This window comes from Pteropus medius, unplaced genomic scaffold (genome assembly GCF_902729225.1).
Source record: "Pteropus medius unplaced genomic scaffold, Ma_sr-lr_union100, whole genome shotgun sequence".
Lineage (NCBI taxonomy): Eukaryota > Metazoa > Chordata > Mammalia > Chiroptera > Pteropodidae > Pteropus > Pteropus medius.
The window spans coordinates 13,749,124-13,810,071 of record NW_024349803.1 but is presented as its reverse complement, the minus strand read 5'-3'; the positions used below and the strand labels follow the sequence as shown (position 1 = coordinate 13,810,071).

At 42.8% G+C, this 60,948-nt stretch overlaps 1 protein-coding gene and 1 long non-coding RNA gene across 2 annotated transcripts; one reads left to right on the top strand and one right to left on the bottom strand.

The window, feature by feature from the left end:
- Positions 1-2,620: 2,620 nt before the first annotated feature.
- CCDC174 (coiled-coil domain containing 174) lies at positions 2,621-25,671 on the bottom strand. Its single transcript, XM_039837366.1, has 11 exons — positions 25,528-25,671; positions 23,307-23,411; positions 22,457-22,557; positions 16,791-16,849; positions 14,552-14,729; positions 11,689-11,784; positions 10,183-10,325; positions 9,675-9,769; positions 9,021-9,150; positions 7,192-7,344; positions 2,621-6,157 (listed from the first exon to the last, which is right to left on the bottom strand). Exons 1-11 carry the CDS (start codon positions 25,567-25,569, stop codon positions 5,859-5,861), a joined length of 1,401 nt encoding a protein of 466 aa, XP_039693300.1. The 5' UTR covers positions 25,570-25,671; the 3' UTR covers positions 2,621-5,858.
- Positions 25,672-31,065: 5,394 nt separating this feature from the next.
- Positions 31,066-34,664, top strand: LOC120582176 (uncharacterized). The gene is made up of 4 exons (XR_005647484.1): positions 31,066-31,145; positions 32,624-32,736; positions 32,888-33,014; positions 33,584-34,664. It is a non-coding gene; the product is annotated as an uncharacterized LOC120582176 (long non-coding RNA).
- Positions 34,665-60,948: the final 26,284 nt, after the last annotated feature.

Here is a 60,948-nt window from a genome sequence, read left to right as displayed (position 1 = left end):
ACTCCGAGTTTACTAGATGATGCTACAGGTTAGTGTGGATGGGGGAGGGCTGTGTGGAAGGGGTGGGGCAGGGGCCAGCAGAGAGGAGCGTGTATAAAATGCTGAGCTTGGACTTCATCTTGTAGGTGATGGGAAACTCTCAAAGGACTGCAAAGGCAGCATCTGTATTTTGGGGTATTTCCAAGGGCTGGCGGTAGGGTGAGAATGTGGGGTAGGGAGGAGTGTGTGAGACATACAGCTGCTGGAGGGATTAGCCAAGGAGGGGAGCAAAACCCACAGCAGCCTGAATTTCGCCTACAGTAAAAAAGGATTTTCAGTTCTAGGTGCACTTGGAAGGGTACTTAAATTGCAGATACAGCAAACTGCCAGGGCACACAAGAGGGAACAAGCAGATAAGGGGTGAAAAGGAGAAAAATTCTGAACAGCTTTCAGGAAAACCAAGTGCACTCAACTAGAAGGAAGCTGAGGGGGAAATTTGGGTACAATGACAAGTCAGAGTACTCTCATTTTTATAGATTTAAAAAACAAAAATAGGGCCTACTGCCTTTTATTGGCACTGATCCAGGAATACATTTTTGGGTAGAAGCACATACAGCTTTATAAAAACATAATAAAAGGTAGCTAGCTCCCTTAGGTTATCTGGTGCTGGCTTTCTTAGCTATTTTCTCTAGTTTCAGCTCTCTCTGGTTTTAATCAGAAACACTCTGATAAGGACAGTGAGCAGTCCAGATGTACTGCATGACTACAATCTGTGAGCAAGCGGGGCTTTAGGCTAGGACAGGCATGAGAATAAGCCCTCACTTGATGCATGAAAGAAGTGTAGATGGGACTGGGAAAATTAACAGACACTGTCCTCTCTACTTCTCAGTATATCAACAGTTCTGGACAGATGCTTGAATTCTCCTCGCCGATGGCAAGAAGAAAACGCAGAGCTATAGAGAGAAGTGGATCTGAGAGTAAGCAGAGTTGGGGGCTGCACAAATGATAAAGCTTAACCGCTGGCTACTGAGTAAGGTTTACATGTGAAACTGGAACCTCACAGTCACCCCTCATCCTGGACTGGAATTAATTCACTTGCAAGCCACTTGAATCCTCCACCTCGGAGATTTATTGTGGTACCAAAGGCCCTTATTAAGACAGGTCTTCTGGGAAGACCCATCGACAAACATAAAAATGATCAACCCTTTAACCCAGTGATCTCAGTTCTGAAAGTAATACCCAAGGAGACGGCTGAAATAGTGGAAGGAAGGGACTTGGGTAAAGATCAATGTTGGTTAAATGAAACAAAAAGATGCCTATAGCCACTTCATTACTAATAGTGAAATAATGCAGCCAGTCGACAACCGAGGAAGTATCTAACAATGATGTATGTTAATCTGATAACTATTGGGCAGCAATTAAAAATAACTGAGCTGTTTTTGAAATGTTAAATTAAAGGAGAAAAAACTCCAAATGGTATGTTTACATTGATTACACATTCCATAAAAACCTATGCAGATCATAATTAGAGAGCTATAAAGCCTTATCTTTTTATGCTAAAGATGATTTATTTTTGAAGAAAAGACAGTAAAACACAGGTCCCCTACAAAGACAGCAGCACTGTTCTTAGACACTCTTGTGACCTGGGAGACCTGGGCTGGGAGCAGGGCCCATTCTTGTGTTTTCTGGTTTTCATAAACACACTCAACAACCTTGACTGTATGTGGAGAGGAACTGCCACAGGAAACGCCTCCACAGTGCAGGGTGAAGAATGAGGGATCAAGTCTCTAAAGCTACTCCCCATGTATCAGACTTAATACTGATAATGATCAAATAGAAATAGAACACAATGTAACCCAGGAAAAATGCTTAAAACCAGGCAAAACTGCCACCAAGCAGATGAGTTTTCAGAGTTAGGGAGAATGCTGCAGTTAGAAATGTGTAAAGAAAAGAAGCTGTTTAAACGGAGAGTGAAAAAGAGTATTTCAAACCACTCCCACTACTGGATACACACATTTACTAGGTGTAAATATATAAACACAGCCCAGAACTAATAAACACAGTAACAGATTAATACTAGGCCTGGGTGACAGGTTTTCACTAAAACACCTTGCTTCATTTGATTGCTTTGATTTTCCAGTTTTCCTAGATCTCCCCAAACCTCCCACTCCAACTCACCCCTCACACACACTCTTTAAACATTAAGCTAGATGTCCAGGACCTCTTCTAGGCAAAATGACTCACCCAGCCAGTTGGCAAGGACAAGCGGGAGGACTAGGGGAGTCTCATTTTTGCTCCCAGTTTTCAACAGGTGAACAAATTATTTTCAATGATCATTACCTTAGCCATGTAGTTTTTTACAGGAACTGCTTGACATGTTAGTTCAATTTACTGGCTGAAAGAGACTAAATATGGTGTGGCGACTCTCTGTTGCGTTAACTGTAAAGACCAGTACCCGCCCTCATTCCAAATTCTAAATTCTACTGCCTCCTCTGTATGTCACAACAAGGTTAGTTGAAAACCACCCCATAGGCTGCACTACGGCTTTAAGAGGAAATAAATTACACAAGTCTTTGGCAAATGTATGGCTATACATAGCAGGAATCTCATGTATATGGATTTAGAGTTCCTCCTTTGGGAATTTTGCAAGCAAACAAAATGATTTATTTAGCCAATTCGAATGAACTGTATCAAAACACACAAAAGGCCTGGAGAAAAGATTAAAATGAAAAAAATAATTCAAAGCAATTTCTGATCCAAAACATTTCACTTAGCTCTACAAAATCATGAATAAGGTGTGGTCATGTTATCTGACAAGGAGTTTTACCACTACTTGCTCCCAAGTTAAACACAGCCATAAGAATATCTTGAATGCTTCATGTACACCTGGAAAAAACTGTTTGTCAATCCTTTAGTTACTACCACTGAGAGGATGACATGTAGTCAGACTCTAGAGCATGTAAAAATAGATCATTTAGAACTGTACTGTGCAGTACAGTAGTATAAGACATGTCTTTTGAGCATGTGAAATAACATTAGAATGACTAAGGGGCTAAATTAATTTAAATTTAAAACTTGGTACCTGATTCAGTTATTTGCAAACTTTTAAACATGGTAAAAGATGTTTGGAACAATTCGGGCATGTGAATCTACTTTTTCAACTGATATTTTATGAAGTCTAAATACAGATCAAGTATCCATGATGAAAATTTATATAAGTAGGTACACAGTGGATTTTGAAGACTTGGTGTAAAATGTAAAATATCTCATTAATATTTTTCGTATACTGATTAAATGTTGAAATATTTTGGATATACTGGACTAAAGTATACAAAATTAATTTCACTTTTTAAATGTGATTCCTTGAAAATTCAAAATGAAACAATGGTTTACATCATATTTCTTTTGGGCAGTGCTGTTGTAGAGTGTGGATCTGAAGTCTAAGACCTCTCATGCCATCTGTTGGATACACTTGTACAAAACAGGCCTATGAAAAACAGTAAAACTAATTGTTAACATCTGAAGAACTCTGGGTCTGAAATAGAAGAGAATGTAACAACTGGGCTCACAAAAGACTAAACTAAATGTCTGCTGTTAAAAGGGGTTTGGAAATAGTTTTATACAATCTTTGAAATCCTAGGGAAAATCTCAGTCATTAGTTGACAGTGATGATGAGCCAGTATGCACAGACTGCTTCACTACCCACCCAAGGTGTTCTAGGAGACAAAAGGTTATTTGGTGGCCTCTTTCATGATCGTTGGCTCCATACTCATGGGTGTACTGCTGCCTGACTAGTCTTCCTGTTTGTCCCTTTTTCACAATTTGCCCCAAGTTCTTCTGCTCTACCTTATAAATACATCTTCTTTCCACCTTTCTCATATCTATTGTTTGCTTTTCTTTTTTCCCTTTATGATTCTAGGACATCTCACAATTCTATTTTTTTTAATATTCCATTTTTTTCTGGCTCTTTTCTTGTCCTACAAGCTGTTTTAGTTGGTTTTGTAGTTAGAGTTCTCACATTTAGATCTTGATCCACTTTGAATTGCTCTTATATGCAGTGTGAGCTATGGGTCCAAATTCATTATTTTGCATGTGGATATTTATTCCAGAATCATCTGTTGAAAAAACAATTCTTTCCCTATTGGATGGTTTGGCACCACTGTCAAAAACCAATTGACTATAGATGTATGGGTTTATTTCTGGACTTTCAACTCTACTCCATTGATCTATGTGTTTATACTTACATCAGTACCACATTGTTTTGATTCCTATCGCTTTTTAGTAAGCCTTGAAATAAGAAAGTGTGAGTCCTCCAACTTTGTTTTTTCAAGATTATTTTGGATATTATAGGTCCCTTGCAATTTCATGTGAATCTTAGGATCAGCTTGTCAATTTCTATTTAAAAAAAAGCAGCCAGATCAGTTGGTTTAAATGTGTATTTGTTAAAAGAGGTATTTGCCTGATTAGGCTGACAAAATGACCATTAATAAGTCTGGCAGCTTTGTCTGATATGGAGTTTAGAGGTCAAATTTTCTGGAATTTGGGATTTGATTTTGGGGCAACAAGACTAAGAGCAGAGGGTTTTGGAGAAAGCATAAGTCTGGAACAAACCTGAGCCTAAACAAACTACATTTAAGCCCAGATCTGTCATTTAGATGTCACATGACCTGGGATTACTTGCTGATCCTCTCTGCACCCCAGGTTGCAATCTGTAATGAGAATAGGGGCACCTTCACCAACACCCCTATGCTGTGGAAATGGAAAACATGCTTATCACGAAGCCCAGGAGAAGGCGGACTCCTTTGGGCATGCAGAAGATCTGCTCTAGCACATTCATACAGGACTCACTGGCATGGGAGGTGGCCATATGAACCCTGTGCGCCTGGTGGCCAACTCCTACTGCTTGTTTGCAGCTGTAAAGAGGACACTGAGGTGCAGCAGACCAAGGATGGGGACAGTACCCAGGCACAGGTAGCCCTTCTGGTGCTCTGCTCATTCACCCATTGTTAGAAAAGATGAAGAGACCTACCTGCCCCTCACTCCAACCCAAATCTATCCCAATCAAGTTTCTGAGGTGACTCAGCTCCCGAGAGTGATGAGGGCCTACAGTGGGAGTAACAGGGAGGCAGGTGAGCTGAAAAATCCTTAACAGTTAAGGAGCATCTCACTCTCTAACCAGACTCAACAGCTCCCACATGTACCCTAGTCATTAACACATACTTACTGAATGCCCACTATGCACAGGTGATGATAATCACTTAGGATGAGATGACAATAAAAGTTAGTGACTTCAATTTCCACTTCTGGATTATGAAGTTCTACCTCCTGGTCTTCCTATTGTTTATGTTATAGTCCACCAGCTTCAGGGTCCTCTTGGAGACTAAATCACTTTGCCTTTCACACAGTATCTCCTCATTTGTCACTGTCTGATAGACAAAAGTTATTCCTGAGAGATGCTCTATCAATGGATCTAGAAGCTGAATCCTTGGGAAAAAAGACATCTATGTGCTAGTATTTGCAAAAGGAAAGGAATGGAGTCCTCGAATCTGAGTAAGTCATGGGACTGGGTGTAAAAGAGACAGGATTACAAACTCCTTGGTATCAAATATTACAGAATATTTCTACTTTACCACAGCTTACACGTAAATCCAGATGAATATGTCTCCTCCATACCAATTAGAAAGAAATGAATAGCCAAGTGGCCACAGATTTCCCACAGTACCATTCACTTTCTTCCTTGCTGATAAATCCAACCTGTGTCTTCTATGGAAAGGACAGGAAGATAAAAAGTTACAATCAAGTCCCTAAAATCATTTTCCCCGCTCTGGGAGAGGAAGGCACCATTGACAGTATGGACCCAAGTCAGAATGTTTTCTAGTTCATGTCACTTGTTTATAATATGATATCATATCATCCAGAGTTTCAAAAGTGACCGTGGTTGTTTGTGGCGGGCTGTTGGGGGCAGGAGTGGATGATGTATGTGAACAGCTGGGGTCATGGCTCTGGCCAGGGTACTGCCCTGGGTCACTGTATGTAGGTGCAGATCTGCTCCAGGTCTGGCTACTGAAAGAACCAGTTTTCTTTTGACCCACAAAGTAATCCGATGGTGGGGCAAACTCAGGATCTCTCTCAGCCCGGAGATCTGACTGCCTCTTCGACCAATACCCAAAGGAAAATTCTAGTAAAAACAAAAAAGTATTATTAGAACAGATTATTGAATCAGCTGAATCTTTACTGTTATTACTTTTCGGTCATTGTATGTATTTCTCAAAAGCCACCTCAAATTCTCTGGAGAACATGGATAGCAATAACAAAGCTGTAATATAAAGTATAAGGAAGCAGAAGGGCAAAGGTTTGAGGAAGGCTCTGGAGACACTGTCAAAAAGGCACTAAAACTACATTTGAGAGGGAAATATAGAAAAATTAAACACTCAAGTTGCTTGTGTAACACGATGCTGTAGGTCTTCAGAGCAAACACAAATGTTGTTCTCTGAGTTTTAGAAGGCACAAGAAACCTATCCAAATCTAAGTAGGTATTTCATTTCTATTTCTAACAGTACACTCACCTATTTGCATATCTTTTATTTTAGTATTAGACCTCATCAGTTCAAACAGCATGAGCTACTGTAGTGCTAACACAATCTCTTTCAAAAAGGTATAAAACATAGTCTTCTTCTGAAGAGAAGTTGCTGTGGACCCTACAGGATATTTACAGAAAATTCTGCATAACCGAATGGAACATATGTAAATCCAGGTTAATACACTGACATGCAGATCATTTCAACTGAACATAAAAAGAGACTGCTAAAAATCTCAAACAGAATACATTAAAATACCAAACCGTCATGAGATTTTATAAATGGTTCCTGAGAAATGGCATTCCACAGTTGCAAAACCACCTGAGGGCGGCACAAATTTCAGAAAACTTCCCCCAAGTGCTTCTAAAAAGAAAACTCATCCTTTTGACATGGTGCCTTGGGAACCCTGGTCTTTTGTAATGACTCTTTCTAGTGCTCCTGCTTATAGACAGCTACTGTCTGGGTACTGAGAAGAAACAAGTTCAAGGGTCTAGAGAATTACTTAAGGCTCAAAGGACCGCTAAGACTCACCAGAATCACACTAGGATGAGGAGCTCAGAAAAACCTCCTGTGCAGGTTTTTCTATAGCCCATTGCTAGAAAGGTTTCTACACCTTGGAGCCCAGCCCCCTTACCTTTTCCTCTGTCCCACTCCCGGACATGTGGCACTCCAGGCCTGGTATCCTTCCTCTCCTGAACGATGACTTCTACTTTGCTGCTCTGAGCAGAAACATGTGGAGTTGGCACGGCCTCTGGTTCTGGTGGCAAAGGCCCGATAACATCTCCATCTATTTTTTGCAAAGGAATAAGACTTCATTATAATAAAATTTAAAGCTACTTAAAAATGTTTTTAAATAAAATATGCAAATCCTGAGAGTAGAGGTAATAACCAGTACTTACTGAGCACCTGTCAAGTCCCAGGCAGTGGGCTAAGTACTTTGTATACAATAATTCATTAATTCTGTAACAACCCTAATAAGGTCAGTATTGGTATCCCCATTTTATCTCCATTTTATAAATGAGGAAAATTAAGCTCAGAAAAGCTGCACAGGTAGAGTTACAAGAGCTAGGACTCAAATCCAAATTGGATGGATTTTAAAGTCTCCGTGTTACCCCAGACCAATTACTGAAGTATCAGAAAGCCCTTAATTACTCAACTAAAGAAAGGGACTCAGACAAAGCAAAGGAACTTAGTGTAGTGATGAAGAACTAGAGCCTGGCAACAAGCTACAGGCTATTCATTTTGACCATGTTTTAAAAGAAAATGGATTTTTTAAAAACACTATGGTGGCGTTTTACATCTGTGAAAATGACAGATGTTCGGGAGCAAAAATATGCAAAGTTTAACATGTTACAGGGAGATAGCATTTACATGAAACTAAACTGATGATTTTCTAATTCATAAGTATTTCTGGTCTCCTTTCAAAGCTAAACTGAAATTGTGTTTAGAACTAGAAAATGGCCCATGGCTTAGCATAAGGCTTGTGAGGGCTGGAGAAGCTTTATATGCCCCTAACACCCACACATCCCATCTTCCTTTTGGGACCAGAATGCCCCTGTTTCAATTGGAAACATAGCACCTTGCTAGAGAAGCTATTCTCCAGCCTCCCCTGTAGTGGGTGCTACACCACAGACTTCGTTCTGGCCAGTAGGATGTAAATGCATAGGCTGTGTGTGACTTCTGACTCACATTCCTGAAAAGGAAGCTGGTTTCCCTTTCTACTCTTTCCCCCTTCCCCAGGCTGGATCATGAACAGGTGCTGGGAAGCAAACTTTGAATGCGCAGGTGAGGGCAACCTTCTAGGGAATGGCAGAAAGAGCAAGACAGGAGGAAGCTAGGGACTGCATGGCCATCTGGGGCAGAGCTACTACCTGCCTGGACACCTAATACCTCTGAAGTGTGAAAGAGAGAAGACTTCCCTCATGTTTGAGGCAGTCTATGTAGGGGTCTCTTCGTCATGGTAATTTAGCCCAGACCAGCATAACCCATACAGTGAGCTAGTTTGACCACAACACTCTTAACGGTGTTTCCAAGTGTCTTAACAGTCCTTTGGTAAACTGTCCACACTCGTGTTTGTAAATTCTTTATTTCATTACATACTGTGAATGTATTTTTTTCTTTAAAATAAATTAATATATAATAACCAACAAAAACTGTAACCACAGCAAAAAAAATTAGGTTTAAAACAACTAAACTGAGTCTCAGTTACTGAACTGTTCTGTTCTATGAAGTGAAACAATGTACTATTAATTACCTTAACTATAACCGAAAAAGACTCCTTGGAGTGCCACTCCGCATCACTTTTTGTCATAAAAACTGCTCCTGACAGTACCTCAAGGGTGCTTGCTTAGAGAATAAAACTAAATGGCTAATTTCTGTATTGTAATTATCAAGACATTACTGAGACATGAATCGAATTAAAATTTTTCCCTTTGAAGTTTAGAATCATGAGCCATGACATACCTCTATTCTCTTCCTCTGCTCCGTCATCTTTTGTTTTCATCTTTTTCTGTCGGAGTTTGGCAAGTCTTGCTTCTAACATAGCTTTTCGCTTTTCCTTTACGTTTTCTCGTTTTGTTCTCTGATCTGTTGTCTGTAAAGAACAGAAAATTATTTAAGCCAAATGCATATTTCTGTTTAAAAGGATGAAATGATTAATGGTATTCTAAAAATAGACTGATTTTCATGCCACCTCTAAGAAGCTATCTTGGAAATCTTCGAAATTAAGACCCATGAAGTACTCTTATGCAAGCCCTCTGATGTTTTTTGAAGTTTATATGAGTTTACAGAGCATCCTGGAAGGCTTAAAAAAACCAACCAGTTCTGTTCTACTCCTTAGTCCTTTATATAACTTCCTATTTTCTCACCCACGCCACTCCAATCATACCATAGTTGAAACCAAATTTAAGACATCAAAGTTACACAGGTTACTTCTGAGCAGCAATAATCTTAAAGTCTGAAACACCAAAATAACACAGCCACTTATGAAACCTATAATTGCATTCTGAATATCAATTTAAATTTCTAATTAATTTACCAGGTTTTTTTGCAGTATGGTCCAAAAAGAAACCACCTGCTCAAATCCTTCTTAACATAAACTCTGAATTTAATTTGTACCTGTTCACGCAGCATCTCTAAAGTTTTCATTTGCTTGTTTCTTAACTCTTTATCTCGGGCAAAGGCAAAATATCCAACACCAAGTTGCCGGGCCTCTGAAATAAATCAAAATTATTCAAAACATTATAAATTACACTAAAGCCAAATATCCTACAAGAAACTTGGCAAAAAGAAATACAGTGATATTTGGCACAGGTTTTTTTTTTTTTTTAAGGCAGCTAAGCAAAAAAATAAATTAAAAATAGTTTTTTTCATCCTGTTTGCCAAACCTAACAAAAATTCATTAATTTTCAGTCATAGGCTGTTTCCACTTCTCTTGGGGAACAAACCCTCTATTAGGAAGATGTTCCCAATATGAGTATTTTTTAGGCTATTAAGTGAACAAAAGGGATATTTTCCATTTCCAAAGTAGAATCTTTCTATGTAAGAATTGCTGCTTTATGAATACTTTATGTTTGCCATTAGTTCAAGATAAAAAAATGATTTAAAAGCTGTAAGATGATTATACCATTTTCACGAATGTCTTCATAATGTATGGGCCCCATTGGCCTTTTCAGGGCCTCCCTTTCTTCTTCCTCCCATTGCTGGCGTTGAAGTTCTTTTCTCATGTCTTCAGATAGTAAGGTTTTTTCATTAGCAGGACTGACAAAACTAGTAGGAGAATAAAGCAAAAACTGTCTTTAGACAAGAGCTGTGAGTCAGTAATGCTTTGATTCAGTCAGCTGGATCATGGATAAGTAACTCTAGTTGAAAAAGATGACAATTCCCTACAGAGGTTTCCGATCTACTAGACCACTAGGAAATTGCAAAAAAAGATTTTCACCTTTATTCATTAGCGTAATGTAATCCTGACCGCACTCAAGACAAACCACTTTCTTCCCTACCCAGGTCGTGGGCTGAATAGAGGGAGGCAGCCCAGGCAGGGAGGACACCATCTCTAGATGGTCTCCCATGCAAGGCCAAGGAAGTCGCATAACGCTGTGGCTGGGCCAGTGCCTCATGTGTTGTCAGACAGCTCAGGGCTTCTGCACTTCTTCCTTTGTTCAGGCCCACCTGAGCCTGGAGGACCTGGAGAAGGTGGACCTTCTCCCAACACATTCCACACAAAAGCTGCTCTTAGTGAGGTTAATTTTTTTCCCTGGGATGTTTTAGTAACTTATCTCTTAGGTGTATCTTAGGCCCCACAGCTATAAGGCCCTTCCTTACTTCAAAATGCAAAAAAATATAAAGAAAAAGTTAAGTCAACTTCCTCTCTGCCCCCACTTGCTGTGGGATAACCAAGTATATATTCTTAAACATCTTTATCCACAAGGGTTTGTTGGTTTGGTTTAGGCTTATGCTATATTTGTTACTCTGTAATTAGACATCCTTCCAAGTACAGGCATACCTCACTTTATTGTGCTTTATCCACCTTATTGCACTTCACAGATATTGGTTTTGTTTTTTTGTTTTTTCTTTTTTTTAATCGAAGATCTGTGGCAACCAAGCACTGAGCACATAAACTGGTGTCATTTTTCCAACAGGCTCAGACGATGGTTGGCACTTTTTAGCAATAAACTATTTTTTAATTATGTACATTGCTTTTTTCAGACATAATGCTATTGCACACTTACTGGACTACGGTATAGTGTAAACATAACTTTTATATGCACTGAGAAATCAAAACCAAAAAATTCCTGTGACTCATTTTACTATGATATTCGCTTCATTGTAGTCTGAAACTGAAACCACAATATCTCCATGGTATGCTTGTAAATAGATATAGCTCTAACTCATTCCTTTTAGTAGTTACACAATATAAATCATCCACTTAAGGTTGTGCCCTGAGTGTGGATTAGGTGTGCATGTGTATGCTAACCATGAAAAAAAGTGCTTCAGCAAATATTCTTATACATAAAAAAAGATCTCCTTACTGGAGCACCAAAGATAATTAACTAAAAACAGCCTCGCCCACAAAACTATCCCTGTGTCTGCATTTCAGACATGGGCAGAACTTTGCATATAACACACTTACAGCCTCCCCTGGAGATTTTTATCCATCTCCAGCAGATGTGGCAAATCCTTTTTCATGCAGCGCCGGGATCGCCCTAAAGAATCCACGTAATCCACCCTGAAATAAAAGTGAAAAGATGTGAAGGCTTTGTAAATGACATATGGTTCCCTAAGTTAGGGAGTTAGTGCATAGTAAAAGAAAAAATTAACGTAGGCCTCACTACCAAGGAAGCCTCTCAACCCGAGAGACCACTACCACTGATGTGAACATACTTTTTAAAGATAAAAGTTGACATACAATAAACACATTATGCTCTTTATTAAATCTTAGTTTTAGGAAACACAGAACATGACTGATGATGTATGTCTCTGATTTCAAAAATAAATACCCAGACAGACACTTGCTGCAACATCTCAGAACCTAATCTGGTTTAGACAATTCTAAATATTTTATCAGCATTGTAATAACTTTGTTTTGTACCAGACTCAACTTATTTCCTCGGTCCTCCCAAATTCAACATTTTATTGTTTCTTTTATTTCTTCTAATTGGTCTAATTCTTCCCAATGAATCAGAAATTTATTTCTTATTATAAGTCATGGTATTTTGGGGATGCTTTTTAAGTAGGAGGGAAGCCAAGCAAAACACTTTTTGTACCACAAAAGTACCTCACCAGCAGGCCAGTCTGTTATCTTTTTACCCTTAGTTCCTCTTTCCTAATCTTGCCCAAACTAGCTAGGGAAGCCAGGAAGACAGCAAGGCAAATGAAATACTTTCACTTCTCACAACAGGAAATATGGGTAGATGTTCATGGAAAACATTTCATTTGCATTCCGATGCAACAGATTTTTTATTTTTTTAATTATGGGCAGGGAATTTCCCACAGCCTTTAGTAGGGTGCTAAAAACAGAGAAAGGGGCCGGTGTTACTGGTGGACCAATTCGAGGTCAGATTTCCATGTATGTGACTGTACTTCTGTTAGTAATTTCTTTCCTCTCACACATGCTGATTCCAATTGTCGGCCCATGATTTAAAAACAGAATGGGAATCCATCACTACAGTCCCAAAGCTGATTACCACAAGAAATAAAACCTCCAACTGAAGGAAGCAATTTCTTTCTTCTTTTTTTTTTCCTTAAAAAAAAATGAACAGAGAAAGAAAACCATCTAGCCAGATGGTCTGAGTAATTATTTACAATATTTTTGCAGAAAGATTTTCCACCACCTGGAATTTAGCTACCAAAAGATTTTACAAGCAGTTAATAATTTTGGAGCCTAATTTTAAAATAAAAAGTTTCAGAATTGCTTGCAATGTGTCTTTCTTCACCATATGGTGGCATGTGGCACCTTCAATTGCCCTCCAAACTCTTCAGATCACTGACAAATTGCTTGTAATCCTACACGTAATAATAATAATAATAATAATAATAATAATAATAAAGACATTAAATCTTTCAAAGGAGATGAGATTTCTGCTCTGAAAAGCAATCATATTAAAAGTACCAGAAGTTTGCCTCAAATCTCTGTTAATGAGGCCAGTTATGTGTTAATAAAGAAAAGGTAAGACCCAAAGGAGCAGAAAGTATTTAAGTGTTACCAGAGTTCAGAGGGAGAAATCACTTAGAATGAAGCGGCGTTGATGGAAGAGACTGTACTGTATGTGCTTCTCTTTTGGTTGTTTATAGCAAGCATGCAGCAAGATAACCTACTCCAAATATAAGTTTTTAGAAAGTAGGTAAGAAGACACCTGTTCTGTCCCAATGCACATGTTTTCTCTGGACACCATCAGCAGTATGAAGATGCCGTTCTTTGTGCTCCACAGTAGTTGGGTCTGCTCTCTTCAGCTCATAAACAACTCCTGCTCAAAGGGCTCAATGCTGGCAAAAGTCAGCTAATGCTGCAAACAATCCTAAGCAGTTCCTGACAAAGACCCCACAATGAGGAGGATAGTTGACCCTTGAAGGGAAGATGGGTGGGCTCTGCCCAGGCAGGAGGATGGGCAGGCAGAGTTATTCCCAGAACATTTTCAAAGCATCAGTGCATCTTTACCTAATTTTAAGTACTTATAAACAAGTTTCTAAACAATGTCTTAAGTAGAAAATCATTAGAATGGAATTTGCATTCTGGTCTCTTATTGACACATTGGTCTCTTTATAAGTTAAAGACTAGTTTGGTTTCCCTATCATTCACCTACATGTAGGTGAAATTCAGAATAATTTCAATAATAAATATTTACAAAATGCCTGCTTATACTCCATAGACAGCAGTTTCTTGGGTATCTTAGTCAGTCTTACTTCCTGTAGGGAGTTTAAGGCAAACAATCAGACAAAGACGGCATTGCCATCCCTGCTTCATAGGTGAAGAAATTGGGCCTTAGAAAGGTAAAGAACCTGATCAAGGTCACATCACCAGAGAAAGGCAGAGCTAGTGCTGTCTAGGTCCAAGGTCTATGATGTCTATACTGTATTGCCAGAAAAATGTCACAGCCAGAGTAAGGCTTACTGGGAACACATATCATCAACTACCTAGACAATGACTCTACGATGTCTGAATAAGGATATGGGTAAGGCAGCAGCTCTAGTAACAAGGGAACATACTTCTGTTTAAACAACTCTTTCACATTCATGAAAGAGGCATATGAATGCCTCCCGTACCTGGCACAATGCCTGGTACATGTCAAGAGCTCAGTCTTCATTTGTAATGATTTCTTCATTGGCACTACTGTTTCTACACCTGTAAATCCAACCTTACTTAAAATGGAGTCTTAAAAGAAAGAAAAATGAGGAAGAATAAAGAGAAATGGTTTGATAACAACCAAAGTCACTGTCAAAAAGTAAACGCCAAGTCTGATGATGATAATATGATCAAATCACATAATATCACCAACCATTCTTCACTGGGGTCCTGGGGAGGAGGTATATCTTTTTCAGAAAGATTTTCTTCATCATCATCTCCTTCTTCTGCCTTTCTAGAATCTCTAATGGCACCAAACGCCTTCGCTTCTTTGTGTTTGTCTATGATCTTCTGTGTGAAATCCACAAGGTACATATCTTCCACTTCTTCATCTACGATATAAAAATCAATTGTCAGATTCTTGATATTGACGAAGAAAACCACATATGGAATTGATATGAAGCAGTAACATGAATCGCTGGGTGGCTCCATGCCCTTGACGGTTCACTAGTTGATGTCTCCACCCCCAGAACACTTACAAATACACAGAGCCACCTCAGGACCTGATAGGGAAGCTATAAATAGGCTATCAGAAACATACAAAAAAACACGCAAAAATTCTTTAAAAAGTCTAAAGTTTTCTGCTGCCCTGTCAATATCCTAAGTAATACTGTCTCAGAATATAATTTTAAGATAAAACTATTTAATTTCAAAAGACTCATGCAGCCAACTGTATAATCTAGAAGAACTACTTTTCCCATGTCATCAGACTAAGACAATAGACCTTGGTTGTTATAGGTGATGCACTTCTCTAATCAGGTGGGCTGTAGCACTTAATCCTAATTATATTATTGTGGTATAATAAGTATTTTAAGGGTCATAATATAGGTAAAAGAAGTCACTTGAATTCTTTTCAATCCAATGAACATCGCTTTTAGGCAAGACACAGTGCCAAGATCTGGAGGACATTCAGAGATGTGTAAGATGCTATCTGCCCTCAGGGCTTATGACCTACTTGAGCTAAAACATCCACTTTCAGTTAAATAGCAATCCATGACTTTAATTTAACCCAGGATATTTGATGTATTCGCAAATAATATTTACATGAAGTTTCACGATGCAGGATTTAAGATACAGTCACTTGAGACTTTTTCTCTGAGATGGAACATATATTAGATTCTCTATTATCTGGTACTAGTGTTATCCCACTGTACAATGGAGAATAACTGAATGTCTAAAACTTAATTTGCCCAAACATGTTAGCCCAATATGCCTATCGGGAGGTGGGCCTATGGTTTAGACAGAACCAAATCTCTACATCTACAGTCATACTCCTTTGGACCTGATTTCTGTATAAACAAATAAAGTTTGAATCTGAAGAGAAAAGCCTTGAATTTTTTTAAATAAAGGTTTTCTCAGACAAACAGCTGTTTTTAAAGCCACAAAATATCTCAAATGGGAAAGAGATGTACTTTCCTAGAGCTGAGTTACAAGACCACATAAAAGTGAGGCCTCCTGGTTGTTGGCCGCCCCCTGCTGTTTCTTCAGGAAAAAGGCAAAGCCTCTTCTCCCCATGGTCCCTAGCTTTGAGTGCCTGGCTGCCATGCCAGGCTTCCTGCTATGCAGGAAACTGCCCCTGCTGTCTGGGAAGAAGGCGCTCGGCTGGGAGGGCAGCCTATGACCGGGGTTTGGCCTGCCTCTCTCCTGCTGCCCTTCTGCCCACTTTCCCAGCTCCTTGGGCCCAGCCACACTAGTCTGCCTGGCCAACTCTGGCCCTCTCCACCGTCTGCTGATCTGCTCTCGTCACTCTCTCCTGTAGAATTCCTTTCTCCAGCTCTCTAAAGCCCTTAAGACCCCTATTAGAGCCCCTCTTCTCCTTAAAGACTTCCACATATGACTTTGGTAATGAAATACGTACTGCTTTATAAAAACTCTTCTACTGTTGTCTAACTGTAGGTTGGATTTCCTTTTCTGGGAGTTATAAGAAAAGGGGGATTTTTTTTTTTTTTACTTTAAAAGCAATTATAAGCACATCGCAGGAAAAATAGAAAATAGAGAAAAACGGGGAAATAGAAAACTTAACTCTAGCAACCTGATATAACTCCTTCTAGTTTTTTAACACAGATGTAATTGTTCATAATTGTGGCCTATTTAGACCTAGTTTCCTAACTCTGCTTTGTTCTGTGCCCTTTCCCTTCACTGATGACAACCCCGCTGAGGGCAGAGGCAGAAGATCTGGCTTATACTGTACTTGCTTGTCCCCTCGCAGCACCCAGCATGTGCCTGGCATGCACTGGACAATTGGAAAATTATCGATTTTCTTGTCTCTGGCACAGAAAGTAATCAATCTGATTTGTTAAATTTCTCTCTATTGTTATAGTTGTTAATGAATAACAAAATACCATAGGGCTGTATGAATTACAGAAAAGTGCAAATAAATAATTGTTATTTACCTATAAAGTCTCCTTTAGTAATTTTTTCATATAATTTAGCTTTTTCTTCCAATTTCTCCCTATAAGAAAACAAGGCAAGTATTAGAAATGTCTTATAACTGCCACCTTGGTACAGCTGCCCTACCCTCAGCATCACTGCTGTAATATGCCCAAGAGGCCCAACCTGATGATGAGGCGGCCGTAACTAGAGCTGACCACACCAGCCTGAAGAAACCCTAAAACCCAGCTACATCTCTTTGCCAACTAAATGCAAGCCTATGTTTCTCTAAATTCGTGACTGTATCTCAGTGCCTAAAACAATACCTGGCACATAGCAGGTGCTCAATCATCAATTCATTTGGTGAATAAATATATGAATGAAGATCCTAACTTAAATACCAGATGTAACTTAATATCAAAAAGAGAGATTAATGTCTAAACAAAAACATTTTCAATTTACAACCTTCCAAGCAGATCACCAAATTCGATGCTAACACTTTGCATTACTGTATTCATACAATGGTCCCTGGTTGTCCATGGCTTATTAGGCTTCTCTAAGGGAACTAGAGATCAACTTCTTCTAAGTCTGTTAAAAATGTGTTAATACCAGTTTTACACAGAAAAAGAATAATATATTCATGACATACAGCTAATAAAAAACAAACATCAACCTTGGTATTTCAATACAGCAGCCTCGCTGTTCATGTTAATTCTGGTGACATTTATTTTAGTGGGCAGAAACTAGGTAAGATGGCTAGCAATTTATTTTAGAAATACTTAATGATGGTAAAGAGCCCCAAACAAGTCACCTGAGCTTTTATGAAGAATCGTACTTAATCTTAATGGAAATTTTCATTTCTAACAGCATTGTGAGGCAATAAGTTCCTTGGTCACAGGGCTGTGTGCTCTGGAACAAGTTACTTAATCTCTCATGTACCTCAATTCCCACATCATAATAGATGGGAAAAAAAAACAGCACTGCCTCTTAAGCTTGTAATGAAGATTAATTAGATAACACACGTAAACCATTAGTGTGTCATCTTTATCTTCATCATCTGTCATTCAGCAAGTATTGACTGTATGCCTCCTCTGTGCCAAGCACTGTTTTAAGTGCTGAGGACTCAGCATTGAACGAACAGTCTCAGCTCTTATTGAGTTTACATTCTAGATGGGGAGAAAAACAATAAATAAATCACTGAAAAAAAGATTTTAGACAGTGGAAGTGCTGTGAAAGGAAGGACAAAAAAGCAGGGTTTCACTGAAACTCTTTTTATGCATTAATGGAGTGCTCAGTGAAACACCTCAGTCATTTCAACTTCTAAGAGGTTAAGTTGCTCTATTTCAGAGGGGGCTTAATGTAACAAACTATGTTATAATAGAATCTTATTGCCTTAGTGAAAATAAAACTTTAAAAAATTAAAAAAAAAAAACCACATGGTCAGGACAGAGTAACTGGGCAGAACACTATGTCAAGTAGGGTATTTATAGGCAAAAACTTTCTGATGGCAACATTTGAGCTTAGGCTACATAACTAGAAGCAGCCAATCATGGGAAGATCTGGGAGGAGGAAACAAGTCAGGCAGAGGAAAGATGAAGTGGAAATGAGCTTGAAATGATCAAGGAGAGGTCAGCGTGGTAGAGGATGCTGAGCAAAGGAGTGTTACAAAATAAAGACAGAGAAACGGGCAGGGACAGGAGTGCATGAAACAGAGTAAGTCTGATACAGTGTAATTAAAAAAAAGACTGTTTTAAGGTGGCAGGAAGAAAATACAAATGAATAATGGAGATTGAAGAAGATGTCAAAGAAATGGCCACTGGATTTAGTGGATGACGAAGTCACCGGTGACTTTAAAGAACAATTTCTTCGGTCGAGTAAGGAAGGTGGAATTCAGAGAGTGCTAGTACGGAACACTTATCTGGAACCCACTATGTACCAGATACTATGTATTTCCCAAAAGGCTTCATGAACTAAGCGCTAACCACTTCAACTCACGGATAAGGAAAGTGTCTTAATGGATAAGTAACTTGCCAAAGGCCTTATACTCTCATGGAATTGTCTCTGTACTGAGCTCTGGAGAGATGCAGAAGTCCTGCATATCATGGATAGACTTGACTCCTCACAAGCATAGTGAAACCAAAGTAGTACATAAAAAGTTACCAGATAGAAAAATCACATTAAAGTGCCAAGGAAAACTCTGTTATAGAGTAAATAATAAAAGAGTATTTCTATAGCTAATATACACAACTGTGAAACGCTGAAAGCTTTCCTCTGAGATTAGGAACAAGACACGGATACCCATTCTTGCCACTTTTATTCAGCACAATATTGAAGGCCCTAGCCAGAGCGATTAGGCAAGAAAAAGAAATGAAAGGCACCCCAATCAGAAAGGAATAAGTAGAGAACTGTCAATATTTGCAGATGACAGAATATATGTAGAAAACCCTAGAGATTCTAACAATAAACTGTTGAATAAACAAATTCAATAAAACTGCAAGATATAAAATCAATATATGAAATCTGATACATTTCTATACACTAATAACTACCAGAAATAGAAATTAAGAAAACAATTCCATTTATAACTGCATCAAAAAGAATAAAACACCCAGGAATAAATTTTTAAAAGGAGGTGAAAGACTTATACACTGAAAACTATAAGATACATGAAAGAAAGAAGGCACTAATAAATGAAAAGGTATTCCATACTTATGGATTGGAAGATTGGAAAAATTAGATTTTTTTTTTAAGGTGAGGCAACCCTTGGTTGACCTCACAGATTGCAAGGACCTTGTCAGCTTACAATCCCTTATTTTTTTATTTTCTACGCCTACAGAACCTGGTCTTCCTAGGTGGTTTCCCATTCAAGTACCAGGCCCGACCCTGCTTAGCTTCCGAGACCAGACGGGATCGGGCTTGTTCAGGCCGGTAGCACGGCCGTAGATGGAAAAATTAATATTGTTAAAATGTCCATACTACCCAAAGCAATCTAAAGATTCAATGTAATCCCTGTCAAGATTCCAATGGCATTGTTCATAGAAATAGAACAAATAATCCTAAAATTTGTATGGAACCAAAAAAGATTAAATAGCCAAAGCAATCTTGAAAAACAAAGCTAAAGGCATCATGCTCCCTGATTTCAAACTATGTTACAAAACTATAGTAATCAAAACAGTATGGTATTGGCATAAAAACACACACGCAGATCAATGGAACAGAACTGAGAGCCTAAAAATAAACCCATGCATATATGGTCAATTCATTTATGAGAAAGGAGCCAAGCATATACAATGAGGAAAGGAAAGTCTCTTTAATAAATAGTGTTGGGGAAACTGAACAGACACATGCAAAAGAATGAAACTAGATCACTCTCTAACACCATACACAAAAACTAAAAATGGATTAAAGACATGAATGTAAAAGCTGAAACTATAAAACTCCTAGAAGAAAACATAGGTGGTAAGTTCCCTGACATCGGTCTTGGCAATAATTTTTTGGATTTGACACCAAAAGCAAAGGCAACAACAGCAAAAATAAATGGGACTATGTCTAACTGAAAAGCTTCTGCACAGCAAAGGAAACCATCAACAAAATGAAAAAGCATCAACCAAATGGGAGAAAATATTTGCAAATCATATATCTGAGAAGCAGTTAATATGCAAGATAAAAAGAACTCAGACAACTTATTAGCAAAAAAAACCCCAAACAACTCAATTAAAAAATTAGCAGAGGATATGAATAGACATTTTTGCAAAGAAGACATACAGATGGCTAACAGGTATGTGAAAAGATGCTCAACATCACTAATCACCAGGAAAATGCAAATCAAAGCCACAGTAAGATATCGCCTCATACCTGTTAGAATGACTATCATCAAAAAGACAAGAAATAACAAGTGTTGGTGAGGGTATGGAGCAAGGGGACTCCTTGTGTACTGTTGGTGGGAATGTAAACTGGTATAACCACTATGGAAAACAGTGTAGAAGTTCCTGAAAAAATTAAAAATAGAACTACCATATATCTAGCAATTCCACTTCTGGGTACTTACCCAAAGAAAATGAAAACACCAACTTGAAAAGATTTATGCACTCCCATGTTCACTGCAGCATGATTTAAAATAAGCCAAGACATGGAAGCAACCTAAGTGTCCATTGATGAATGAATGAATAAAGAAAATGTGACACGCACACAGTGGAATACTATTCAGCCATAAAAAAGAATGAAATCTTTCCATTTGTGACAACATGGATGGTGAGGGCATTATGCTAAGTGATTTAAGTCAGACAGAAAGACAAATACCATATGATCTCACTTATACGTGAAATTTAAAATAAAAACAAATTAAGTTCATAGATACAATAGATACAGAGAACAGACTGGTAGTTGCCAGAATCGGGGGGTCAGAGGTGGGAGAAATAGATGAAGGGGCTCAAAAGGTACAAACTTCCAATTATAAGATAAATTAAGTCCTGGGAATGTAATGTACAGCATGGTGACTACAGTTAATAATACTGTTTAAATATTTAAAAGTTGCTAAAAAAGTAAATCTTAAAAGTTTCCATCACAAGAAAATGCAGTAACTCATAAGTGGCAAGATTCATCAGTGATTACACAACCACTGTGTGGAAATGTGTTTGTGAACAGGATATTCACAGAGTCTCATAGTTTCCCCCCTTTATTATTATTATTTACGAACAGGGAAGGGCAACTTTATGGTGGAAAAATCTAGAAGACCTACCTTAACCAAGGGATCAAACTTATTATCAAACTGACATTATGACCCTCACAATGTGACTTAATGGGAAGGACACATTACCACCTAGATGGTGTTCTTATCAAAAACAGTTAATGACTAATCAGATTGTAGGACCTTGTAAAAACAACTGGGGTGAACAACAAAAAGGGAATTGTTTTAAATTAAAAGACACTAAGGAGATATGACAATTAAATGCAATGTGTAATCTTGATTGAATCCTGTGTTAAATAAAACAACTTTAAAGAACATGATTGTATTAGGATAATATGGACCATATAATAGATAATACTATTTTATAAGTGTTAAATTTTGGGAGTATGACAGCAGTATTGTGATTATGTAGAAAAATGTCCTTGTTCTTAGAAGATATATGCTAAAATATTTACAGGTAAAGTATCGTGATGTTTAACAAAGTTTCTCTACACATAGGAGTGTGCACACACAGGAGAGGGGTAGGGGGAGAGGGAGGAGAGAGAGAGAGAGAGATGGCAAATGTGGAAAGATATTTGTCATCTTAAGTGAAGAGTATTAGAATGTCCTTTGTACTCTTCTTTCAATTATTCTGTTGATTTAAAGTTTTTCATGTTAAAAAGTTGGGGAAAAAATTTAGTTTCTAAATGCTATTGTCATACCACCTAGCCCAGAACCACACTCCCATGGGGACACTTCTTAAACATCTGTTGATAGATAATCTTAGTACCTAAAAAAGGCTCAAACTGGGACTCTCATCTTTTAAACAGAGGCTATGTCTTTTCTTCTTTTAAGACTACATCTGCAAATTATATTATTTTTAGAGTACATTTTATACTGATAAAGTATTTGGCAAGAAGAATGATAAAAATTAAAACTAAATCAAAAAAGAGTAAAAGTTGAACTTTCATTTTTATGCTTAAGGCCTCAGCAGTAACTACACTTATCAGAGTTCAACTTTACCTTGCTTTGTCTAAAGTCTTCTGTTCCTCAATCTTCTGTTCAGCATCCTTCTCGGCTCGATTTGAAACTCCTGCATTCTGTTTGCTCCAGATACTTGGTTTCTGGAGAATAATTTAAAAAGACAAAACAGTACCACCAAGTATGACTGCAAAATATCTCTACTTGTACATCGGAAAAAAAAAAGAGACCATTAGATCTATGAATCAACGGAGATAACTAGATATTCTACCAGCCAACTTACGTCCTGCAAATAAGAGTGTACATGGCAAAGCTGGAACTGAAAAAAAAAAAAAATGCCCTAAACTGGATAAAGAATTTCTTTATACAACTGCATAGGATTACTTCTATTTTATCTCCTGAATGATTACAGGAGATATGCTAATGAAAATGTATACATTACAGAGAATTAATAATACAAATAGTAGATATACTACCTATAAAATTGGAAAACTATTCATAACTCTTAAAGACCCTGATTTTTTTGCTATATTTCTATATTATCTGTTTGTGTTTGGAATTGGATTTATAAAACCTATGTAATTAGATAATCTTCTATGAGAATACAACAAACTACTTATTAATAGCATGTACTTTTCCAAAAGAAGTGCTAAAGAATTAGAGTATTAAAATGTGCTTTTAAATAATATTACTAATTTCTGTTTTAATATTTAAGACATGTAGATGTTCAAACAGAAGACAGAGATTTTTCCTTAATATTTATATGTAGAAGACAGAGATTTTTCCTTAATATTTATATGTAAGCAGACACCATGGACACTTTCTAAAAACCTAAGTATGATATAATTCTCCATGTCTGGAATCAACGGAAATAATCAGATCTTATTTTTACCTTATTAGTTAATTTTGGTTTTCCCAAAACTCCAGAATCTTTTAGAAGTTTTTCTTGTTTGAATTCTTCTTGTTTTCGGAAGAGTTCGGCCTTAAGGTCTACCAACTAGAATAAAACCAATAAACAAACAAAAAACATTTAATTCTATGAGGGACTGGATTTCCAAGCTACTATAATTCTCAAAGCAAGATTTCAAGTTTCTATAAATGGACAAAAATGGATACAAATTTAAAAGTTGACATGTAGAATCTAGTATAAAACAAAACCAAGTCATATTTCATCCAGCTCTGTTAAAAATGTATTTCTACTCTAACTTGCAATATTCAAAGGCTTTCTTTTGGGCAAAGGATGAGTGATAAAGCAAAGTAAATGAAGTTTGCACCTTTTAGATCCAAATTCAACTAACATTAAACACCTTTCTGACTGGCACTGTACTTGGCTTTTTCATAAGGTATAACCGCATTTAATGATCACAATGCATTATTTCTATGGGGAAATATCTACATGAGTGGCACGTAACACTGAAGAGTAGGATACAAACATGAATTAGATATAGTCGTGCTTCATGTGAAGCCTACGACCTAATAAGATAACTTATGGTACCAGTAAAAAGTAATAAATGCTTTAAGAGTGGAAGAAAGTAGCATAAAAGTTCAGGTAAGGCAACATTTCCTCCCAGAGTGATAAGAAGCAGCTTTGAGCTGAACCTTAAAAGACAGGCAGATTTCAACAACCAGAAATAAAGTGGACTGAGTGAACGGTAAGAATGGTCCCAAATTTGTGTTAGTATGTTTTAGAAACTCTAGTTTAACTCAATCACAGTGTTCAAGAACAGGAAAGACCAGGGCAAAGGAAATAGGACAACTGAGTGAATACCCAGGCCTAGCCCTTGTCTGTATCAGTCACCACTGTTTACTCTGCGAGAAAAAAAATATGACAGTTGATCCTCTTTAAGGATTGGGAACAGCTGCTTATTATACACATGGGCATTTGTCAATTTTAACTTATAAAGCCCAGCATCATGGACTAACTTTTAAGGGAAATCAAAATGACTGAGTTCAATGATTTCTATTTTGGAAGAAATCAACTTAAAAGCAGCCTTAGCAGGAATGTTAATAAAGCAAAGGGCAGATCATCCCAGGACCTTTTATTCTAAATTTTAAAAAATAAATTTAAAACTTTCACCTTTTCTTCCAAACTTTCTTAATCACATTAATTTTCCAGCCACATTTTCCTATTCTGCAACTACTTTTGAATTTCAAAAGATGCTCAGAAAATTTTCAGTTCCCAGATGGCCTTCCTATTTATTATCATTGCTAATTTTAACCTGTTGGGATAGGATAACTTTAATATTTATAGCTCTTTGGTTCCGAATCCTCAAACATCATAACGAATACCAATTTTCAGTATTACACGAGGAAAAGGGGCTCAAATACTGGGATACTTAGATGTTTTCCTTTATACTCCCCTTACATCCTAATACTTAGCAGTAAATTCAAGATTAAATCAAAGGTTAGGCAATTTGTTCTGATGTAATGGAAAGGGCAACACACCTTTGGAGTTAACCAGAATGAGTGAGCCAGTTCTATCACTAAGAATTCTGTGTGTAAGCTGTGAAAAGCCACTTCGTCTTTTTGGGCGTGGATTTCATCAACTGTACAACGGAGACATTACTAGCACTACCTCCTAAAGCTGTGGGGAGGAGTCAACGAAATAGTGCATATAAAGTGCCGGCACAAATAGGTACCCTTCTTCCTAGAAGTAGCTAACTTTTAAAAAGCTGCTTACACCCTACCCTGCCAAACCCTACAGCTCCCAGGCACCACATCCTATGGCTGCATTAACATCTCTTTAGTTCCTAGTCGGGGACGCTGGGCACTCTCGGATCCTGGGGACTAAGTCACACTCTCTAATGTTCTGGGAGGACCTTCCTGGTCTCTGGATAGTAGGAAAACCAGGAAGCGGAATGTGTAGGAAAGCAAGCACAGGCCGAGATTCTTCCCCGACCGTAAGGGAGACAGGCTGGCAAGGAAGCCTGGCTCGGCTGCCTCGAAGAGAGGCCAGGAGACACCTAACCGGGAAAAGAGACCAGGTTGAGGTTCGTGTCGGACCGGCGAAGCCGGGTCCGGGTTCCTGTTTGAGGGGAGGCCAGGTCTCGGACTCCGAATTTAGAAACAAGCTAGATCGAAATTCTTGTCTGATGGGTGCGGGGAGAACTTACCGAGGAGGCCGTAACTTCCAAAGGTTTCTTTCTTCGGTCCATGGTCGCGCCAGAGTTCCCCGGCCCAAACGGAATCCTTCAAGGTATCCCGCATACCTCCCACGCCTTCATTTGTCGTAACCGGAAGTACCTTTCTGATAGTGACGCTAAGTTTGCGACGCTCGCGCCATCTTGAGATGGTCATGGTGTGGTGCCCCTGAGTCCGCCACCATTTTGAGAAGGTCGTCGGTTCCCGCGCTTGAAGCTAACTGCTAAGGCCATTTTGAAGAGGGCGGAAAATGAAAATGCCTAGTGTTGGCACCATCTTTAGAAGGTCGGAATGGCTTTCAGTAATGGATGCCATCTGGAGTGGGACAGATTTTGTGTGGCTATGGCGCCATCTTCGGGAGGGAGGAAAGGACACATCTTCAGAGTGAAAAGAAAAGTGAAGTAGAACTGGAAAAATTTAAATACCATTTGAAGACCTGCTGTATGCCAGGCACTGTTTGATAATTGTCATGCGTTGACTTATTTAATTCTCACAAGAGTCATATGAAATAAGGATTATTATATTAATCTTAATAGAAATAACAACCATCATAACAGCTAACATCGATATAGTACTTTTATGTGCTGGCAATTAGGTGCCACTTTACATAATTCGGCTTGTGAGAATATGAACTCCAGAAGCCATCTTCCTCAGTTAGAATTGCTCCTTCACCACTTATTGGCTCTGTGACCATGGGAAAATTATTTAATTTCTCTGTGCCTCAGTTTCCTAATGGGAATAAAACAGTATTTACTTCGTGTGGTTTAATGAGGACAAATGAGTTGAATGAGCTAATCTTGATAAAAATATTAATGATTAGGGTTAGACTAATGACACGCCCCCAGCACCAAAGATGACCATCTTCTTTTAATCCCCAGAATTTGTGACTGTGTTACCTTATACAGCAAAGGTGAATTTGCAGGTGTGATGGGGAGATTATCTGGGTGGGCCCAATGTAATCACAAGGGTCTTTATAAGAAGGAAACAGAAGGGTCAAAATCAATGAGAGAGATTAGAAGATGCTACACTGTGGGCTTTGAAGAAGAATGATAGGATCACATGCCAAGGTATATAAACAGACTCTAGAAGCTGAAAAAGGCCAAGAAATTAGTCCTCTTCTAGAGTCTCCAGAGGAATGCAACACTGCTGACACCTAGATTTTAGCCTTATAAAGCTCATTTCAGACTTTCCAGCTCCAAAACTGTGAGAATAAATTTATGTCATTTTAAATCACTAAGTTTGTGATAATGTATTACAGTAATAGAAAACTGATACAACTGATAATGATTTTAGCAATAGCATTACTACATGTCAGGCATGTGTGTGACTCTTTTCATGGATAATCTCTTTTAATCTTTGCAATGATCTCAAAGATGGGAGCTATTTTCTTCATATTACAGAGGAGAAAAATGAGGCCCAAAGGGTATTTGCAGCTAGCAAGTGATGGAGCCTAGAGTCAAAGAATAACTCAGACATTGAGTTAATTATTCACATGCTATTTATTCGTAAAGAAGGGAACTCGTATAGCTTGATTTCATCTGAAAAAGTCTAGAAGAGGATTTATATAAAAGAAAGAGGGAGGAGGGGAAGAGCCGTAAACAGATTGGAAACCATGAACTCTGGTTTCCTTCTCTAGCAGGCCACTGGTAGTGAGGCCAGTCAGAGTGTTCTGATTTTGGACAGCTAGATAGAAAGAAATTTTAGTTGTTCATGGATGCCCCAGAAACCTCAAGAGTTTAGCTTCCTCTGTATAATGCCCATCAGTGTCCTTGTTATCATCTTCATTTTTTCAGTCAGGTTTATACCATTATCCTTATCAGAAGTTCTCACTAGAGTGGCATCCAGATGATTTTAATTACCTTCCAAGCCATGAGTGCTTTTTATTCCCCGCTACCCTTGAACACATCACGGTCTGGAGAAGTACAGAAAGCTTAATCTTGGGTTGAACAGAATGCACTCCTGGCACACTAATGATTTTTCGCCTATCTTGTTTCTTCAAATTATCTTCCTTTGATGCTTTCCAAATGTCTGGGCCTATCTGGAATTGCCTGCTCTACCAAGTACATAAATCAAGGCCACAATCTTTATGTTCTTTACCAGGCCACACTGTCTTCCTAGGATGTCATCTTCTGAACCAGATCTCAGACCAGTGTCTCACCAGGTTTGTTCTGGAAGAAAGGGGAGAGAGACTGAGCCCCAGTCCCAGCTGTGCCCCACAAGTTACCCTGAGACTATCATGTCACTCTGCTGAGCCTCGGTTGTCATACCCAGTTGGGCACACAGGATGTTTGAGATAAAGAGTATGGAAATTGTTTGCAAGCTGAAAAGTGCTGTGCATGCATCATTCGTGGGATGTTTTGCTTGGCGCCAGTTCTCTCGCAGCAGAAAGTGTGTGCTTGATGATCGTCTGTGGTATGACACTGCATATTTTTGGTGTTTTGAGCTTCAGTTTGTCCCTACCCCTGCTGAGTCTCAAGGTGGGAGATCCATTATCTTCTTCTTTCTCATGTCTTACTGGGTTTTCATCATCAAATTTCCAAAGTGCTTTAAATAAAGGGGGAGAGAAACACACAGCTATTATTTCTCTGTGAGCATGGCCACCAAACCATGGTGGGGGGAGTTCTGCAGTTATTTTCCAACATGAAGGCCCATAGCAACATGATTGCAGGCTATAGCCTGTGCTGCTATTGTAATGCTTTAATCGGTGGTTAAGTCGAGAGGTTTAATTTAGTCCAGGCCTTTTGGCACATGAACAGTTTTTCTACATATTCTGTTTCTTCAGACTAAAAATGTATCTCTTCCCCATGCATCCAGCCCACAGCACCTCGGCCTTTGTTCCATCTCCAGCACACTGTCTCTGATAATAAATTTCCCAGCAGTGGATGAATTAGCCAAGTCCAATGTGTGAAAAAGATTAGGTAGGACCTAAGTAAGGAAATTAGGTTCTAAGCACGGACACAGGATGAGGCATAAAGATACTGAGACTCTTGCCCTGGGTGACAAAGAAGCTAACCTTTATTTGCATTAGGCACAAAATCCGTTATTGGCATTATCTTATTGAATCCCCACAGCGACTTCAGGGGTAGGTGCTATGATTATCTTTATTTTGTAGATGAGGAAACTGAGACAGGGAGAAGTTAAGTAACTTGTCCAAGGTCACACAGCTAGTCTTAGTCCCAGGATTTGAACCCAGGCAGCCTAGCTCCAGGACCTCACGCTGTCCTTCCTTGGTAGATCTGAGACTGCATTAGCTTTGCTTTCATTCACTTATTCATCTCCATTCAGCTCTACTGAGGAAGGGGGACCATTTTATAGGAGCTTACCCCAGAATATTTCTGCAGGAGGAACCTGTCATTAGGTCACTGAGGGCAGAAAGAACTGACTGGGTAAGTGCCAGCTGGCCTGATGGTGCAGGATGGGGCTGGACAAGAATCATTTGGTGGCCTGGAGCTTATTTGCAACTGAGCTTGCAAATCTAGAGTAGCAGGATGGTAAGTGGGGCTTTTCCTATAGCCTGGGAAATTGGTACCTGTAGCTGCAGTTGAACACGAAAAATGCCAAGAGTTCTACAGCCTTGAGAAAACTGCTAACAACTGGGACCCAAGTGCTGCCCCTAACCTCAACCCAGCAGCTTACTAAGAGCAGGAGAAAATGCCTTACCATGTTCAACTCCATTCCAGCCCCACTGCATATCCAGAGACAGCAGGGAGGGGGCAGAGGAAGTCTGAAGCCCAGTGAACACCTCCAAGGATGGGGCACAGAGAGCAAATCAGGGACCTGGCAATGCCTCCTGGGAAGTATCCTTCAGAAGGTCTTGAAGGCCACAAACTGGGGAAAAGCAGAGAAACAACAGAGACTGGAGAAGCCAAAGGCATTCCCCCTTGCTTTTGGCCCTGTGTTAGTTTCCTAGAGCAAAACTGGGTAGCTTATAACAACAGAAATTGATTGTCTCGCCATTCTGGAGGCTAGATGTCTAAGATCAAGGTGTCAGCAGGACTGTGCTCCCTCTGCACAGTCTGTAGAAGAATTCTTCCTTGCTTCTTCTTAGCTTCTGGTGGTTTGCCAACAATCTTCGATGTCACCCCAATCCTCGTCTTCGCTTGGTGTTCTCCCTGTGTCCCTGTCTTCATACGGCCATCTTCTCATAAGGCCACCGGTCATACTAATTTGGGGCGCCCTCTACTCCAGTGTGACTTCATCTACATAATTACATCTGTATTGACCTTATGTGCAAATAAGGTCACATTTCGAGACAGTGGGATTAAGACTTAACATAGGGGGACACATTTCAACCTAGAACAGACCTCTATGCCTATCTCGAAAAAGATCCCTTTTGCATCCCTACTTTTGGAAGCAAGTCATCTGAAACAGCCCACTTTGAACTAGTGCATTATGCATTCTAACTCATCTAATTTTCATAATAACCTAACCTGGCAAGGACTGTTACCATCTCCACTTGATAGATGAGGAAACTGAGGCTCTGGGAGGTTGGGTGCCCCCCCCCCGAGGTTGTGGGGGAACTCTCAACCCCACATTCCTGCCTCTCCTAGAAAATGGGGCTCCTGCTCCCATCTCTCCCCTAGTTCACCAACTTCTCAGCATCCTTCTTGCCCATCCTCACCTGTCACAAATCCAGAGAGGAAACAGTCCCAGTTCCTTTGTGGCCCCAAGTCTGATATGAGACTTTATTTGAAAGAAAGAGGCCCCTGAATCACATTCCTTTTTGCAGACTCTCATGAGTTCCAGGACCTGAGGCCTGAGCTATTTATTACAAATGCTCTGATACCCACTTTCATTTCCTGTATGGTCTAGATGCACACAGATAGAGACAGAGAGCAGGGAGGTGCCTGCCCAGGAGGGGCTGTAAATCCCACAAGAAGGACCATAATGATGGCTGCGTCCCTCCAGAGTCCTGCCAGGGAGAAGGAGGCAGCAGGGAAGGCATCTGCCTCGGAAACTTGACTTTGGCAGGAAGGAACTAGGGTCATGGTCTTAAAGGAGGGGGACAGAATAGGATCATCAAGAGAGGGAGACGCGGAAGCTGCCTGGGTAAACAAGGCTCTGTTCATGAGCACATCTTATCCATCCTTCCATTCCAAGCAGCCTCCCCCCGGCACCCCAACTCCATCTTCTTCCTTCCCAAGATTTTCCCCTTAAAACAACAGCATGCAAGAAATCAACTGTCCTCACGCTTTTGTTCATGTATTTTATATTCAATGCACAACTTATAAGTGCCTTTTCTCCACTGGGAGCCATGCCGGGTACTCTGCATGTGCTATCTTATTTCATCCCTGTAGCAGCTGGGAGGTGGGACTCATGTCCATTTCACAGATGAGGAGATGGAGGCTTAGAGAGTGAAGGTGACTCACAGCTGGTGGTGGAACCAGAATTCAATCCAGGGGTGTCTCACTGCAAAGACTCTGGTCTTTCCATCCCTTATTCATTTACTCATTCATTCAACAAATTTATTTTTGACCCTTGCAAATGCTATTGTACTAGGTGCTGGAGATACAGAAAGAAACAAAATGGACATGGTGCTTGTCCTCACGTCCTCACATTCCGGGGTGAAGACGGATCCCTCCCCTCCAAGGTAACCAGCCCATTACCTCGTTGTAAATGATGGCCAGTGCCATGAAAGGATAATGGCTATGTGGTGTGATAACAGAGAATTGTGAGGTTGTGGGAGGGAGACCTAATATAGACTGTGTGGTCAGGGAAGGTGTCTGACATGTAAACTGTACCTGAATAATTGGAAGAGCAGGGAGGAATGCATTTAAGGAAGTGGGAATAGCAAGTATGAAGGCCCTGAGGTCTGAAAGAAGACCAGAAGGAAGGCAAGGGTGATTAGAGTAAAGTGAGCAAGGGGGAGAAGAAAGGATGTGAGGTAGAAGAGATAGGCAGGATCCAGGTCATGCTGGGCATTGTAGATCAAGGTACGGGTCCAGAACGTGTCCTAGGTGTGATGGAAGCCATTGGAGGGTTTTAAGCAGGGCAATGATAGGTCTCTTTTCTCAAGATTGTCATGTTTTAGAGCAGGGTTTCTTAACCTTGGTGCTGTTGATATTTTGGGCCAAGCAACAATTTGTGATGGGGACTATCCCAGACATTATAGGATGTTTAGCAGCATCCCTGGCCTTGACCTATTAGATGCCAGTAGCATCATCCCACCCTATCCCAACCCCAGTTGGGATAACCAGATGTCTCCAGACATTATCAAATGCCCCTATTTGAGAACCACCGACTTAACATATTAAAGGTTTATACGTTGCTATTGCAAAGTCCAATGCACCTAGGCCTGGTTGGTGATCTTCTGGGTGGCTTGCTTCCACACATGACTGAAGAATCAGGGTTTAAAAGTCCATCAGGCATTTCCACCATCTCAGAACCTTTTGCTTCTACCTGACAAGCAGAGGAGTGAGAGGGTGAAAGATCCCACAGGACATCTCATAGCCAGGCCTGGATGAATGTATACCATTCCCACCCACAGTCCATTAGCCAGAACTCAATCTCATGGCTCCAATCTAACTGCAGAGGGTCTGCAAATGTGCTTGCTCTCCAGGAGACAGAAATGGCTTTGGTGGCATAAAGCGTGGCCTCTGCACAATGAGCTAAGCTCGTTGAGTGTATTACATGATCCCCTGAATGCTCGCGACACCTAACCAGGTGCATTAATTTCTTTTTCCCAACATTTATCAGTAACATGGTCCAGTGATTAGAGCAGAGACACCAGGTCCCGGGTGAAGGCACCAACGAGAAGCCTCAGTGCAGGGTTCCCTGGACCAAAGCATGAGGCTGACGTGCATAGTAGATGGTTGTGGCTTCTTGCCAGCATCCTACCTTCCTTTGCTAGCAAGAACCCTGATTTCTGTTTGTGGAGACAGCCTTGCATACTCTTGGTCTAGGCGAGGCTCCCTGCCCAGGGTCAGCCCACGACCCAGGTCTGAGCCAAAGAGTGTCGTGTATTCCTTGGGCCACTATAACTGGATCCTGGTCTCCTTAGCTCGCCTGGTCAGAGTAAGTCTCAAGATTTTGCTTAGGATGCTGAAACAGAGACTTACCTTTTCTCAGCAGTCTGAGGACCAATGCTTCTGGCAGCCATCTTGTGATCATGAGGGAAAACTGTCTGAAAATGGAGCCAACCTGGAGAAAGTGGAGAAGAAAGACAGACAGAAAACATTCAGGTACAGGTGACCTATTTGAGCCCCTATGTCTATCTGCTCTGAAAGTCAGATATACCCCTAAACTTTCTAATTACGCAAACCAATAAGTTTCTGTTTTCTGTCACTTGCAAACAGAAAAGTACTGAACAACATAATACATCTTCTCTTCTAGCCCAGAGATGCCTGGAAACTGGAAAGGGGCTGAATCTGCAGGGGAGACAGCTTTGGACCCACTCCTCAGATGCATGAGAAGGGCAGAGTTGGGGGCAGGAAGCTGAGACCCAGGGCAACTAGAAAAGGTTTGCAATATCTCTAATATCAGGACAAAGTGCACTGATAGGCCACCCTTGACTTAAAAGCTCAAATAAAGAAAATAGTATCCAATATTGCTTCTGGCTTATGAATCACTAACCTAACTTGCCCTGACCACAACCTGAAAAATAGATACCTCTGAGGTCTCCATTTTACAGGTGAGGAAGCTCAGAGAGGCTAAACAACTGACCCAAGGGCACTCACCTAGTTAACTGGCAGAGTTGGGACTCAAAACTGGGTTTCTCTTAATCCACAGCTCGTGTGTTATTTTGTTTTTAGTTATAAGTGGGCACCTTCAGTGTTTATTCTATATAATAAAATGTAACATCTTCCTGAGCTTTTAAAAAATAAATAAATAAAGCCAGGACAGCCTTTCGTTTTCATCCAAGGCTGGGATTTATCAGGCTCCTCATCCAGGGAAGCCAGAGCCCACTCTTCCTCCTCCTCCTTCAGGACCTGTGTTTGGGTAACACACGCCTTCAATAGAGAGTACATATTTAAACACTGCCAGGGCACACAACTTCTGTTACACTGATGCTTGCCTCCCCTTCTGCAGGTACGTGGTTCAGCGTGGGCGAGAAGGAGCGCAGAGAAGATGTGCTATATATGTCAGCACAATATTCACGCCAGACTGTCTAAGAATTAACAAGCTTTTGCAGAATGGCTTCTGTTGTAAGCCCTAGGTGTGGGGGGACACGCCCCCTTCAGGCACGGTATGTTTGTGCAGCTGGCATCAAGAACGGGTGAGATTGTGCTTTGGAGTTGTGTGTGCATGCGTGATTTGTGGGTGTGCATGCACGCTCATGCACACGCACCCCCCAACTGGAACTGAGTGGCTAAACCTCACAGAGCGCAGTGGGTCAGCCCACTGCCACCAGAGAAAGGGAAGCATAATGAAGATGATTTTTTTCAGATGGAATGCTGCTTCCTGCCACTTAAAGAAAAAAAAAAAGTCTTCCTGGTAATTTAGAGGAAACAAAAAACAAAAACAAATCAAACCCAGCTCTTACATGCTCTGGGGAGACTCATTGGTGTGAGAGGTACTTTATCCTAAAGGAATTGGATTTCTCTTTGTGTAAGTGAATCAACACAGAAGGCTGTTTACTTCTTGCAACCAATTTTGGACAACAAACCAAAGTGAGTTTTATGAAGGCTTTCGTTTATTCTTCCCCAGAGCCATCAGGGGCCAACGCTTCACTTTCGCTGACTGTCTTCACCTGCAGCACATTCCCAGTCATTGATCTATCACATTGTCATGGAATGAGATGAGACCGTGGGTGTTGCTGAGACATGAGGAATAGGGACAGGTCCCTGATCACCTGGTCTAGCGGACATCTGAGGTTTCTGTCTGTGCTGTGTCCATTCTCCCTTCTGGTGACAGCGTCCCAATTTATTGTGGGGACCCACCACTCCTTCACTCTCAGACAACATGGTTGGGGAGGAGATGACCCCACATCTAGTTCTATGGATGGAGACATGACCCAGGCCTTGTCAATCAGCAAATTCCATTGCCATGGCCACAGTCATTGGTTTAAAGATGGGCGCATGATCCAAGTTAGACCAGTGAGAGAGACAAGCCTGGGAGCTTAGCTGTAGCTATTGGGAAAGAGAAGTTCTCTTTTCATTGTTGTCGCTGACTGCACAAAGGTGAGACTGGAGCCACCAGAAGTCATCTTGCCACTCACAGAATAAAGCTGACCTAGTAGAATGTAGAGCTCAGATTGAGAGTGATAGAAAGCTTCCAGATGATATCTGTTGAGCACCTAGATCCTCTCAGAGACAAGGGACACTGGGCCACTTTCAAGTCTGGGGGCTCCTGATAGACTAAATAATGAAAAATGGTGTCACAAAGTGGTATATTTTAAATATTTCAAATAAATGAATGAAAACTTTTAAGTAACAACACAATCCAAAAAACACAATGAGGAGCATGTGAGTGTTGCATTCCTGAAGACCCTGAATAATTTAAAACTCACAGTTCAAGACCAACGTGGACAGGACAGAGGCAACATCTGTTTATGACTGACGTGGCACCACTGTGTGCCAGCAGCACAGTAAGACTTAACAATTCTCTTGGTCTGCCCCCTTTGAAAATGTTTCCTTCCACTTACCGATGTGTGTGGGGCGGGGGCGGGGGGGAGAGGGGTTGTGTGTGTATATGTGTGTGTCAAGGGATATGATATTTATATTATTTCCGGTTTTGCATTTAAAATAAGAATCCGTTAAAATTTTTCAAAGCACTGCCTCAAATTCAAATAGAATGTGACCCCCCAGAATATCCCAAGTCTATATGTGTGAGGCCCCTTGTGAATGTGAGGATAGGACAAATCGCTACTCTCTGAACTGTGACAGGTCCCACAAGCCACCATGCTCACTTGTCCACACTCCTGTCTCACTGGGTCCAGTCCCTGGGTATGGAGGCAGAAAGCCAGGGTGGCCCCACGGCCCCGGGGGGTACCGTCCACACTGTAGCAATGATCTCTTTCAGAGGCAAGACTTTCGCTCTCAGGTTCTGCAGAGGCTGCATATTAGTCTTGAGTATGGGGTTCAAGACAATATCTCAGACTCTTCGATCACGTATCCAATGAATAAATATTCATTGAGCATTTATGATGCGTTGGCTGCAGCACTGGTGCAGAGTGTCCGTGCTGTCACAGAGCACTGTCCTGGGTGCTGCTTTTCCATCAGCCCTTTATTGACATGTTCCATCTGACATCCGATATTCACATAGCTCATTTGGGCAGTATTCAGGCGATCTTTCTTGAGAGTGAAGAGAAATCATTCAATGTTCAACAATATTGCAAGAGCACCTACTATGTGCCGGGTACTGTTCTAGGACCCAGGAATGAACGAAACAGGCAGAGACCCTGCCTCTGTGGAGCTGCCATTCTAGTGTGGAGAACAGATAAGAAACAATATACCATATTTCAAGGATTCTATGATGTCGATTTTTTTCTCCCACAGTTAACATTTCTGAAATCAGGGTGTTTCCTACATTCGATGGTATCTTATCGTCATTCTATAGCTTAATTGGCAGTGTTCTTCCTTTCTTGGTGGTACATTAATGGCTCATCTTGCTATTGGTGATGTGTAAATTTAATGAACTGTGTAGTTAGTTAGATGATGCTAAGTAATAAGGAGAAAAATCCAGCAGGGCCGCAGCATGGGGAGTGCTACAGAGTGGGCGCTGCATTCTTTAGACAGATTGGCAGATAGGGAGAAGGTGAATGTCAGCAACGACCTGAAGGAGGCGAGGGAGAGAGCTGTGTGGCTATCTCAGGGAAGAGCCCTGCTGGCAGAGGTCGACAGCATATGCAAAAGCCTGGAGGAAGCAGCATGCCTGGAAGAGCAAGGAGGTGTAAGCAAGCGTCTGGAGGAAAAGGAGCAATGAGGAGACAAAAAGAGGCTGAATTCAGAGAGGGAACTGGGAACAGATGATTCAACCTTTAAGACCTTTGTAGGGACTTCGATTTATATGATTTAACTCTGAGTGAATTTCAATAGCAACATTGGTCTTCTGATACCTATGTTGCAGATGAGAGGTTTTTAAAATGTTCAAAAGCAACTCAGGACAATGGTGGAGCCTAGAAGATTCATAGCCAAAGCTTAATCCCAAAGTTGTGCTCTCCCCCAAGCAGGCAGTTGAATGATCGGTGTGGGAAGGATAAGATGGGGCAGTCGAGTGCTCATTCTGAGGACCAGGCATCAGCTGCTAGGGGAGCTGGCATGGAGGAGGCTCTGGCATCCAGGCTGGTGGTCAGTGTGACTGGAGAAAAGCCTTTTGTAAATCTTTCTGATTGTGCTCCCTAGTACTCAGGCCCCTCCAAATTCACATAAGGAGCATGTGCAGTACTTGGAGGAGGTCTGGATTAAGTGAGCATGCTTGTCAAGGCAGTGATGCCACCAGAATAGGATTTGCATATTTATCTCGCAGCTCATAGACTTGGCTAAATATGTTTAACAATTAGTTGCTAGTTTATGCACCAGTAATGGCCTAGTAAAACAACTTATAGAATTGTCTCCAAGATCTGTTAAGTAGTAGTAGATCCAACTTGGATGCCTAGAACTTGCAGTGCCAGAGCAAATCCCTCCCAGCACCTTGGGTGTTGGGTAAGATGGGAAGGGAACACAGGGTTGCCAAGACCCCAATCTTCTCTTCCTTCTACCCTCTCTCTTTTTCCCTCTCTGGAGTAAGGCTGAACCTGCCAATCTGAAGATCACATGCCTCAGCTGTGGGTAGTGGCAGATGAGATAGGCTGACCACTCAGGAATGCCTCCCTTTTGTAGTGGATTCACTGTATTCATGGCCTCCCTGTACTCACATCCCTTTGCAATGGAACTTTGTAGCTCTTCCCATTGAGAGATGAGTCTATTTCTCCACCACTTGAATATGAGCGGACCTCATGATTTTCTTTGGCCAGTAGAATGTGGCAAAAGTAATGGTGTGCCAGTTCAAAGCATTTGCATGCTTCTAAACTTTCTCATGCCATGAGAATAAATCTGGTTTAGCCTGCTAGAGTATGTAAAAACACACGGAGGAGAGCCCAGGCGTCCCAGTTTATATCCTAGATGAGTTAACAGCTAATCTGACCCCCAAACATTTGAGAGAGCCCAGATCAGAGAGCTGCCTACCTGACTCACAGCTAACTTTAGACACATGAGTGAACCCAGCAGAATCACCTGGCTGACCTGTAGTCTCATTAGCAATAATGTTTACTGTTTTAAGCTATTGAGTTTATGGTGTTTGTTACCCAACAGTAGCTAGCTGACACTCCTCTGTTCTAAAGTTGTTCTTGATGGGAGTGAATGGTGTATCTTAGGATGTAAGGTCTCTTTGCCTCTTTTTCTGACAGTCATAAGAAAATAGAGACTTCACAGAGGATTTCTGAAAGAATGTCAGTATATTTGGATATTAATATAACAGGATAAGAGTAACCAAAAATTACTGTGACATGAAAAATAATGTAAAGGATAAAAATGTGTCAGGGGCAGTATACACTGACACGAAGTTCATGACACCTTCCTCCCCGCATCCACCAGCGGTGAGAACACCTATGTCAGCAAATAAATTACATTCTTACTATAACGACTCACCCCTGAGCTAACCTGCACTATCCCTCCTAGAAGAGTAAGAAGTGTGTATTTTTGCACTTGCTTGCTAAAAAGCGTCGAGAAATGGCCAGCCTTGCCTTTGCCCATTTTTCACTAAGAACTCTAATGTGGCAGAAACTTCCTGAATAAAGATTGCAGCCATTGAAAGAGGAGAAAAGATGGAGAAGACTTTTCAAGTTTATCAAGAAACTCAGTGAAACATTTTGCCAAAAGAAGAGGCACCAGCCACCTAAATTTACTCACCAGTTCATAGGTTTCTTCACTCTCTTCCTGAGGTAGGTACTAGCATCATCCCCCACTTCATGGATTTGGAGGCTCAAGGACACACAGTTGTGAAGGGGCAAAGTGGAGCCTGAAAGCTTGTGCTCCTGCCTCCATGTCTTGCACTCGCTAGCAGGATGGCGGCTCCTGAAAAGATGGAATCAGCTTGAAATGGTCTGGTGCTTAAGCTTGAGTGAAAGGAAAGCAAAGAGAAGAAAGCCTGGGCAAACATTTGCCTTGGGCCTCCTCAGGCTCTAAGGATGAGATACCTGAAGTGCTCTATCATTGAGTCTGGGGCGGCCCCGATTTCAAATAATTCGGTCTGTTTTTGTATAAGGAGTGGTTACCAGCTTAGGGGAACAAGGGTCATGGCAGCCTCTGTGAGGCCCTGCCTGAGGCCCCTGGCCCTCTTCAGCACACACTGGCCTGTCCATCTGGGGATGCCCGAGGCCTTTTTCTAGCTGCCAGACATGCTGGCAAATTATCTCCCCCTGGGGGCCACCCCAGCCAATGACTGAAGAGAGTCAGGGTACCAACATGCTAGCTTCCTGACCCCTCAGGTAAAACAACTCTGAGCTATGTTTCTCTCTGACTCTCAGCTAGTCTCCACAGTATCCCGCTTCAGTTGCCCACAGTGATGTCCGCGTCTGAACCCCTCTCTGTACCACATGGGCACTTTCTCAGTGGGGTACCCTGGATCCCCTCCTATGTAAAATTCATGCGCTTGAATCTTTGTCTCAGGGTCTGCCTCTGAGGGAATCAAACTAAGGCAGAGGAATATCTTCAAAAATCCCCAAAGGCGATTCTAAGATCTTTCCCTCTCTGTCCCCCTGAATTGAGAATCCATTCAGCAAACCATCAGAAAATCCTGGAAAGTCAGCCTGCCTGGGATTAACTCTCAGCAATGCTGCTGGCCAGCTGTGTTTCCTCGGATAAACTACTTACAGTGTCTGGGCTTCAGTTTTCTGACCCATCAGGGAGGGAAGAGAGCCCGCCTTCTCCAACTTGTGAGGGTTCCATAAGAGACACATGGACTTATCTTGTAAGGACACAGACACTGAGCAAAAACTTGATTTGTGATTTAAAAAGTGTCAGGAAGCATGGTCTTAATATACATGTCACAAAAATCTTTGTCAGACTCTGTTTTGATTTGTTTGCTATGTAGGTCACATAGCAAAGAAATGCTTAAAAAGTACAATTGAACGGCCACTTATTAAACTCCTCTTCCCTTTGGCTGGAATAATGTTCTGGAATTACAAATTAGAAGGACGCTTGTTTCCTACCAGCTAGATGAGAGTCATAAAAACAAATAATAATAAATTGTAAAAACTGCTCTAAGAGACATCTGTGGTAGGCACTTGTGGGTTTTGGCTGTCTGGCCTCCACTCGGCCTCAGGTTCCAGGACCCTAATTTCCCTTCAGAAGCTGCCTTTTCCCACTCTAGTCCCATTGGCTCCCAAGGTGGCTGTGTGACTCAGACTAGGCCAATCAGAGCTGACCATCCCCTGGCCACAGTGATTGGTTCAAGGATCAGCATGTGACCCAAGCCAGACCGAGACTCAATTCTGGGACTTGTGCAAGGCTGCTGAAATAGTGAAGTCTTAGGCTGAATTTAAAGCTGAAAGAATAAAGTATAGAGCTTCCAAGAGTTTCTGAAGGCCGCCTGAGAGAAAAGCCTACACAAAGGAAAGCAGAGCCAATCTGCAGCTGGAAACAGTACCAGTGGCACAGTTTAGCCCTTTGTCTCAGCTGTATCCAAAGCCAGCTCTACCACTTGGACTGTTCCATTACACAAAACAATGAATGCTCCCCCTTCTTATTTTTTCCTAAGCCATCTGTTACCAAGAATCATGCCTATGCGAGGTCTGTACAAGACACAAGGGAATCAAGGGGCGAAAGATCAGTCATTGCATGAAAGGGTATGGAAGGCTTCTGAAGAAGGAGACTTCTAATCTAGGTTTTGAGGGATGAATAGAAGTGTATTCTTTGATGATCAAAGCAGGGAAGGGCATTTGAGGTAAAGGAAGTAACATGGCAAGGCATGGAGGTGGGACCTGAGAGTCCTTCATACCTGGAGTATAGGACATAAGAAGATGAGGCAGAGATGTTAGAAGGGGTCAGATCATGGACTGATGAATGCCAGGCTACAAGAATGGCTATTCTCCTGTGGAAGGCCAGGGGGAACAGAAGGCACAACCTATGTGGTACACAGAAGGGAAAATCAATCAGGCCTAACTAGAGCTGTGGAGACTTAATGAATATCTCTGGTAGAAAGTGCCTCCTCTTCCAAGCAGATATCTTAGCTTAATATGCTAAGATTTCAGCTGGGAACATACCACATGAACACGGGTCAAAGCTGCGGTCTCAGTTACCTGGATAAGCTAATCCTCTGGCAATAATCATCATCGTTATCATCATCATCATCATCATCATCACCATCATCATCATTATCTAAACTGTGCTAAGAAATTAGTGCCTTGGACGCCTCTTACTGGGTGACCCTTTAATCCTGTCTGAGGGTCAGAAGAAGACCCCTCAGAACCAGGACTCATGGACTAGGGCAAAAATGCTGACTGGATTTCCTGAGGCCACACAACATGGAGTTGACCTCAGCTTGAGTAACTCAGTGCATGGTCCGGACCAGCACTGGCATCATGCAAGAGCTTATCAGAAATGCAGAATCCCAGACTCTACCCTTGGACCTACTGAGTCAGAATCTTCATTTTAACAAATCCCCAGGTGATTCTTAAGCACATCAAAGTTGGAAAAGCACTAGGCAAACAAAAAGACCAAAGAAAAATATGAAAAACTAACTTCTAACATTGGTTGGGTTGAAATGAAGGAACTATAAATAATTTTTTTTCCCCACATATCTCAAAGATGGTCATTTATTTTCATAATGAAAAAAAAGTTTAAAATTTAAGAAAATCTGAAACACAAAATTATACAATGTTATAAAACATTGCATTGGTTCTTTGCATTTAAAAATAGGCCCCATTTTCTGACTGTTATTACTTTGTTGTTTTAATTGCCCCCATCCTTTAAAAACAAACAAACAACAATAACAAAAAAACAACTCTGTCTCAAAGTCAGAAGCAGAAGGCAAGCTTGGGCCTTGCTCTCTTGAGAATGGCCAGTGTAGGCAAGGGCATCTTTCTGTCTGTAAAGGAAACTCATTATAATATACATCTTATCAAAAGTAAATAAAGATGAGCATTTCCATGTTTATTGAAATGAAGGATCATGAATGATTTTAGCATTCAGTGTGGTCTGTGACTTGCCTTCTTGCCATGATGATCTCCCTTCATTAATCCTTTTTCTGCCTACAGAGGATTAAGTCTCCTTCCATTTCCTAAATTCTCAAGGTTTCCCATCCCCCAAATTGCTGACTTCACACTTGGCCTCTTCCCCTAGTTTACTCTTACTTCAGTGACATTCAGCATTCAGCATGAATGTCACTTTTCAGGAAAGCCTTCCAAAACTTGTTAGTCCTATATAAGGCAGAGCTGTTGATTGCAAGTGGTAGAAAAACAAACTGACATAAGCCAAAAAGGGTGACTGCTAGTTCAGATAACAGAAAAGCCCAGGGGGCAATGGCATTAGGTATAGGTGGATCTAGAGTCTCAAATGACGTTGCCAGGAAATTGTCTGATGACAAATTTCTCAGTCTTCTCTATGGGATGCAAGGCTTTGTTAGGCTCTCCCGTAGAGCCCCCATGCTAGACCCTAATTTTGATGCTCTAATTTAAAAAGTCCAGCAGAAAGAGAACTTTCTTTTCCCAATCGTCCCTACAAAAGTTCCAGAGTTAAATCTCATTGGCTAGACTTAGGTCACATGTATATCTTTGACTAATCATTGAAGTGGTCAGAGAGTGGAACGCTCTCATTGGCCAGGGTCATGTACCTAGCCTAAACTCATCCCCACCTGAATCACATGGACTGATGGGAGAGAAAAGTAGATTCACAAAGGAAAACTGAGAAAATGAGAGGATGAAGCTGGGTGGGCAATAACAACAGCAGTTTACAACAGACTGCCTATTGCAAGTTTTCAGAGCATGCTGCAATTTGCCTTTGTAACATTTGCTGACTTTTAAAAACTGTATATTTATTTGAATAGTTTGTTGGTTAATGTCTGTCTCCTTAATTTACCCGAAATGCTAAGGACAAGGATTATGTGTGCTCACAGATCATGGTATTCTTGATGCCCCACACATATTAGGTGTTCATCAAATATTTATCAAGTGAATGGACTCATTCCAACTGCTTTAACAACAGCCATGTTTGCTCACATTTGCCAGAGGCAATTCTAGAATGCTGGCAATCAGATTCTCCTTTTCTAATCATAGGCGGCTATTGACACAGCCAGAACCTATGTCCTAGTTGTGCTCTGGGACAATCTGTGCCACAGAAATGCTGCTTCAGCCGATAGAAACTGTTGTCAGATAGTTTAACCCCTGGGTAGGTTGGCAGCAGACAGGGTGGGGAGAGAGAGGGAAGATTTTTAATTCTACTGCACTATAGCACCTGACATCTGAAAGTGGACTATCTCAAGCCCCACTGCCTCCCTGTACAGTAATTACATTCATTTATTTCAAGAAAGAGACTGAAGTTCAAAATACTCCTCAAAGTCTGCCAGCTCATACCCAGCAGAGCTAGTACTTGAACCAGTACTTGCCAGTACTTGATGTCTTCCAGATATCAGCATTTACTGCATAAACTTCAGCAAGTCTCTTTACCTCTGGGAGCTTCAGTATCCTCGTCTATAAAATGGGCATGGTTATCCTCACCTGAAGGGAGTATTATGAGATGACATGAACTCTTGTACAGAATTCGGAAGTCTTGGGCATGTAGTGGGCGTTGCCTTCTCTTCCTTTTAGATGTTGTTCCAGCTAAGTTTTATATTTCAAGTGACTCCCTGGCTGTAATTGGAACAGAGACGTGAGCTAATTAGGGAAGCCCTCCAGGGCAGTCTTCTTTGGGTTCAACTAGACAATAAAATTCTCATCATTGTCACTCAAGACGAAGTCCAAGAAACAGCTTGCTTACGGAGTAGCACCAGGCCTTTCCCATTCCTGGAAGTTTCCACAGCAGTTCAGGAGCTACTCACGTTTGGTTCCAGGTGACAACTTAAGTTTAGGAGATGAGATCCGCATTGGGCAAGTGTGGGCCTCAAAGACCCATGCCTTAGAAACCAATGTCTTTGTACCAACAGTTCCATATGCGAAGCTTCCAGGATGCTTGCAAGGGACATGCTCGGTCTTTGCACAGAGGAAAGCTCAACAATATGGCATCCCCACCGGGCATGTATAATTCATTCATAGACCTTCCAGTCTGGATCAATTCACCAGTTAAGAGTCATTTTTAACATAAGGAATGTTGCCTGGCAACACAACTGACCTTCCGCCTTTATGCGGTTTCTAGGGTTAACAGAGAGTAAGTTAACCCAAGGTCTAATTTGTTCTTAAGAGAAGGAGAAAGGGTTTTGTTAACCCTTCATCGACAAATATTTACTGATGTTCCTCCCCATATATGTGAACACACACACACACACACACACACACACACACACACACACACACCTCACTTTGAGCCTAGACTTTTTGGTTTTAAATGCCAAGAATTTCAAAAGCTAAGACTTTTTAGTTTGAAAAGTTGAGACTTTTGAGTTTCAAATGTCAGGAACTTTGAATTCCAAGGACAAGTTTAATACGATTCAAATGCTATTTTGATTTTCCTGAGTCTGGCCTTTTGGGTTTCAAGAATTGACGTCCTGAGTCAGAGCACAGGTTCATGTTCTAATCATGAGATTTGAGAAGAACAGATGAAGAGCCAGGTGACCTGAGACTCAGAATATTGAGGGGTTTTTCCAGATTGAGGAAGCAGGGAGGAGAGGCCATGATAAGGAATGAGGTCAGTTGGGTCCAGACAAGGGGCCCCAGGCTGAGGGGATTTGGCTGTTTTGGTCCATACCCAGCAAGGATCATCGTTCAAGAGAGCAGCCAGAAGGACATCATCCATGCCCTGAGGTGTCTCTTGGCTCTGACTTACCCTGTGTGCACAGCTCCCTACTTGCCCACTCCATCTGAAGTGGCAAAGGTGTCTGGAGCCCGGCAAGGTGCTAGTGGCCTAGAGGGAAGCCTGTGGCCTTGCATTTGGGTGGTTCTGAGTAGAGCCCACTACCTATGACCTCCCTGCCAGGTGGAATGATAGGGAAACCCAGCCCCACCATCCTGGAAGTCCACACCCTATGTAAGATAAGAGCAGCTGAAGCGTGCTGCTGCTGCTGTGTGTGTGAGGGAGGGGAATTGAACATCCTAGTGAGGGACCTGCTGATCCCAGTTTTCCCATGTGACCTGGGACAAGGTAATCGATTTGTTCGGCAAATTGTCTTACCCGTCTGAACACAGGTTCTGGGGCCAGACTGCCTGAGATTCCCAGTTCTGCTACTTTCTTGGGCAGATTATTTCATCTCCTTGTGCCTCAATTTCCTCACCTATAAAATGAGGCCAAAAACAATACCCACTCCTGGGTTCATTTTGAAATCGAAAAGAATTAGTTTATCTAAAGAACTCAAAAAGTGCCACATAGCGAATAAACACCCTGCCAATGCTAATACTGTTATTACTACATGTCAGACATTTTTCTATACACCAGGAGTACAGGAGTGAACAAATGCTCAGCCTCAGGGAGCTTATGTTCTAGTGAGGGAGACAGATAATAACAGACATAAAACTATCTTTCTTTGAAAGAAAGATGAAGTGGCATAAAGCTGAGGCAGTTCCTTTTGTCTCTGAGTGGTGGTCCTTTTGAGGTAAATAATGACATCCATGCAACTTGGCGGTGTCTGGCACAAGCCTGGCATATAGTCAGTGCTGACTAAAAGGAGTGCCCTTCCCCTACTTGTCTGCAATCCTCACTGCTGCCTGGGTGACTGACTGACGTGAGCTGCACTTTTCTGGCTGGAGAGCCCTGGCTGTCCGGAGCGCCAGGAGAAGCAATTGGAAATACAGATACAAAGGAAATTCCCAGAAGCACAGTTCCACCAACCAGATGTTCCCATGCCTTTCTCCAATAGATTAGTGTCCTAGCAACTGGAAAAGCGGGGAAACGGTCTGTTTCTTTCTGGCAACAAAATGGACAAAAAACATTTGTTTAAGTTCAACCTTCTGGGAAAGGCCTATGGCAGGGAAGGCATTTGGTGACAAGAGCATTCAGTTCAGGACAACCCCATTGCCGTCACCAGGTCACCGTTCCTCTTTGAGAGCATTCAGTGACTCCCTGTTGTCGTTCAGAGCAAATAGAACTGGATTTGTTTCTCTCCACCAGAACTGTTCCCTTGCTAGCCTCTCGGGCCCTCTCTTTCTCATCTTGATTTAGGTACCCCATCGGCACAGTTCTCCTTGACGCCTCCCTCACCTTCATTCCCATATGCAAACCATTCAGCACATTCTGCAGGCTCTGCCCCTGAAGCAGCTCTCCCTTCTGTATTAACTATCTAGTAAATCAATATTGCTGCATAGCAAGCAACTTCAGATCTCCATGCATACAACACTAAGTATTTATTCATATGTCTGTGGACCTCTGTGCATAAAACATTATGCATTTACCCGTGTGTCTAGGATCAGTTGTGGGTAGGTGGCTCTGTTAATCTTGACTGGGCTCACTCATATGACTGGGGTGGCTGGCAGGTGGAGAATCTAAGTCAGCCTCTGTCTGGGGCGATTCCACATGTCTCTCATCCTCTTCTAGGTCAGCCCAGTGATTGGTGATGGCAGAGGCACTGGATGAGCACGCCCCAAGTTCACGAGCCCATTTTAGCCTCTGCAGGTGTCACCTCTGCTGACATCCCATTGATTAGAGCAAATGATGTGGCCAAGCCCAGAGCGGAGGAGCAGGGTGCTGCAAAGTGAAATGACAAAGGATGACGTTACAGGAGGGGTGAAAAATTAGGGCTGAATGGTGTCATCTCCCTCACCTTCTCCGCATTCTCACTGCCACCGTTCTGACCCAGGCCACCACTAGCTCAAGCCTATACCCCTGCCCATCCTCCACTCTCACCCTTCCTCCTCTTTTTGTGTAGAGTGGACCCTTGCAGGCCAGTCCCCACCCAGAATCCCAAAGGAACTTCTAGAAATGTCAATCTTACCATGTCTTTCCCTCTGCTTAAAAACCCTCCATGGCTTCCTGGATGAAATTCCTGGAATTTCACTCGCTTGGAATGAGATTCAGACTTTATGGGATAAGACTTTGCCATTTTTCTCAGCCTCATCTCTCATCACTGTCTCTTTTCCTCTGAACCTTCTAGCTGCTGCAGTCCTCACTTAGTGCCTCAGAATGGCTTGGCTTCTTCCTCTCTTAGGATTTCTGCACATGCTGTTCCGTGGGTCCAGAACGTTCTCTCCACACCCCTCTCAGGACTGCCTTCTCCCTGACACCTACATCTCAGCTTAAATGCCACCTCCTCAGAGAGGCCTTTCCTGATTATCTTCCTGAAGTAGACTGTACTTTGTCTCTGTTTTAGCTGCTTTTTGTTTTCTTCTCACTACTCATTGTATCCCATATATTTTTAAAGTTTTCTCTCATTTTCTTCCCCCCTTCCCACTAGAAGGTAAACTCCGCAAGAGCAAGAACTTTGTACCTTTAGTCTACCCTTTATATCCCGCACCGACGTATCGTAGGTGGTTGCCATGGACTGAATTAGATCCCTCCAAAATTCATATGTTGAAGCCCTAAGCCCCAATGTGGTGGTATTTGGAGGTGGGGCTTTTGAGAGGTGACTAGGTTTTTGATGAGGGCATGAGGGTGGGCCCTCATGGTGGCATTAGTGCCCTTATAGGAAGAGGAAGAGATACCAGAGCTCTGTTCGTGGGAGTTCAGAGGAAAGGCATGCGAAGATGCGGTGAGGGACAGCCATCTGAAAACCTAGGAGACAGACCCCACTGCACACTGACCCTGGTGCACCTTGATCTTGGACTCTCAGTCTCCAGAAGCGTGAGAAAATAAATTTTGATCGTGTTGGTCACCTAGTCTATGGCATTTTGTTATGGCAGCCCAAGCTGACAGAGACAACGGTCATAGTGAATGAAGGACCAAAGTATGTATTTCTCATTCCGTATTTAAAATACTATTCCTGCAAGGATACCAGGAAAAGGGTGGGAGGAAAGAGGAGAATAGCTGGACTCTGCCATTAGGCTTGTCCACTGGAGTGGGGGCCAAGGACAGGATGGTGGCTCTGGGATCTGCATAGATATATTCCCTAGCTCAGTGTCCCCCTTAGCTAGAATGGATGAGTGACCAGAAAGCACAAAAATTTTGAAGTTCAAATCCAGCTCCAGAGCATCCTTCCACATGTTTTTATTGAGCACTTTACTCTGTGCAGGGACCTAGCTAGGTCTTGGGGACCTAGGGAGCATTGGAAAGGACTTTCTTCTCTTTCATTCAGCAAACACTTAGCACCTCTTCTGCATGAACATGGGGCCAGGTGCTGGGAACACTCTTGGGTCATTTCTCCGCCAGTGCTGTATTGTGGTGACCCATTTACCTACCTATTTGTGTCCCTCACTGGTTCCACAGCACTTTGGGGCAGGGACCTTGTCTGAAACATTCCGATACCTGAGGGCCTGATATACAGTGTGGAGCTGGAGAAGGGAGCACTGACTGAAAGCGAGAGGGACCCAGAACTTGCCCTCAAGTGGCCACAGTCCAGGCAGTGACAGTCTGATTATCAACATATGGCATGACAAGGCTGTCTCAGGGGCAAAACAAGCCCAGATGTGGGGATAGTGCTTGGCTCACAGAAGTATCGAATCCGTATTTTTAATTCCCCACTCTTGGAAAATGCCAGCTTACCTTTTGTGACCCTGGTCAAATGTCCTCTCCTGCAGGAAACCTTTTCTTTCTCTCCCGCTGTAGTAGGCACCGTTAGTGCTCCACTCAGATCCCCATCATCAAAAATGGGGCACAGTTCCCAGCTTTGGTGAGTGTTGGCAGCTAACAGCTGCCAACCTTTCTCCTAAGGATGGCTTTCAGCCATCAGGAGCCTCCTTGGGGGGCGTTTGGGATGTCACACTCTTCCCATGGAATGGTGGAACAACCTTTCAAGTATCATTAGTGTTCCAGAGCTCCTCATGGGATCAGGCTGAGGCTAGACTTTTCTAGAAACCACATGTTTGCTCAGTTTCATCCCTGCCTCTTTCTGCTTCACTCATTCCCTTACCAGTTTCTCCTGAGCTCTCCATCATAAACACTTTCACTACAGTTCTCATCTAAGACTTTGCCTCTAGAGAACCTAATATAAGATGACGCATTTGTATCTTTCATGTGATGTAGGCCTCTTTCAGGCCTGCACCCTAAAGCCCTCTCAGACCACTCTGCCCCCTGTTTCCCTTTCTGCCCGCTTGATGTGTGGGCCTCATCTAATCCACTGAAGGTGTGAATAGAATAAAAGCCTGAATAAGAGAGAATACTTTTTCTCTGCCTGACTGTCTTTGAGCTGAGACTTTGCTCTTCTCTTACCTTCAGACTCAGACAGAAACTGGCATCATTTGCTTTCCTGTGTCTGGTACTTCTCAGCCTCCATAATCAAGTGAGCCAATGTCTTATAATGAATCTCTATTCTGTTTCTCTAGAGAACCCCGATTCATACACATGGAGTTTTTCAGGCAGACTTCAATGTTAGCGCATAGTCATATCACACAATGTTACCTATATGTGCCTCCTCCGCGTTAGTGATCTCCATGGTCACTGTCCCAGGACAGGCCTCTTCACCCTCATCTGCACCACCACACAGACCCCTCATTGGTCTCCCGGCCTCTAACCTTGCCTTTCCAGTTCATCATCAAGAATGAAGTTTCTAAAACCCGGATTAGTCCATGTTATGCTTGTACTAAAAAAGTTTCTTTTTGCATACAAATCTCAATATCCTATCTTTAAAATGGGAGGGTTGACTAGACAAACTCTTTGACTCCTTCTGGATATTCGTTTTCGTGTTTTGGAAATGTGATCCTCACTCCTAGAACCAGTATTGAGAGTATACTCCTCATCCAGCCCTCCTGGTCTTCACTGCCTTTTCTTCCATGATTCATGTGTACAAATATTCTGCTCCATCCAAACTGTTCTGCTCCTCTGATACCCAGCGGCCCTGGCTGCCCCTGATCATTTGCTCATGTCACTTATGTCTCCCTATCAGACCTACTCCACCTCCTGTGAAAATCTTTCCTATCCTTAAAGGCCCAGCTCAAATACCATCTCCTTCCTAAAGCCTCACTTGATTTTCACCAGGATATGACAAGATTTTTTTCTCTCTTTAAAATCCCTACTAAATTGTACGATGGAAGAGACTTAACTTAATTATCTACATATCTTGCATTGAACATAGTCTCTGAACTTAGTAAGTACTTCAAGAATATTTATCAAATCAATTCCATTTTATGTTTACAGTTTTACTATTTGTTTTCTATATTTTATGTTTACAATCTTACTATTTGTTTTCCATCTGTACCACCTGTTTTATGTTTTGTTTCATGTTTCCTCTTTTCTTTCCTTATCTTAGACTAATCAAGAAGAAAATTTTATTTTATTTCCCCCTCTGTTAGTTTATTAGTCATTCATTTACTGGTCATCCTCAATATGACAGCATGCATCTTTGACTTATTAGAGTCCAGCGTAAATTAGTATTTTATCATATTATAGATAATACTATATTTCTCCAATCGTTGTCATGCATTTTAACGTCACATATATATTAAACCCCAGAAGACATTATTATAGCTTTTTTTTTGATACAGTTAAGTTTCATTTCACTTTACTTCAAATTCACCCTCCTTTCTGCATGTTCATATTTCCATCTGGGATTATTTGCCGTCTACTTAGAGAACTCCCTTTAGAAGATTTTTTAGTGTGGTCTGTTAGAACATTTCTTAGTTCTCTGTCTGTTTATTTGTAGCCTTCAGTTTTGAAGGCTATTTTCTCCGAGTACAGAATTTTAGGTTGGCAGTTGTTCCCTTTCAGCACTTTAAAGATAACATCCATCGTCTTCCACCTCCAACCTTTCTCGTAAGAAATTAGCTGTCAGTATTACTGCTGTTCCTTTGAAGGCAATGTGTCTTTTTTTCCCTCTGACTGCTCATCAATTATTTTTTTGCCTCTGGAAAAAAATTTAGCAATTTTTACTCTTATGGGCTTAGGTATGGTTTTCCATATATTTATTTTCTTAAGGTAGCATTTATCGGAACTGTGGTTTGCTGTCTTTTTATCAGTTTTGGAACATTTTTGGTTATAAGAACTATTGCTTCTGTTCCATTCTATTCCTCCTCTCCTTCTGGGACTTCAGTTCCAGGTATGTTAGACCTTTTCACTGTGTCCCATATGTATCTTTCTTATATTGTCCATTATTTTTGCTCTTTATATTGAAGATAGTTTTCTATTGACCTATCTTCCAATCCACCAATCCCCTCTTCAGACGTCCATAATTATGTGTAAACCCATCTATTGAGCTCTTGATTTTATTGATTGTATTTTTCTGTTCTTGAATTTCTGATCAGTTATTTTTTTATAGATTCTAGTTCCCTGTGGAAATTTTGCATTTGATTTATCACATTTTCTTGAACATACCAGTTATGGTTATTTTAAAGTCTGTGCCTGATAACACTAATATCTCAGTCACCTTTGGGTCTATTTTTATTGGATTTGTTGTTGTTGTTGTTGTTGATTTCAGTTCTGTTTATTGGTCTATCTGGCTAAAAGAAATTTTTAATTGAATGCCAGATACTGTTCATGAAAAATTGAAGAGGGCTTTCTATGATGTTACTTTCTCCAGAGGAGACTTGCCTTTTCCTGTGAAGTTAGAGCATATCATCTTAATCTAATCAGGGTCTGCATGCTGGTTCAAGTCTGGTTTGCAGTTTTTGTAAGTTGGGTCTACCTGTGGTTCACCCCTTACTCCTGGGCTATAACCCTTCAGTGGTCAATTTTATCTATTAATCTTCTCTTCTTATGGTTTTTGAAGAAGAGACCATGACTGGTTTAAACAAACGAAAACCCTAACATTGTAAATGTGAAGGGAACAGAGATGATTTTAGGCATTTCTGGTCACATCTCAAGTATGGGATCTATTTATTTAAAGATTTTGCTGGAGATATTTAGCCTAACCTCAGGGACACTGACCTGGATTAAGGGTCAGGCAAGTGAGGCACTTTCCTGGTGCCCTAATCTTAAGGCATAAAATATTCCTACAAATGTACCAAGATGGATAAAATGATATACCCAGTTCTCCTTGGTGGAGAGTCCTCTGTGGGTTGAATGAAATCATCCTTTGGTGAGCCCTTGTCACTGGAGGAAAGGCGAGAACCTCTGAGAGCATGCCCACAAAATGGTCTCTAACCAAAGGGCAAAAATCGGCCTTTTTGTTTTGCTGAGTAAGATGTGCAGGTTCGCGGCCAAGCCGAATTGCAGAGGATGAGGAAAGAAAACCCGATCCTGGACCCCACATGCTCTTCCTCACCCTTCCCCATGTTGTGCTGGGCCTTTTCCTTGAATAGCTGTGGCTGAATTGATATTTAGAGAATAGTCGTTTCTGTGCAACTCATATACTTGGCTACCTAGGGCTCCCACCCATGGTTCTGGCCCAGACATTAGATGCTGCTGTTTCTCTAAGTAAGCTGGGGTGTATTTCCCCCAATGACCACTTGGTGGTGGAGTGAGAAGGGAGAAGTCAGCCTCCTCCTTGACTGGCTGGCATGAGGGTGAAAATAGAGAGACCTTTCTTTCCACCCCGGAATATGATGGCCCTCCTCAGCCCTGACTGGACCAGGAAGAGAGCCTCAGTCTTGAGGGAAGAAGGACGAAAGAGGATTCTGGGCCCCAGCTCTTGCTCTGCCTCATCTCACTGAGTGACCTTGAATGAGTCACTGCCCCCTCTAATCTGCATTTGTCAACAGCTGCAGAATAAGGGGGTTGGACTCAGGTTCTTTCCAGCTCTAGGCACCTAAGATGCCATCCATCAAATGCCTCAGGTCGCTTACCTCCTTTCATCACAGCCATGCTGCAAGGTTGGGGGTTATGAGCCCCACTTCATGGATGGATAAGTGGAGATTCAGAGAGGTACAGTGATCTGCCTGAGGTCACGCAGCACATACGCTGTTTTCTTAGAATGTCAGCTGTGTAAGAGCAAGGATTTTGTCCAAGTGACTCACACATCCCTGCACAAAGTGCAGTGCCTTGCACATAGTAGGTGCTCAACAAATGTCCACTGAGTGAAGGAGTAAAATAGTGGAGCTAGGATCTGAACTTTGTTCTTTCCAATATTCAATGCCATTTCTAGGCCGTCCAATTGGAAATATTTTCTCGTGAGGGGAAGGACATATGAAAATGCAGAATACCAATTGTGTAATCGCAATAAGCACAGGAATGAAGTAAAAGCTCCGGCTGATGGGAAGTCTGGTCCCAGATTCAGAGCTTGAAAAGAGAAGCAAGATGCGAGGCCTTGTACAGGAACTCAACCAGAGCACAAAGCCTTTTCTGGAGCCTGCTGGGATGCTGTGTAATTGCAGAGTGATTGTTAGTGCGTGACTGCATGGAAAATTCCCCCAGAGGGCCAATTTGCTCTGGAGTGAGTACTTTCACACAGGGCCTCTCTGAAGTTCTGTGGTCTCATACCCCTACTGATAAAATAATTTCAGAGCACATAGCCCTAAAATGTATGTATACTTATAAATTAAATATATGCACTGCTGTCAATTATTAAATACCAATACATTAAATATCAGTATAGCTGACTTTATTTTTTATAATAAAAAGAAAAATAAGCAGGAATGGTTCCTTCCTGCCCCCTAGTGACTTAGTGTGGAAACTCACCAGTGCCTCCCGCCTCACTAGACCAGGGATTGATTGCCTGTCCTCCCATCCCCCCACCGCAAAGCCTGGTAGGTTCCCAGGAAGTGTGGGTTGGGTCCAGAGTCAAGAAGATTCTAGTGCACCAGCTTTGAGCACCTGAAGACAAACAGCTCCTTTTACCCAGAGAGCCCTGGCCATGGGGGTTGGAGGTGGGGGGTGGATGCTGGTAGCCTGGGTGTGGCCCAGGTCCTACCACCCCTTAGTGAGTAACTTTGGCTGAGTTCTGTCCCTGCTTTGGCTCTTGGTTCCTGCCTGGGGCAGGTCTCACAGTCCTCACTCTGTCTCATGCACAGGGACCTCCTCAGAGGCTGAGGGGTCAGGGGCCACCATAAACCAAGTATGCAAGGTGGGAGGCTGGGCCCTTGAGAAGGGGCAATGCCTCGGCAACCATGGAGACGGCAGCAGGCCAGGCAGGCCTTCAGGTCAGCGGGTCCTGCTTCCTTGACAGGTCCCACCCACTGCAGCTACTGTTGCTCAGAATCCCCCTCCCATTTCTACGGTATTAATAGAACTAGTAACAGTAGCTAACACTTACATAGGCCCCACTAGGAGCCAGGCGCTAAATGCTTTACACATATTAACTCGTTAACTCTCACAACCTTATCAGAGAGGTATTATGTGTATCACCGTGCCCACTTTACAGATAGGAAAACTGAGGCATAGTGCAGAAACTCACCAGAGGCCATGCAGTTTGGAGGCGGATTTGAGACCAGGCACCTGGTGTAGAATCTTTTAGGTCCTACACTGCTTTGCCCCTCCACCTCCCGTCATCGCCCTCATCGTTCATTCACTTCTCCCCCATTATTGCTCCCCTTCCTTTTTCTATTCCTTCGATCATATCCTCCTGCTGCTTCTCCCATTACCACTACCTTTTCCTCTTGTCCTATTACACTGCAAGGTGACTCACCTGCTGCCACCCTTATTCCTACTTCTTTTATATTATTCCTCCCAGTTATTGCTCTTCTGTTTGCGCACCTTCTCCTTCTATTCTCCTTACCATCTAGTGGCCTCCCCTACTTTATCCCTCCCATTCCTACTTCAGCTCTTCCTGTTCGGGCTGCTATGGTTTTTATTACTATTTTTCACATTACCTCTCTAAACATTGCTCCTCTTCCTAGTACTACTACTTCTTTTATCACTCCTCCTAGGAAACAGTTTCATCTCTGACTTCCTTCTTTCCCCTTACCTTCTCTCCTACTTCTCCTCCAGTTAATAAGACCACCTCTATTACGCTTCCTCCTCTTCTTTTCTCTGATATTTTTTCCTCTTCTGTGGGTTTCAAAAATACTTGCAAATTCTTTGACATTTCTCCCACGAGAGGCACAGTGTATGCTGCCTCCCTGGAATTTGGGAAGCTTGTGACTTGGAAGTAGAGCAGGAAGTAACAGTCTGTGATTTCCAAGGCTCGGTCATGGAAGGGGATGTGGTGTCCACCTGGTGCTGTTGGCACACTCACTCTGTAAGCTCTGAGCCCTTTGTAAGAAGTTCAATCGTTCAGAGGCTGCCATGCTGTGAGGAAGCCCAGACCATATGAAGAGGCTATGGACAGGCACTTGAGGCGACAGTCTCTGCTGAGCCCAGCCTTTGAATCATTCCAGCTCAGGTACCAGTGAGTGAAGGAGCCTCCAAATGACTTCAGCCTCCGGTCTTCCAGTCTTCCCAGCTGGGGCCCCGATATCATGGAGCTGAGACACCACTCTGCCCTGTCTGAATTCCTGACCCACAGACTTCTTGACCATAATAAAAAGGTTGTTTTGAGCCATTTAAGTTTATAGTGGCTTGTTATGCAGTAATGGGTAACCGGAACAGTCCTCTCACACTGTCCACCCTCCTTATATCACTCCTCCTCTTCCACCACCGGAGAGGTACTAGTCCTGTGTTCTGCCTTCCTAACTGGCCTCCTCTGCCAGAACCTCCTGACCCGAGTGCTGGTATCTTTGTCTCTCCCATCAACGATCTAAGTCCTGTCATCCTCTGAGTAGTGGGCATCTTGGCTGTGGAGGCCATCGATCTGGCTGTAGACAGGAGTGATTCACAATTCTACTGCCAGGGGAGACTCACTGCCTTGTCAGAAGCTCACACTCATTAAGATGAGTTCTGGAGTCAGTACTCTGCGGACTCGGGTTGCATGTTGATCTGCCCTTCCCTCGTCCCAACCCCCTTGCCTGTGCCCTACTTACTTGAAGTGATTAATAATTCAGGATTAATAAGGGTCTGGGATATGACCCACCCAAGGGTCTTAGAAGTATGAATAGATGATAAGTATATCAGATAGATTGTGTGGAGGCGCAAGACTGTCTGGAGGTGCTAGGAGCTGGGCAGATCTGTGTTCAATGCCATTTCTGCCAACAACCGGCTGTGTGACCTTGGGAAAGACACTTAACTTCATTGAGCCCCAGTGTCCTCATATGTAAAATAGGGCTAATTATATAAACCTCACAGAAGTAATGGGGATCTAAGATCACATAAAAATCCTACCCTTACCTTATAAAAGCGGTAGTTCCAAAGGTCAAAGTTTAGGTGGCTCCATTGATAAGATCAAGATATCTGGGATTCTACCATTGAACTCCCTTTTAGAATACACACACCTGGCTTCAGCTTTACCGAACCCTGTTAGGACATTATGATGATCACTAGTTTGCACATGGGGAATCTGAGGCTCAAAGAGTTGAGGTGATTTGCGTCCAGAGAAATAGGCTGACTTAATTGGTGGTGGTGGTAGTGAGAGAGGCAGTCTTTGCTGAGGTACAAATGCTTTTTAATACTGTCGTAAAAACTTATTTAGTTATAAGCTTTATTTTTTAAATAGGTAATACATTTCTAGCACTCAAAATTTTAAGAGCACAAAAGGGGATTTAATGAAAAGCAAGTCTCTCCTACTTGCTCCTGGCCACTTGATTTTCCTTCTGGAGGGGACCAGTGTTTCCACTGGAGATAATTTTCCACATACTTGAGCAAATATGAATGGAGAGTCTTCCTTTTTATCTGCACATGTTACAAACACTGTTCTTCATTTTGCTCTCTTCCAAAGAATGCCCCTCCTTTTTCTGGCTGTGTAATACTCCTTAGTCTGGATTATACCTTCCTCTTCCCTCCATCCTCATTCCCACGGAGGAAGCAAATCTAACTTCTGTGGATAGGACCCCCAAGCTTCTTCCCTGGGCTATTCTTCCTTAGAGCCTCTGAGACCTCATGAATTCAATGGCTGCCAGGCAAAGGGAGGAAAACTGTGATTGAATGCGGCAGAAAAATCCTGCAGATAGACAGAGTCTCTACTGGCCTCCACCTTTGCTGTTTATCCACCCTCTCTGATACTCCTTAGCCTCCTCTGCAAGACACAAGCTAAAGGCCTCCCTCCAGGGCAGGGGTGAGGGCTCCTGTGGAGGATCCTTTGCCTCTTGCAGGCCTGAGGCCAGGGGGCACTCGCTCATTCATTAATTCACTCATTCATTTATTCACTCAGTCACTTATTTACATATTCCTTAGCTATTTATTCACTCATTAATTTACTTACTAATCAATTCACTAATAGTCATTCATTCTTTCACTTGTTCAATGACCCGTTTATTCTCACTTATGCTTATGCCCGTTTATTAACTTATTCACTCTTATGCACCCATTTATTCATGCATTCACTGATTCACTCATTCATTCATTCATGGACTAATTGGTGATAATTAGCGTTATTAGCATGTGAGGCGCAGAGCCGGAGTGGGGGAGATTGGCGGTGGTGTGTGAGAGGACCGTTGGAGGTTAACGGCGGTGGGGAGATGGCTCAGGCCCCTTCGGGTCGGGCTCCAGCCTCCCTCTCGGCTCTCGCCCCCGCCCGCAGCCCCGCCCCCCGCTCCCGAGAAAGCGCGCGCTCTCGGAGAGCGTCGCTGCTCAGCCGCGGGCTCGGGAGCTGAGCGGAGCGCCAAGCGGCCGCCCCAATACCCCCGACCCTCGGCGGCCGCCCATGCCCGCCGCGCCCTGGGCCCGCGGCCCTCCCCAGCGCTGCGCTGCGCCGCCCGGCCCGGCGGGGGCGGGGCCGGGGCCGGGGCCGGGGCCCGGGCCGGGCTGGCGAGCCCCGGCCGGGCCGCAGGGCGGCCGCCGGGATGCGGGGCTGGCGGAGGAACCTCGCGCTCTGTCTGCAGCGGCTGCCGGACGAAGGTAGGACACGGCGGCTGCCCAGGCCGGTGAGCACCGGCGCGGCGCGGGGCGAGGTGGGCGGACCCCGCACTGAGCCGGCCCGGGGCGCACACGCGGGGGACGCCCGATGAGGGTCCCTGCGGGAGGCGAAGGGCAGGCGGCCTCCTCTGAGGCGTGGGAGGGTAACGGGCAGCCTGAAGGGGTCATTGCAGGACACATGGTGCGGAAATGAGCCTACCCCGGCGGAAGCCTGCAGGGGGGCTCCACAGGGCGCGCGGAGGTGGGACCCGGGACGGAGCGACCGCCAGGGGCTGGAGCGCAGGCTCTGAACCCTCGAGGGTGCATCCCCAAGAATCGCCTGCGAGTTCGGTTCCTGGAGCTGGCCCTGGCCAGCGCGACAAGCACGTGCCTCCTTGCTACCCAGGAGTTTGCTCGCGGTCGAAATGTGCGGGCGCTCACGGCGGAGGGACCTTTGGATCCCGGGGCTGCAGTTGCTGGGACCCAACTTTCCTTGGCACCCCGGCAGCACCCCGGCGCCGACCCCAGACTCTGCGGTTCCTCAAAGTTGCAAAGAGACTAGAGGCGGGAGGGTTGCGGAGTGGAGCAGGTAGACTTGGCCGCACGGCCCCCGGCCCCGGCCGGGCCCTGCTGCAGCGCTGCGGCGCAGCCCCGCTCCGCCGAGGCCGCCTCCAGGGCTGCTCCACCCCTTACCTGTTGTCAGAAACGCATGTAGAGAAGGGAGTAGAAAAAAGGACCCGCGCCCAGGTCCTGCCACAGCTAAGGAAAGTTCGGATTTGGTGCTAATTGAGAATCTCCAGAACTGTGAGTCGGGGGCAAAGTGCGGTGGGAATGACAGCTGCCCACTATCTGCTCGCTTAGGGGGGCATAATGGCTGACATGCAGGCACGAAGTGCTGTGAGCCCTGGCACCTCACATCTGCCTCTTTAACCTTCACAGCCACCCGCTCAAGAGGGCGCTACTATTCATTCCACTTTACAGGTGAGGACACTGAGCCTCAGAGAGAAAAAGCCTCTTGCTCAAGGTCACACAGCCAGTAGATGGTAAAGCTGCAATGCGAACCTAAGTCTTTGTGACTGGCAAGATTTTGGTAGTGTCCAGGCCGCCCCCCCACCCGCTTCCTGTTTGCCCCCCAAGTTGCGTCTGGCTCAGTTAATGAGAAAGGATACATTTTCAGCCCAGGCCAGAAGCTCCCTTTGTGGATTTTGGGAGAGGGTTTGGGGGGAGGGGCAGCCAGAGCTGGTCTCTGCCCCTCCTGTCCCCAGGGCTAAGTCAGGTCCTTAACCTCTGCCCCCACTGGGGCCCTAGGTTCTTAGAGTCTGGAAGCAGAGTCTGTGGAGGGTCCTGCTTACACTCCCCTACCAGGCCTTAGCTAGTGCTCCCAGACCCTGGCAGGCCTACTGCTCTGCCCAGTTGAGGGAGCAGGCCCTCTATTCCTTCTCCAACGTGAGTTGGTGCTCATGGCACAGCTTTAGGGCACAGAGGATACCCAGGTTTTTTCCCCTGGGGTTGAGGGAGGAGGCAAATGGATAGAGCTGCCAATAAGGATGGGATCTTGGAGGAGTGCACCTACTCCATGGAACTGCCACCAAGGAGCGAAATAAAAAAGAAATCTTGCAGAGCCAGGTGCTCACTACCAACCTAAAGTCTGAGCTTGGCCCTGCAGAAATTGGGGCATCTCAGCCGCAGGCATGCTCTGTGAACTTGGGCAAGTCATTCCCTCTCTCCCAGGCTCACGTTTTGTATCTGTAATGGGAAGGCCTAACACCTGTCCTGCAGAGTCTCTAGGGAAGTCTTGGCCCTGGCACAGCATACAACCCAGAGCAGGCTCAGAAGTGGAGGCTCTAATGTCCTGAGAGGGAGGGTATTGTTCTCTTGCTCCTGATCCTCTGTGTGTGTGTATGTCTGTGGTGTGTGTGTGGTGTGAATGAGGCATGTCTATGGTGTGCATGTGAGGTATGCATGGAGGCACATGGGTGACGCATTTGAGATGCATGTGGGCATGCACGAGGCTCACATGTGACATGTATGAGGCATGTCTGTCTTGTGATACCGATAATTATTTTTCTTGCCGCTGGCCACATCTCTTGAGAGGAGGCCACTTCTCCCTCCTCAAGGCCAGGCGGTACCCAGCATTTGAGTTTTCCTTGGAAAATCTTACTTGAGATTGATCCTTGAGCTCAACACTAAATCAGAGGGTGGCTGGTGCATCTACCCGCACCAGCAGGAAATTACTGTTTTAAAAAGACAAATCCCTGGCTTTTTCCAGGCCACAGGAAAATTGGTTCCTGTGAGCTGAGTCTCAAATGAGAGGTTCTGAGATGTGGGTCCATCTTGATGAGAGGCTCGTAGCAGGAGGTCAGCCAAGCCTGTGAGTGACAGAGATGCAGAGATAGGGCTATAAACCTGGCGTCCTCAGAGAAGAGCTTCAGCAGGAGGGATATTTTGAATAAGACCAGCTTATCTTCTTATTCTGCGGTATAATTTAAGGCCCTGGGGAAAGAAAAGTGGGCTTGGACACCAGACTCATGTCCTTGACTTAGGCCCCTTCACTTGCCAGCTATGTGACCTTGGGTACACTAATTAATCCTTCTGAGCTTCAGTTTTTTGTTTTTGTTTTTGTTTTTTTTTTCATCTGTAAAGTGGGAAGGGTAACCTTTCAGGGTGATCTCAAAGATATGGTAACATCCTAGCACAGAGCCTGGCACATAGTAGGTGCTCAAGAAATACTAATCCAAAAGCATGGTTATGCTTGCCACACTTACACAGCACATGTGTCTGGATCACTCTGCATAGTTTTAAGAATCTAAAGTAGGAGTCATGTCCCTTGAAGAGAGACACATGCAGCCAGCCACTGGAATATGGAGAACTCTGTGATTCTAGCTCCATGATGCTTTTGAGATGTGTGTGTTGTGTGTGTATGTTGCTCTGTGTGTGTGTGACTTGTGTTCTAACGAACTTTCCCCTTGATGTTTATGCTCCTGTAGACAGCAACACATTTTCTTCTGTTCACCCCAGTAAATGCTTCCAGAGGACTCCTTTGCTCCCGGGCTCTTGCTGGTCTCTGTGTGGGAAGCTGGTCCTCAACTTCAAGTTGCTTCCAGTCCCTCATATAACAAAAGATCAAGGTGCCTAGTGCTTTGAGAATGTGAAGTTGGAAGCAGCAGCATGTTACTATCAGGGAGGCCACTCAGAGGAGGACGGTGCTGTGACTCAGTCGAGAAGGTCAGATTTCCACTAGCAGTCTTCCCGTGGTGTGGCCTGATTAATTTTCCTCCTTATGTCAGTCTTTTCTGCTCTCTAATGGACTCCTGGAATGTTAGCCAGGAGGGTTAATAGAAGTCATCACGTCCAACCCTCTTATTAGAGAGATGGGAAAATACAGAAGCAGTGAGGAGGAAATGACTTTTTCATCATTTGATGACTATTTATTGGGCCCTGTTCTGGGGGCTGGAGAGATGATCATGAAAAAGACAAAGACCCTTCTATAACAGAGTTTACATTCTAGTA

What these genes read in the sequence shown, in the direction of transcription:
- CCDC174 (XM_039837366.1), bottom strand. Translation starts at nt 25,569, where the DNA reads ATGGACCGAAGAAAGAAACCTTTGGAAGTTACGGCCTCCTCG. An exon ending in TGGAAGTTACGGCCTCCTCG is followed by an intron (nt 23,412 to 25,527) that starts GTAAGTTCTCCC and finishes GTTTTATTCTAG; the next exon opens with TTGGTAGACCTTAAGGCCGA. An exon ending in CAGGACCCCAGTGAAGAATG is followed by an intron (nt 11,785 to 14,551) that starts GTTGGTGATATT and finishes CTTTTATTTCAG; the next exon opens with GGTGGATTACGTGGATTCTT.